We start from the raw sequence: 72,089 nt of genomic DNA on the forward strand, positions 1-72,089 counted from the left end.
TGCTCGGCGCCCTGTGACAAGGCGAATATGAGTTGTTCTTCCGCGGAAGAATCCTCATGTAAAGGGTACGACAGAAGCTTCTGCTTGAACCAATGCGTGAAACATGAGTTGTTCTCTTTGAGTATATCTCCGTCCGTCCTCTATTGGCCTCTCTTTGAGTCTCCCATGTTGTCACTTTCATATACTAGTGGGAATTTTTCATTATAGCACTTGGCTTGTATATTCCAATGATGGGCTTCCTCAAAATGCCCTACGTCTTCGTGAGCAAGCAAGTTGGATGCACACCCACTTAGTTTCTTTTCTTGAGCTGTTTTTGTGCTGTTTTTTTTTCCTATTTCAGTGTTTCGCGGAAAAAGAATATCAAACGGAGTCCAAACGGAATGAAATCTTCGGGAACGTGATTTTTTGAACAAACGTGATCTAGAGGAGTTGGAGTGGATGTCAAGCAACAGACGAGGAAGCCACCGGGTAGGGGGCGCGCCTACCCCCCCCCCCCCCCCCCGAGGCGCGCCCTCCACCCTCGTGGCTCCACCGACCTATTTCTTTCTCCTATATATACCTACGTACCCCCAAACCATCAGAAGCGACCACGAAAACCTAATTCCACCGCCGCAACCTTCTGTGCCCGTGAGATCCCATCTTGGGGCCTTTTCCGACGTCCTGCCGGAGGGGGCATTGATCGCGGAGGGCTTCTACATCAACACCATAGCCTCTCCGATGATGTGTGAGTAGTATACCTCAGACCCTCGGGTCCATAGTTATTAGCTAGATGGCTTCTTCTCTCTCTTTGGATCTCAATACAAAGTTCTCCTCGATTCTCTTGGAGATCTATTCGATGTAATCTTCTTTTGAGGTGTGTTTGTCGAGATCCGATGAATTGTGGGTTTATGATCAAGATTATCTATGAACAATATTTGAATCTTCTCTGAATTCTTTTATGTATGATTGGTTATCTTTGCAAGTCTCTTCGAATTATTAGTTTGGTTTGGCCTACTAGATTGATCTTTCTTGCAATGGGAGAAGTGATTAGCTTTGGGTTCAATCTTGCGGTGTCCTTTCCCAGTGACAGTAGGGGCAGCAAGGCACGTATTGTGTTGTTGCCACCGAGGATAAAAGGATGGGGTTTATATCATATTGCATGAGTTTATCCCTCTACATCATGTCATCTTGCTTAAAGCGTTACTCTGTTCTTATGAACTTAATACTCTAGATGCATGCTGGATAGTGGTCGATGTGTGGAGTAATAGTAGTAGATGCAGATCGTTTCGGTCTACTTGTCACGGACGTGATGCCTATATACATGATCATACCTAGATATTCTCATAACTATGCTCAATTCTATCAATTGCTCGACAGTAATTTGTTCACCCACTGTAATACATATGCTATCTTGAGAGAAGCCACTAGTGAAACCTATGGCCCCGAGTCTATTTTCCATCATATTAATCTCCCGTTATTTCCATTACTGTTTACTTGCTTTCTTTACTTTTACTCTTTATCATAAAAATACCAAAAATATTATCTTATCATCTCTATCAGATCTCACTCTCGTAAGTGATCGTGAAGGGATTGACAACCCCTTTATCGCGTTGGTTGCGAGGTTCTTGTTTGTTTGTGTAGGTGCAAGGGACTTGAGCGTGACCTCCTACTGGATTGATACCTTGGTTATCAAAAACTGAGGGAAATACTTATGCTACTTTATTGCATCACCCTTTCCTCTTCAAGGGAAAACCAACGAAGTGCTCAAGAAGTAGTAAGGAGCGAGGCGACAACTCTTCCTCCACACTGAGAACGGACTATGTCCGGATCTCCGACCCCGAGGAACCGGACACCCACCTGCGAAGAGATGCATATTGTCCTCCGAACATAGAATCGGACGACAAGCCTAAAAAAGCAATTGATATCCCGGAGCCTAGACTGTTGAGTCCGGAAGATCTTCAGACTCCGGATCCAAAATTGGGTCAAGGTTCAGATTTAAATCCACCCACCCACCTGGACATAAGCGCTCTCAGGAGCATACAACAGCAGTCTCAGGAAATGGTCCATCACTTCTGGGCCAGATCCCTTCTTGTCAAAGACAAGATTAAAGATTGTTGCGACGAACACACGATCTCAGCGTTCCGCACCAACTGCATGAACAAAGGAATCCTGAACGCCATCAACAGCCGTCGCATATTACACTTCGCTGACTTGGCAACTATCGTACAGAAGTAGAGCGCAATGGAAAGCGCCTGGAAAACTTAGGCAGCCCATTGGGAACCATCGGTCCCCACTCAACCCCCCATTCAGGCGAAAAGGGCGCACCCTTGTGGCACACCCAGTCCAATAGTGAAGAAATACAAGCCCACTACGGGGTGCAGAACCGTTCTGGAAGGATGGCTCGATGGGCCATGCAAAATACACACAATGCCGGATAACATACCAACCCATAGCCTTAGAGCATTTTGGATACTCCGGCAAGTGGCCAAGAGCAGTGAGGATATCCTCACCAGGAATACCCCTGAACAACACCCCCCGGAAGACGACAACCTCAAAGTATTGACGGTCTTCGAGACATTTTCTTCAAACAATAGGCGGAAAAGGGCACTCCGCGAACTCGCCGAAGTTTGCTGAATCGCAGCAATAAACCCTTGGAACAACACGGCTATAACTTTTAATGCCAGTGACGAACCAAAATACAGGATAGTCCGAGCACCAGCCGCCTTGGTCCTCAGTCCAATCATGGACGGCTTTTGGCTCACCAAGGTTCTCATGGATGGCGGCAACGGACTAAACCACATTTATGAGGATACACTCCACAAAATGGAAATAGACAGGAGCCACATCGAGCAAAGAAGCACGACCTTTTGAGGAATCATTCCCAGTCGGGAGGCGCGATGTGCGGGAAAAATCACACTTGACGTGGTATTCGGCACGCCAGAGAATTATCGGTCCGAAGAGATAACCTTCCAAGTGGCCCCTTGATACGTCTCCGTCGTATCTGCTTTTCCAAACACTTTTGCCCTTGTTTTGGACTCTAACTTGCATGATTTGAATGGATCTAACCCGGACTGACGCTGTTTTCAGCAGAATTGCCATGGTGTTATTTATGTGCAGAAACAAAAGTTCTCGGAATGACCTGAAACTTCATAGAGATTATTTTTGGAAAATATAAAAATATTGGCGAAAGAATCAAGGTCAGGGGGCCCACACCCTGGGTACGAGGGTGGGGGCGCGCCCCGTGCCTCGTGGACCCCCTGGAGCTCCACCGACCTCAACTCCAACTCCATATATTCGTGTTCGGGGAGAAAAAATCAGAGAGAAGGATTCATCACGTTTTACGATACGGAGCCACCGCCAAGCCCTAAAACCTCTCGGAGGGTTGATCTAGAGTTCGTTCAGGGCTCCGGAGAGGGGAATTCTTCGCCATCGTCATCATCAACCATCCTCCATCACCAATTTCATGATGCTCATCGCCGTGCGTGAGTAATTCCATCGTAGGGTTGCTGGACGGTGATGGGTTGGATGAGATTTATCATGTAGTCGAGTTAGATTTGTTAGGGTTTGATCCCTAGTATCCACTATGTTCTGAGACTGATGTTGCTATGACTTTGCTATGCTTAATGCTTGTCACTAGGGCCCGAGTGCCATGATTTTAGATCTGAACCTATTATGTTTTCATGAATATATGTGAGTTCTTGATCCTATCTTGCAAGTCTATAGTCACCTACTATGTGTTATGATCCGGCAACCCCGCAGTGACAATAATCGGGACCACTCCCGGTGATGACCATAGTTTGAGGAGTTCATGTATTCACTTTGTGTTAATTCTTTGGTCCGGTACTCTATTAAAAGGAGGCCTTACTATCCCTTAGTTTCCATTAGGACCCCGCTGCCACGGGAGGTAGGACAAAATATGTCATGCAAGTTCTTTTCCATAAGCATGTATGACTATATTCGGAATACATGCCTACATTACATTGATGAATTGGAGCAAGTTTTGTGTCACCCTATGTGACGATTGTTACATGATGAACCACATCCGGCAAAATTCTCCATCACCGATCCAATGCTTACGAGCTTTTCATATATTGTTCTTCTCTTATTTACTTTTCCGTTGCTACTGTTACAATCACAACAAAACCCAAAAATATTACTTTGCTATCGTTACCGTTACTTCCATATTACTTTGCTACTAAACACTTTGCTGCAGATACTAAGTTATCCAGGTGTGGTTGAATTGACTACTCAACTGCTAATACTTGAGAATATTCTTTGGCTCCCCTTGTGTCAAATCAATAAATTTGGGTTGAATACTCTACCCTCGAAAACTGTTGCAATCCCCTATACTTGTGGGTTATCAAGACCATTTTCTGGTGCCGTTGCCAGGCAGCATAGCTCTATTCTTTGAGTCACTTGGGATTTATATTTGCTGGTCACTATGAGGACCTTGAAAGACGAGAAAACCAAAATTTATCCGTCAACTACGAGGGGAGGTAAGGAACTGCCATCTAGCTCTGCACTTGATTCACCTTCTGTTTTGAGTAAGCTTGCGACACCTAAACCTGCTTCTGCTATTAATTCTGATATGTCGCATGTTATTGATGATGCCACTTCTGCTATGCATGATACTTATGATGAAACTACTTCTATGCTTGATACTACTATGTCACTTGGTGAATTTCTTGATGAACAACTTGCTAGGGCTAGAGAGAATGAAACTATTGAAACTGATAATATTGATGAAAGTGATGATGAAGACTCTCCCAATAAATATGAATTGCATGTTGTGCCTGAGGGCTATGTTATGGATGAAGAAACTGCTAGAGACTTTCTTGCTTGCAATGATAGGAGTGATCTTAAGAAATTATTAGCTAAGCTTAAGCAAAAAATTCTGAATGCTAGAATGAAATATGATCCTGCTTATGCTACTTCACCTATCTTTGTTACTGATAAGGATTATGAATTCTCTATTGATCCTGATATAATTACTTTGGTTGAATCTGATCCTTTCTATGGCTATGAATCTGAAACTGTTGTGGCACATCTTACTAAATTAAATGATATAGCCACCCTGTTCACTAATGACGAGAGAACTCGCTACTTTTATATCCTTAAAATATTTCCGTTCACATTAAAGGGTGATGCTAAGATATGGTTTAATTCTCTTGATCCTGGTTGTGTGCATAGTCCCCAGGATATGATTTATTACTTCTCTGCTAAATATTTCCCTGCTAATAAGAAACAAGCTGCTTTAAGGGAACAATATAATTTTGTGCAAATTGAAGAAGAGAGTCTCCCACAAGCTTGGGGGAGGCTTCTCCAATTACTTAATGCTTTGCCTGATCATCCTCTCAAGAAAAATGAAATACTTGATATCTTTTATAATGGACTAACCGATGCTTCCAGAGACCACCTGGATAGTTGTGCTGGTTCTGTTTTCAGGGAAAGAACACCGGATGAAGCTGAAATTCTATTGAATAATATGTTGACTAATGAAAATAATTGGACGCTTCCTGAGCCAACTCCTGAGCCTATGACTAGACCAACTCCGAAGAAAAGGGGTGTTCTATTTCTCAGTCCTGAAGATATGCAAGAGGGAAAGAAATCTATGAAAGAAAGGGGTATTAAAGCTGAAGATCTTAAGAATTTACCTCCTATTGAAGAAATACATGCTCTTAATTTACCGCCTGTTGAAGAAATACATGGTTTTAATTCATCGCCTATTGAAGAAACACATGGTCTTGATTACCCGACACAGGTAGTAAAGGTAAATTCTCTCTATAGATATGATAAAGCTGAAATCCCTCCTACTAAGTTTGCTAGCCAATGTTTGGATGAGTTTGATAATTTTATGGTTAAGCAAGAAGACTTCAATGCTTATTTTGTGAGACAATTAAAACAAAATGCTTATATGATTGAACACTTGGGTGATTATATGTCTAGAGTTAAAGGTGAACATAAACTCATTAGTAAACATGCTTCTATGGTTACCACTCAAGTAGAACAAGTACTTAAGGCTCAGAATGATTTTCTCAATGAATTAAATAATAAGAATAATGATTATGCTGTTAGAGTGGCTACCAAAACTGGTAAAATGACTCGAGAACCTTTCTATCCTGAAGGCCATCCTAAGAGAATTGAGCAGGATTCTTAGAGAAATAATGTAGATGCACCTAGTATTTCTAAAAAGAAGAAAAAGAAAAATGATAGAACCTATTATTGAACCACCTGAGAATCCAAATGATATTTCTATTTCTGATGCTGAAACACAATCTGGTAATGAACATGAACCTAGTGATAATGTTATTGATGATGTTCATGTTGATGCTCAACCTAGCAATGACATTGATGTAGAAATTGAACCTGTTGTTGATCTTGATAAACCACAATCAAAGAATCAACGTTATGATAAGAGAGACTTTGTTGCTAGGAAACACGGTAAAGAAAGGGAACCATGGGTTCAGAAACCTATGCCTTTTCCTCCTAAACCATCCAAGAAAAAGGATGATGAGGATTTTGAGCGCTTTGCTGAAATGATTAGACCTATCTTTTGCGTATGCGATTAACTGATATGCTTAAAATGAATCCTTATGCCAAGTACATGAAAGAAATTCTTAGTAATAAAAGAAAGATACCGGAAGCTGAAATTTCCACCATGCTTGCTAATTATACTTTTAAGGGTGGAATACCAAAGAAACTTGGAGATCCAGGAGTACCTACTATACCATGCTCCATTAAAAGAAATTATGTTAGAACTGCTTTATGTGATCTTGGAGCCCGTGTTAGTGTCATGCGTCTCTCTTTATATCGTATACTTGATTTGAATAAGTTGACACCTACTGAAATATCTTTGCAAATGGCTGATAAATCAACTGCTATACCTGTCGTTATTTGTGAGGATGTGCCTGTTGTGGTTGCAAACGTTACTATTTTAACGGACTTTGTTATTCCTGATATTCACGAGGATGATAGTATGTCTATTATTCTTGGAAGACCCTTTTCGTATACTGCAGGGGCTATTATTGATTGCAACAAAGGCAATGTCACTTTTCATGTTAATGGTAATGAGCATACGGTAGACTTTTCGAGGAAACAACCTCAAGTCCACAGTATCAATTCTATTGGAAAAATTCCATCGATTATTTTTGGAGGTTTTGAATTTCCTCTTCCTACTTTCAAAAAGAGATATGATATTCTTATTATTGGGGATGTGCATATCCCCGTTGAGGTAACATAGTGTTATTCGAAATTTCTCCGGTTTCATGCGATTCGGAATGAGTTTGTTAACAAGACTTGATCAACCTTGTTACCGAATTCCTTTTGATGAGCATGAGATGGATGAAGTTAGAAAGCACAACCTTCGGTACCCTTATTTTACTTTCTATTATTTAGTTGAAATAAAGTAAAAATAGTATTTTCTGTCTGTTTCCTGAATTATCCGTGCAATATAAAAATACCCCGAAAATAAAACTTCTCCAAATGCCGTGCCGATTTAATATGATTTTTTCTGTAATATTTGAGAATATTTGGCACTGATAACACAGCAGGGGGAGCAAGCACCTAGCCACGAGGGTGCAGGGCGCGCCCACCCCCTGGGCACGCCCCCTGCCTCGTGGGCCCATGGTTGCTCCCCTCCACTTATTCCTACACCCACACACTTCTTCTTCCTCCCAAGAAAATCACCATCCAGCTCAAGCACGAGATCTAGCTCATTTTGCTGCGATTTTCGATCTCCTTGCTCAAAGCACCTCTCACAAAACTGCTTTTGGGGATTGTTCCTTGGTATGTGACTCCTCCATTGGTCCAATTAGTTTTTGTTCTAGTGCTTTATTCATTGCAAATTTGTGCTGCCTAGGTGACCTTGTTCTTGAGCTTGCATGTCAAATTTATATGGTTCCAAGTAGTTCTAATGCATGATATAGGCTCTAGGCACTTGTAGGAGTAGTTGCTATCAATTTTGTTGAGCTTGGTGCACTTTTATTTGAAGTTACTAAAAATTTCAGAAATTTTTCAGAGGAAGAAATATGTTTAGGAAAATGTACCAAAGTGGTCCTTCAAGGAAGCAAGGACCCAGGCTTGCAATGCGTGATGCTGATGATGAACCACCAAGGGACGCTCCAGTGTGGCCTTGTGAATGGCCTTCAGAGGACTTCATGGATCAAGCAGGAATTAAGGAAGAATTTAACACATATTTGCGTAACGCTGGTCTTGTGAGCTTCGAGGCAAAAAAGTGCCGTCAGTACCACTATCTCACTAGTTCTTTTGTGAGGAGGTTTGAATTTTCATCTACACGCAATTCTCAAACTCTCATGTTTGATCTTTATGAAAATTCTTATACTATGGACTTAGAGGATTCTACCACTGCTTGCAAACTTCCACAATGGGGTAGTACTAGTGAACCTCGCAAATCTGAATTTAGAGATTTTCTTGCTAGTATAACTGTGGGGGAATCTAGAGACATATCACAAGCTACCATAGGGAGCATTCATTTTCCTGCTTTACATTATTTTTCTCTCTTCATAGGTAGGTGCAGAAATTGTAAGGATGAAGCATGTCACATGTGTGTCCCTGACCTCAGTATTCTCAGGAGTGCTGTTTTAGGAGATAAACATTATAATTTGGGAGCCATTGTTGCACGTAGGTTGCATCATAATAGACTTAATGGAGATTTCTTTGGTGGAATTTATGCAACCCGTATAGCTAATTTCCTTGGTATAACTATACGTGAGGATGATATTGAGTTGCCTCCTGCTTATTTAGATTATGAGGCTATGGTGCGTCATCGTTTTGTTGAGAGGAACGATCAGTTCCTCCAGTACCGACTAATGTTTGACAGACGACGCACCTATCACGTCGCTCTCCCTACTTCCACTTTCTTTGACTTTCAGGCAAAGGGGAGATATTACAAAACCAAAGAGGAGGCGGAGGAGTATAAGAGGAGGGCTGAGATAGCTCGCCTCCAAGCTGCAGCCCACGATGCAATGACTGCTGCATCTCAGTACGACCCCAACTACAACTTTGGATATCCGCCAGGCCATCCATGGCAATAGACCAACATAGGCCAAAAGCCTAAACTTGGGGGAGTACGTATTTCTCACCGGCATTACATTTATGTTCACACACTCATTGCTAGATGTCGGTGCTCATACTCTTTCATTGTAATATCCATGCTAGATTATTTTCTTTTTCTTGCTTTCTTCTTGTGTGTTTGATAAACCTTAAGAAAAACTAAAAAATTAGTTGTAGCTTTAGCTAGTTTACTTTTCTTGTTGTAGTAGTAATAATTAAAAAGAAAACCCAAAAAGATTTCCTGTTCGTCTTTTGCTTGTTGGGAGCTTTCCCGTGTAAATAGTTTTATTTCTTTTCTTTTCTTTGGGGGCCGATAGGAGAAGACCTTAATGAAATTGTTGAAGTGGATCTTATATGCATTATTGTTGATTTAACAAAGAGCCCATATTGCCTTATCTTCTCTTGTTTATTGAATGCTCGCAGATTCCAGCTTAGTCCAATGCACGTGCACTATTATTATTATTCACATCATTCAGTCGTGCAAGTGAAAGGCAATAATGACGATATATGATGGACTGATTGAGATAGGAGAAGATAGTATGAAGTCGACCTCTCTTTTTTCTGTAAATATGATTAGTTCATCGTTCCTGATTCAACCTATTATGAATAAACATGTTTGCAATGACAATTAGAGATTATAGTTACTTATGCCATGCTTAATTAGCTAGGAGTTTATAATTGTTTACCTTGCGTGCCAACATGCAATTAAAATGGTTGTGATGTGGTATGATGGGGTGGTATCCTCCTTTGAATGATTCAAGTGACTTGACTTGGCACATGTTCACGCATGTAGTTGAAACAATATCAACATAGCCTTCATGATATTTATGTTCATGGTGGATTATATCCTACTCATGCTTGCACTCAATGTTTATTAATTTTAATGCATGTTCATGACTGTTGTCGCTCTCTAGTTGGTCGCTTCCCAGTCTTTTGCTAGCCTTCACTTGTACTAAGCGGGAATACTGCTTGTGCATCCAATCCCTTTAACCCCAAAGTTATTCCATATGAGTCCACCATACCTTCCTATATGCGGTATCTACCTGCCATTCCAAGTAAATTTGGATATGCCAAACTCTAAACCTTCAAATGAAATTATGTTTTGTATGCTCGAATAGCTCATGTATCAACTAGGGTTGTCCATATCTTCCATGTTAGGCGGGTTATTCTCAAGAGGAGTGGACTCCGCTCCTCACTCGCGAGAAAATGGCTGGTCACCGGGATGCCCAGTCCCATGCTTTATGCAAATCAAATCAAAATTATTGCAAACAAAACTCCCCCGGGGCTATTTCTAGTTGGAGGCACTCGTTGTTTCGAGCCAGCCATGGATTGATGCTTGTTGGTGGAGGAGTATAAACTTTATCATTCTGTTTGGGAACCGCCTATAATGTGTGTAGCATGGAAGATATCGCCATGTCTTGGTTGTTATGTTGACAATGAAAGTATGCCGCTCAAAACATTATTTATCTCTATTTCAAAACCGAGCTCTGGCACCTCTACAATTCCCTGCTTCCCTCTGTGAAGGGCCTATCTATTTACTTTTATGTTGAGTCATCACCCTCTTATTAAAAAGCACCAGCTGGAGAGCACCGCTGTCATTTGCATTCATTACTGTTAATTTATATTGGGTATGACTATGACTGGATCTCTTTTACCATGAATTACAATGTCTAGTCAGTCCTTGATCTTTAAAGGTGCTCTGCATTTATGTTTTGCGGCCTCGGAAAGGGCTAGACAGATACCATCTTGTTATATCATATTATGATTATTTTGAGAAAGTGTTGTCATCCGAGATTTATTATTATTGCTCACTAGTTGATTACGCCATTGCTATGAGTAAACATGAGACCTAAATGTTATTGTGAATATGGTTAGTTCATAATCTTTGCTGAAAACTTGAATGCTGGCTTTACATATTTGCAACAACAAGAGAAAACAGAGTTTGTAAAAGTTTTTCTTTATCACTTTCAGTTTATCATATGAATTGCTTGAGGACAAGCAAAGGTTTAAGCTTGGGGGAGTTGATACGTCTCCATCGTATCTACTTTTCCAAACACTTTTGCCCTTGTTCTGGACTCTAACTTGCATGATTTGAATGCAACTAACCTGGACTGACGCTGTTTTCAGCAGAATTGCCGTCTTGTTATTTATGTGCAGAAACAAAAAGTTCTCGGAATGACCTGAAACTTCACGGAGATTATTTGTGGAAAATAAAAAAAATATTGGTGAAAGAATCAAGGTCAGGGGGCCCACACCCTGGGCACGAGGATAGGGGGCGCGCCCCCCTGCCTCGTGGACCCCCTGGAGCTCCACCGGCCACAACTCCAACTCCATATATTCGTGTTCGGGGAGAAAAAATCAGAGAGAAGGATTCATCACGTTTTACGATACGGAGCCGCCGCCAAGCCCTAAAACCTCTCGGGGGGCTGATCTAGAGTCCGTTCGGGGCTCCGGAGAGGGGAATCCGTCGCCATCGTCATCATCAACCATCCTCCATCACCAATTTCATGATGCTCATCGGCATGCGTGAGTAATTCCATCGTAGGCTTGCTGGACGGTAATGGGTTGGATGAGATTTATCATGTAATCGAGTTAGATTTGTTAGGGTTTGATCCCTAGTATCCACTATGTTCTGAGATTGATGTTGCTATGACTTTGCTATGCTTAATGCTTGTCACTAGGGCCCGAGTGCCATGATTTCAGATCTGAACCTATTATGTTTTCATGAATATATGTGAGTTCTTGATCCTATCTTGCAAGTCTATAGTCACCTACTATGTATTATGATCCGGCAGCCCCGAAGTGACAATAATCGGGACCACTCCCGGTGATGACCATAGTTTGAGGAGTTCATGTATTCACTATGTGTTAATGCTTTGGTCTGGTACTCTATTAAAAGGAGGCCTTAATATCCCTTAGTTTCCATTAGGACCCCGCTGCCACGGGAGGGTAGGACAAAAGATGTCATGCAAGTTCTTTTCCATAAGCACGTATGACTATATTCGGAATACATGCCTACATTACATTGGTGAATTGGAGCTAATTCTGTGTCACCCTATGTTATGATTGTTACATGATGAACCGTATCCGGCATAATTCTCCATCACCTATCCAATGCCTACGAGCTTTTCATATATTGTTCTTCGCTTATTTACTTTTCCATTGCTACTGTTACAATCACTACAAAACCCAAAAATATTACTTTGCTATCGTTACCATTACTTCCATATTACTTTGCTACTAAACACTTTGCTGTAGATACGAAGTTATCCAGGTGTGGTTGAATTGACAACTCAACTGCTAATACTTGAGAATATTCTTTGGCTCCCCTTGTGTCGAATCAATAAATTTGGGTTGAATACTCTACCCTCGAAAACTGTTGCGATCCCCTATACTTGTGGGTTATCACCCCTTTCAACATCGGATATCACGCCCTCTTGGGGCGAGATGCATTTACTGAAGGAAATATGCCCTAGAGGCAATAATAAAGTTATTATTTATTTCATTATTTCATGATAAATGTTTATTATTCATGCTAGAATTGTATTAACCGGAAACATAATACTTGTGTGAATACATAGACAAACTAAATGTCACTAGTATGCCTCTACTTGACTAGCTCGTTGATCGAAGATGGTTATGTTTCCTATCCATAGCCATGTGTTGTCATTTGATTAACGGGATCACATCATTAGGATAATGATGTGATTGACATGACCCATTCCATTAGCTTAGCACCCGACCGTTTAGTATGTTGCTATTGCTTTCTTCATGACTTATACATGTTCCTATGACTATGAGATTATGCAACTCCCGTTTGCCAGAGGAACACTTTGTGTGCTACCAAACATCACAACGTAACTGGGTGATTATAAAGGAGCTCTACAGGTGTCTCCAAAGGTACATGTTGGGTTGGCGTATTTTGAGATTAGGATTTGTCACTTCGATTGTCGGAGAGGTATCTCTGGGCCCTCTTGGTAATGCACATCACATAAGCCTTGTAACTAATGAGTTAGTTGCAAGATGATGTATTACGAAACGAGTGAAGAGACTTGCCGGTAACGAGATTGAACTAGGTATTGAGATACCGATGATCGAATCTCGGGCAAGTAACATACCGATGACAAAGGGAACAACGTATGTTGTTATGCGGTCTGACCGATAAAGATCTTCGTAGAATATGTGGGAGCCAATATGAATCCAGGTTCCGCTATTGGTTATTGACCGGAGACATGTCTCGGTCATGTCAACATTGTTCTCGAACCCGTAGGGTCCGCACGCTTAAGGTTTCGATGATAGTTATATTATGAGTTTATGAGTTTTGATGTACCGAAGTTAGTTTGGAGTCCCAGATGTGATCACGGACATGACGAGGAGTCTCGAAATGGTCAAGACATAAAGATTGATATATTGGACGGCTATATTCGGACACCGGAAGTGTTCCTGGTGATTTCGAAGAAAACCAGAGTGCCGGAGGGTTACCGGAAACCCCCCGGGAGAAGTAATGGGCCTTATGGGCCTTAGTGGAGAGAGAGAGGGGCGGCCAGGGTGGGCTGCGCGCCCCCTCCCCCGCCCCCTTTCCTTCTCCCTCTCCCCCTTCCTTTCCCCCTCCTAGTAGGAGTGGGAAAGAAGGGAGTCCTACTCCTACTAGGAGGAGGACTCCTCCTCCTTGGCGCGCCCTAGGGCCGGCCGGCCTCCTCCCCTTGCTCCTTTATATACGGGGGCAGGGGGCACCCCTAGACACACAAGTTGATCCTCATGATCATTTTCTTAGCCGTGTGCGGTGCCCCCTTCCACCATACTCCTCGATAATATTGTAGTGGTACTTAAGAGAAGCCCTGCGACAGTTGAACATAAAGATCGTCACCACGCCGTCGTGCTGAAGGAACTCTTCCCCGACACTTTGCTGGATCGGAGTCCGGGGATCGTCATCGAGCTGAACGTGTGATAGAACTCGGAGGTGTCGTAGTTTCGGTGCTTGATCGGTCGGGCCGTGAAGACATACGACTACATCAACCGCGTTGTGCTAACGCTTCCGCTTTCAGTCTACAAGGGTACGTAGATCACACTCTCCCCTCTCGTTGCTATGCATCACCATGATCTTGCGTGTGCGTAGGATTTTTTTTGAAATTACTACGTTCCCCAACAGTGGCATCCGAGCCTAGGTTTTATGTGTTGATGTTATATGCACGAGTAGAACACAAGTGAGTTGTGGGCGATATAAGTCATACTGCTTACCAGCATGTCATACTTTGGTTCGGCGGTATTGTTGGACGAAGCGGCCCGGACCGACATTACGCGTACGCTTACGCGAGACTGGTTCTACCAACGTGCTTTGCACACAGGTGGCTGGCGGGTGTCAGTTTCTCCAACTTTAGTTGAACCAAGTGTGGCTACGCCCGGTCCTTGCGAAGGTTAAAACAACACCAACTTGACAAACTATCGTTGTGGTTTTGATGCGTAGGTAAGATTGGTTCTTGCTTAAGCCCGTAGCAGCCACGTAAAACTTGCAACAATAAACTAGAGGACGTCTAACTTGTTTTTGCAGGGCATGTTGTGATGTGATATGGTCAAGACGTGATGAAATATAAGTTGTTGTATGAGATGATCATGTTTTGTTGAAGTTATCGGCAACTGGCAAAATCCTTATGGTGGTCTCTCTATTGCATAAGATGCAAGCGCCCAATAATTGCTTTACTTTATCGCTATGCGATAGCAATAGTTGCAAGAGCAATTGTTGGCAAGACGACCACGTGACGACACGTTGATATAGATCAAGATGATGGAGATCATGGTGTCATGCCGGTGACGATAGAGATCATGACAGTACTTTGGAGATGGAAATCAAAGGCACAAGATGATGATGGCCATATCATGTCACATATTTTGATTACATATGATGTTTATATTTTATACATCTTATTTTGCTTAGTTTGACGGTAGCATTTTAAGATGATCTCTCACTAATTATCAAGAAGTGTTCTCCCAGAGTATGCACCATTGCGAAAGTTCTTCGTGCTGAGACACCACGTGAAGATCGGGTGTGATAGGCTCTACGTTCAAATACAACGGGTGCAAAACAGTTGCACACGCGGAATACTCAGGTTATACTTGATGAGCCAAGCATATACAAATATGGCCTCGGAACACGGAGACCGAAAGGTCGAGCGTGAATCATATAGTAGATATGATCAACATAGTGATGTTCACCAATGAAACTACTCCATCTCACGTGATGATCGGACATGGTTTAGTTGATTTGGATCACGTGATGACTTAGATGACTAGAGAGATGTCTGTCTAAGTGGGAGTTCTTAAGTAATATGATTAATTGAACTTAAATTTATCATGAACTTAGTCCTGGTAGTATTTTGCAAATCATGTTGTAGATCAATAGCTCGCGTTTATTTTGATATGTTCCTAGAGAAAATTGTGTTGAAAGATGTTAGTAGCAATGATGCGGATTGGATCCGTGATCTGAGGTTTATCCTCATTGTTGCACAGAAGAATTACGTCCTTGATGCACCGCTAGGTGACAGACCTATTGCAGGAGCAGATGCAGACGTTATGAACATTTGGCTAGCTAAGTATGATGACCACTTGATAGTTTAGTGCACCATGCTTAATGGCTTAGAATCGGGACTTCGAAGACGTTTTGAACGTCATGGACCATATGAGATGTTCCAGGAGTTGAAGTTAATATTTCAAGAAAATACCCGATTTGAGAGATATGAAGTCTCCAACAAGTTCTATAGCTAAAAGATGGAGGAGACTCGCTCAACTAGTGAGCATGTGCTCGATTGTCTGGTACTACAATCGCTTGAATCAAGTGGGAGTTAATCTTCTAGATAAAATAGTGATTGACAGAATTCTCTAGTCACCATCACCAAGTTAGTAGAACTTCGTGATGAACTATGATATGCAAGGGATAACGGAAACGATTCCCAAGCTCTTCGTAATGCTGAAATTGACGAAAGTAGAAATGAGAAAAACATCAAGTGTTGATGGTAGACAAGACCACTAGTTTCAAGAAAAGGGCAAAGGGAAAAAGGGGAACTTCAAGAAGAACAGCAAGCAAGTGGCTGCTCAAGTGAAGAATCGCAAGTCTGGTCCTAATCCTGAGACTAAGTGCTTCTACTGCAAAGGGACTGGTCACTGGAAGCGGAACTACCCCAAGTGATTGGCGGATAAGAAGGATGGCAAAGTGAACATAAGTATATTTGATATACATGTTATTGATGTGTACCTTACTAGTGTTTATAGCAACCCCTTAGTATTATATACTAGTTCAGTTGCTAAGATTAGTAACTCGAAACGGGAGTTGCAGAATAAACAGAGACTAGTTAAGGGTGAAGTGACGATGTGTGTTGGAAGTGGTTCCAAGATTGATATGATCATGATCGCACACTCCCTATACTTTCAGGATTAGTGTTGAACCTAAATAAGTGTTATTTGGTGTTTGCGTTGAGCATGAATATGATTGGATCATGTTTATTGCAATACGGTTATTCATGTAAGTTAGAGAATAATTGTTGTTCTGTTTACATGAATAAAACCTTATATGGTTACACACCCAATGAAAATGGTTCATTGTATTTCGATCATAGTGATACACATATTCATAATATTGAAACCAAAAGATGCAAAGTTAATAATGATAGTGCAACTTATTTGTGGCACTGCCGTTTAGGTCATATTGGTGTAAAGCGCATGAAGAAACTCCATGCTGATGGGATTTTGGAATCACTTGATTATGAATCACTTGGTGCTTGCGAACCATGGCTTATGGGCAAGATGACTAAAGACTCAGTTCTTCGGAACAATGGAGCGAGCAACAGATTTGTTGGAAATCATACATACTGATGTATGTGGTCCGATGAATATTAAAGTTCGCGACAAGTATCATTATTTTCTGACCTTCACAGATGATTTAAGGAGATATGAGTATATCTACTTGATGAAACTTAAGTCTGAAAAGTTCAAGGTATTTCAGAGTGAAGTGGAAAATCATCGTGACAAGAAAATAAAGTTTCTACGATCTGATCGCAGAGACGAATATTTGAGTTACGAGTTTGGTCTTCAAATTAAAACAATGTGGAATAGTTTCACAAACTCATGCCACCTGGAACACCACAGCATAATGGTGTGTCCGAACGTCATAACCATACTTTATTGGATATAGTACAATCTATGATGTTTCTTACCGATTTACGAATATCGTTTTGGGATCATGCATTAGAGACAGCTGCATTCACGTTAAAAGGGGCACCATCTAAGTCCGTTGAGACGACGGAATCTGAACTGTGGTTTGGCAAAAAACCAAAGTTTTCATTTCTTAAAGTTTGGGATTGTGATGCTTATATGAAAAGTTTCATCCTGACAAGCTCAAACCCAAATCGGAGAAATATGTCTTCATAGGATACCCAAAGGAGACTGTTGGGTACACCTTCTATCACAGATCCGAAGGCAAGACATTCGTTGCTAAGAATGGATCCTTTCTAGAGAAGGAATTTCTCTCGAAAGAAGTGAGTGGGAGGAAAGTAGAACTTGATAAGGTAATTGTACCTTCTCCCTTATTGGAAAGTAGTTCATCACAGAAATCTGTTCCTGTGACTACTACACCAATTAGTGAGGAAGCTAATGATGATGATCATGTAACTTTAGATCAAGTTACTACCGAATCTCGTAGGTTAACCAGAGTGAGATCCGCACCAGAGTGGTACAGTAATCTTGTTCTGGAGGTCATGCTACTTGACCATGACGAACCTACGAACTATGAGGAAGCGATGATGAGCCCAGATTCCGCGAAATGGCTTGAGGCCATTAAATCTGAGATGAGATCCATGTATGAGAACAAAGTATGGACTTTGATTGACTTGCCCATTGATCGATGAGCCATTGATATTAAATGGATCTTCAAGAGGAAGACGGACGCTGATAGTAGTGTCACTATCTACAAAAGCTAGAATTGTCGCAAAAAGGTTTTCGACAAGATCAAGGTGTTGACTACGATGAGAGTTTCTCACTGGTATCTATGCTTAAGTCTGTCCGAATCATGTTAGCAATTGCCGCATTTTATGAAATCTGACAAGTGGATAAACAAAACTGCATTCCTTAATAGATTTATTAAAGAAGAGTTGTATATGATGCAACAAGAAAGTTTTGTCAATCCTAAAGGTGCTAACAAAATATGCAAGCTCCAGCGATCCATCTTTGGACTGGTGCAAGCATCTCGGAGTTGGAATATACGCTTTGATAAGTTGATCAAAGCATATAGTTTTATACAGACTTGCAGTGAAGCCTGTATTTACAAGAAAGTGAGTGGGAGCACTACAACATTTCTAATAAGTATATGTCAATAACATATTGTTGATCGGAGATAATGTAGAATTATTCTGCAAGGCATAAAGGAGTGTTTCAAAGGGATTTTTCAAAGAAAGACCTTGGTGAAGCTGCTTACATATTGAGCATCAAGATCTATAGAAATAGAGCAAGACGCTTGATAAGTTTTTCAATGAGTACATACCTTGACAAGATTTTGAAGTAGTTCTAAATGGAACAATCAAACAAAGAGTTCTTGCCTGTGTTACAAGGTGTGAAATTGAGTAAGACTCAAAAACCCGAACACGGCAGAAGATAGAGAGAGAATGAAAATCATTCCCTGTGCCTTGGCGATAGGTTCTATAAAATATGCCATGCTATGTACTAGATCTATTGTATACCTTACACTATTTTTGGCAAGGGAATACAATAGTGATCTAGGAGTAGATCACCGGACAACGGTCAAATTATCCTTAGTGAAATAAGGATATGTTTCTCGATTATGGAGGTGACAAAAAAGTTCATCGTAAAGGGTTACGTCGATACAAATTTTTTGACACCGATCTGGATGACTCTAAGTCTCGATCTAGATACATATTGGAAGTGGGAGAAATTAGCTAGAGTAGCTCCGTGCAGAGCAATTTTGACATAGATATTTGCAAAATACTTACGTATCTCAATATATCAGACCCGTTGACTAAAATTGTCTCACAAGCAAAACATGATCACACCTTAGTACTCTTTGGGTGTTAGTCACATAGTGATGTGAACTAGATTACTGACTCTAGTAAACCCTTTGGGTGTTGGTCAGATATCGATGTGAACTATGGGTGTTAACCACATAAAGATGTGAACTATTGATGTAAGATCACATGGCGATGTGAACTAGATTATTGACTCTAGTGCAAGTGGGAGACTGAAGGAAATATGCCCTAGAGGCAATAATAAAGTTATTATTTATTTCCTTATTTCATGATAAATGTTTATTATTCATGCTAGAATTGTATTAACCGGAAACATAATACTTGTGTGAATACATAGACAAACTAAACGTCACTAGTATGCCTCTACTTGACTAGCTCATTGATCGAAGATGGTTATGTTTCCTAACCATAGACATGTGTTGTCATTTGATTAACGGGATCACATCATTAGGAGAATGATGTGATTGACATGACCCATTCCATTAGCTTAGCACCCGATCGTTTAGTATGTTGCTATTGCTTTCTTCATGACTTATACATGTTCCTATGACTATGAGATTATGCAACTCCCGTTTGCCGGAGGAACACTTTGTGTGCTACCAAACGTCACAACGTAACTGGGTGAATATAAAGGAGCTCTACAGGTGTCTCCAAATGTACATGTTGGGTTGGCGTATTTCGAGATTAGGATTTGTCACTCCGATTGTCGGAGAGGTATCTCTGGGCCCTCTCGGTAATGCACATCACATAAGCCTTGCAAGCATTGCAACTAATGAGTTAGTTGCGAGATGATGTATTACAAAACGAGTAAAGAGACTTGACGGTAACGAGATTGAACTAGGTATTGAGATACCGATGATCGAATCTCGGGCAAGTAACATACCGATGACAAAGGGAATAACGTATGTTGTTATGCGGTCTGACCGATAAAGATCTTCGTAGAATATGTGGGAGCCAATATGAGCATCCAGGTTCCGCTATTGGTTATTGACCGGAGACATGTCTCGGTAATGTCTACATTGTTCTCGAACCCGTAGGGTCCGCACGCGTTTATGAGTTATATTATGCGTTTATGAGTTTTGATGTACCGAAGTTAGTTCGGAGTCCCGGATGAGATCACGGACATGACGAGGAGTCTCGTAATGGCCGAGACATAAAGATTGATATATTGGACGGCTATATTCGGACACCAGAAGTGTTCCGGGTGATTTCGGAGAAAACCGGAGTGCCGGAGGGTTACCTGAACGCCCCCGGGAGAAGTAATGGGCCTTATGGGCCTTAGTGGAGAGAGAGAGGGGCGGCTAGGGTGGGCCGCACGCCTCCTCCCCCTCTGGTCCGAATTGGACTAGGAGAGGGGGGCGGTGCCCCCCTTTGCTTCTCCCTCTCCCCCTTCCTTTCCCCCTCCTAGTAGGAGTAGGAAAGAGGGGAGTCCTACTCCTACTAGGAGGAGGACTCCTCCTCCTTGGCGCGCCCTAGGGCCGGCCGGCCTCCTCCCCTTGCTCCTTTATATACGGAGGCAGGGGGCACCCCTAGACACACAAGTTGATCCTCGTGATCGTTTTCTTAGCCGTGTGCGGTGCCCCCTTCCACCATACTCCTCGATAATATTGTAGTGGTGTTTAGGCGAATCCCTGCGACAGTTGAACATCAAGATCGTCACCACGCCGTCGTGCTGATGGAACTCTTCCCCAACACTTTGCTGGATCGGAGTCCGGGGATCGTCATCGAGCTGAACGTGTGCTAGAACTCAGAGGTGCCGTAGTTTCGGTGCTTGATCGGTCGGGCCGTGAAGACATACGACTACATCAACCGCGTTGTGCTAACGCTTCCGCTTTTGGTATACAAGGGTACGTAGATCACACTCTCCCCTCTCGTTGTTATGCGTCACCATGATCTTGCGTGTGCGTAGGAATTTTTTTTGAAATTACTACGTTCCCCAACATTTACACGCTTCCAAGCTATACCTCATTACAGGTACATGAAGCTTAAGATGCCTGGGCCCAACGGCACAATCACTCTCGCCAGTGATCCAGACATAGCACTCCGTGCCGAAAATAAAACTGCATCCCTCGCCCTTGAGGCATTATCTGAAGCCCTCGCGGCCGAAGAGTTAACCGCACTACGCTCCACGGTAGACAGGGACGATGTGATCCTAGACAAACGACCCAAATCCACCTCCTTCAAGCCGGCAGAAGAAATAGTCAAATTCCAGGTCCATCCAACGGACCCCAAAAAGACAGCATCTGTCGGGGCACAACTCGATCCAACAGTTGATGCCGCACTATGAGAGTTCCTGCGTGAAAACTGGGACATATTCGCCTGGCACCCCTCCGACATGCCAAGAATCCCACGCAGGCTAGCCGAACACAGCCTTAATAACTTAAAGGGATATAAACCGGTCAAACAAACACTGTGGCATTTTTCTGAACCCAAATGACAAGCTATGGGAGAAGAGCTAGCCAAGTTACTCAAAGCCGGGTTCATCAGAGAAATCAAACACCCGGACTGGCTAGCAAACCTGGTGATGGTACCAAAAAAGGATAAATCCTGGCGCCTATGCGTCGATTTCAAAGACCTCAACAAGGCTTGCCCTAAGGATCCCTTCCCCCTCCCTCGCATCGATCAGATCATTGACGCAACCGTAGGACATGATTCACTGTGTTTCCTCGACGCGTACTCCGGATACCATCAGATCAAGATGAAGGAGTCCAATCAAGCCACAACGGCATTCATTACCCCATATGGGCCTTTCTGCTTCAACACTATGCCTTTCGGGCTCAAAAATGATGGCGCCACCTACCAACGCATGATCCAAACATGCCTGGAGAAACAAATCGGCAAGACATTTGAAGCATATGTGGACGACGTCGTCATCAAAACTATACACGTCGAAACACTCATAGACGATTTACGTCTCACATTCGACAACCTCTGTGCATATGACATTACGCTCAATCCGGAAAAGTGTGTTTTCGGCGTCCCTGCTGGAAAACTGCTGGGCTTCATCGTTTCCAATAGAGGAATTGAAGCAAATCAAGCCAAAATCCAAGCTTTGTCACAATTGGCTACGCCAACAGACCTTAAACAGGTCCAAAAACTCACCGGTTGCGTGGCAGCTTTAAGCCGCTTTATCTCCAGATTGGGAGGAAAGGCATTGCCACTGTATCGCCTTCTACGGCGCACCGATCACTTCGAGCGGACGGATGCGGCAATGGCCGGACTGGAAGAAATAAAAACCCTTCTGGCGAGCAACCCAATCCGGGCCGCGCCGAACGCCGGCGAACCCATGTTATTATACATATCGGCAACACACCGGGTGATGAGGGCCGTGCTCGTCGTTGAACGAGAACAGGACGAACACAAATTCCCGCTTCAGAAGCCAGTATACTACGTATCCACTGTCCTCACACCATGCAAATCCCGGTACCCCCATTATCAAAAGATAGCATACGCGGTCTTCATGGCATCCCGGAAGCTACGACACTGCTTCCAGGAGTGTTTGATCACGGTGGCTTCCGAAGTACCACTCAATGACATAATAATAAACCGCAATGCTATGGGCTAGATTGCCAAATGGGCCATTGAGCTCCTTCCATTCGACATAACATACGAACTGCGTCGAGCCATTAAATCCCAAGTACTGGCTGACTTCGTCGCCGAATGGACAGAGGCCGAACTCCCTAAAGACACTACTAGGGAAAAGCCTATACACAGAATTTTACCAGTAGCGCTGTACAAAATCAAGCGATGCTGCTACTTAGTAGCAGCGCGCGTGAATAAACCGCACTACTGCTATGACTTTAGCAGTAGCGCGTACTAGCGAAAAGCGCTGCTGCTACGTTCGAACTGGGCGCACATGGCTAGCCCAACCTAGCAGTAACGCGTATAATGGCCCAGCTCTACTGCTAATCTCCTTAGCTGCAGCGCGCTTACGTGTAAAGCGCTGCTGCTAACGGAAATAAAATAAAGTGAAAAACAAGTAGAAAAGTAAATGAAAATGAAAGAAATAGAAAAAAGAGAAAGGGAAAAAAAATAAAATGTAAAGAAAAATAAAAGAAAAAAGGGGAAAAAGGAGAAAGGAATAGCAGTAGCGGGTTTCAGTAAACACGCTATAGCTAACTTAGCTATAGCGCGTTTCCGGAAACGCGCTACCGTTATGTTTCACTTAAATAGCGGTTTCCCCCCACCTCGCCCCCCGGCCACCAATTATTCCCCAAATCGTCCCTCGCCCTCGCCACCGTCTCCTCACCGCCACCGCCCGAGGCCGCCCTCAGCCTCACTGCCGCCGCCCGAGGCCGCCCTCAGCCTCACCGCCGCTGCCCGAGGCCGCCCTCAGCCTCACAGCTGCCGCCCAAGGCCGCCCTTCACGTCACCGTCAGCGCCCTCCACCTCACCGCTGCCCGAGCCCGCCTAGTACCGCCCGTGCCCGTGCCCGAGCCCGCCCTCTCCGCCCCTGCCTCCGTCACCAAGCACTCCCCGCCACCGTCTCTCCCCTCTCTATAAGTCCCCCACCCCTCCCCCTCACTCATCTCTCTCTGTATTTTAGAGAAAAAATTAGATGTTAATTAGATGTTTTTCAGTTAGGGCACTAGAGTTTTGCTAGGTTAATTAGGTTAGTAGTGCTGCTAGTAGTATTGGTACAGTAGGTTAATTAGGTGATGTTAAATGAATAACCTAAATGAATGAAATTAGTAGTTAGAAAGAATTCCTTATTTAACAGTATTTTAAATTGTGTTTCCCTATTTAACACGGAAAAACTTTTTGTTCCCTATGTAACACCAAGTGTAAATTTTATGCCCTTTATGACACTTCCGTCCATTTTTAGATTTAACGGTGTTAGATTGCATGTAAAAAGACACTTTTGCCCTTACGCATAGAGCTCTTGCATGTGTGTTCAACTAGCGACGTGAGTGGAAGAAAGCTTTGCTGTGTGCGGCTCATTCGGCTTGGGTTGCAGCGACGTGCAGGATCCAGTACTCACCTCCGTGACCTGGGCTACGGCAACACCAGCTGTGGCAGCACGATGGGATATGCCTACGGTTATACGGTTATGCATGGAGCTCACTGTGGCGTGGCGCGCAGCCGGCGGCAGGTGGACGGTGGAGCAGTGGCACTATGAGGCGAGTGGGGCCAGTGCTGCGTAGGAAAGCAGTGGCCGGGAGCAGCGCAAGTGCCAGCAGGGTCACGTTTATTTTCTTATCCGAGATGAGCTTTAACGGCAGGTTAAATATATATGCACGATTAATCATGAAGCTGGTGTATGCATGTGCTCGTACGTGCTATCTCTTGATGTATTGTTGCTGCATGTAAACTTTTTTTTGACGTGTTGCCGCATGTAACCTTAGCTGATTAGCTTTGCCTCACATATGACCGCACCATACCATGTGTGCACGCGTATTTGGGTATTCGTGTGCTGTCTTGTATGCGTATACACCCAGTACACCCGGATAATCATACATGCATGCAAGTATTGAAATTTTGGTCAAAAACCACATTAGGGGCAAAAGGGTATTTTCAAGTGTTATTTAACACCGTTAAGGCTCAAAATAGACGGAAGTGTTATAAAAGGCATAAAATTTGACCTTGATGTCAGATAAGGAAGAGAAATATTTTCAGTGTCAAATAGGGAAATAAAATTTAAGACATTGTTAAATACGGAATTCTCTCTTAGTAGTTAACTGAAATTTTTTTCCTTTCATCATTATAGAGCACTAAAGTTAACTAAATTTTGTTCTATTAGTAGTTAAATGAATTTTCTTCTACACTGTTTGCACATGTGGTTGCTCGTGTATATTTGGACACTGTTTGCAGGGAATGATGCTTAGTGGCCTATGTTTTGCCGGAATGTTGATTCATTTCTTTTCTGGCAAATTTCAGGTTCTCGATTTGTCCACTTTTTAGCAAAGCTCATGCCGAAATTTTCTGTGAATTTTGGCATGACTTGTGCTACAAACTAGGACATATCGAGTGCCCGTGATTTGCCGCACCAGGAAGGAGTCAACATTCCTGCAAAACAATAGGCCTTTTTTATGTCATTATTCATTTTATTAGGTCTAGAATTAATTGACTAGATTTAATCATAGGAAACATGGCTAGCAACGATGAAGGACATGGTTCTGGTGATTGCGACGACGCCTACCGGGCGGCAGACGAATGTTTTAGCCTTACCGATGATCAACCGATGTTATTGCTGGGCCCACCGGTGGCATCGGGGACTGAGACCGACACGCAGACCGGTGCTGAGACTGAGACCGGCGCTCAGACTCAGACCGGCATCGAGACCGGCGCTGAGACTGAGACCGGCACTGCCTCGGGGAGCGGAGCTGGTGTAGAACCGAAAGCAAAGAGGCAACGGGTTCCTAACAAACTCAGGACTACTAGAGTGGTGGTCACGGAGGTGGACGACGACAATTTTGAGGCAACGGCGCCCGAGGAAGCGCGTCGATGCTACGTCAATCAAATAGGCTGCATCGTACGGACAACCGCCACCATCAACGATGAGAAACTACAGAAGATAGAAAATATGAGGAGCTCCCTCCTAAAGAAGTTTCACCAGATATTCTTATTCCTGGGCCGGAATGAGAAGGATTATAAAGATCCAGATGAGGACCCGGCAATGAAGAAGATAAACAAACACGCCATGACCAAGTTTAGCGACGCATTGGCCGCCTGGAAAAATCGAGTGAAAGCAAGGATCATCGACAAGAAGGAACCCTACTCCGAGATTGTAAAGGTTAATCCGACAATCATGGAAGAGCAGTTTCAAATATTCAAGTAGGCTTGTGAGGCCGAAGATGCCAAAAAAAAGTCTAAGTACATGAAGGGGCTTCAAGGGAGGAACATTGGGAGCCACCACCTCGGAAGCCGTGGTTACGGAAGAAAGATGTCCAAATGGGCCAAGCAGGACGCCGAAGCCGCGAGTCTAGGCATCCCAGACCCCTTGGCGGAGTTCACCGTCCCGCAGGAGCGTGACGTCCTCAGGGCCTGGCACCGTTGGGACCTAGTGAAAAAGGTTTACGAGACAACACCGGTCATTATGGAGTTCATGAGACTGCTGGTAATTTTAGTTTCTGATCAATTCGACTGCACACGTTAGTCATATTTGTAAACGATCGTTGTGCCTTTTGCAGAGAGAGCAGCACATTATTGCAGCCGAAAGCGACTCGCCGTCTGAGGCATTGGCGAGGCCCAAGTGGGACACTCCATTCAATTGGGCATTGAACATATTGAAACAACAACCGGTGGATACTCGACCGTCGTATGGACGCATGCACGGTGTCAGAGACAGCGCCACGTGGAAGAAGTACTACCGTGAGACCACGGAGGAGAGAAAGGAAAGACGGAGGTTAAATGAAGAAAACATCGACAAGAGGGTTGAGATTGCGGTTGAGAAGAAATCAACTGAGACAGTCGCAACAGCGGTAGCTACCGCAAAACAGGTGGCTTTAGATATTTCTACTACCTTGGTTCCGGCCGTTTTCAATTGGACCAGGCAAAATCCAAAAAAAGATGCAGCGGACTTTCCCCTTGCTGACTTCTTGGCGGGGAGCAGCTCGACTAGCGTTGCACCAGCACCTGCAGCTGCACCTGCTCCCGCACCGGCTCCCGCACCGGACATGCTAGGCGGTGCTTCGTCTTTGGCTGAGCTCGACGCCCTCACGGTATCTGTCACACCGGCCCCCTTCAATATATTGTATAATCTCCCGTTTTCGTTGCCTTTCGAATGTCTCACGTCGCAGACTTTTCTTTGCAGGCTGACGAAACCCCGTGCACCATATTGTACACCATCGGCGACCAGAAGGTGGACGCGGGGAAGGCGACGATAATGGAGCCGAAGGAACCATTGTTCCATAGCCGGCCGATCCCCCCGAACGTCTTCAAGGTTTCCGTGGCCAGTGTCAAACCAGGCCACGAGAATTTGCCTCCTCCAGTACTACTGGGGATGACAACGAGACACCGCGGCAGCTTGGTGATTGTTGCAATGCTGGGTGGGTCCTGTTGTGGCCAAAGAGTCTGCTTCGTCTGGAGGCGGCCGGGAGCACACCCACGAGCACGCAGCCTTAGCAAGGTATGAACATCAACACCCCACCTACCCAATTATCGTCGGGTGTCGGGTTGGGTGATAGCGGACGGGGTAAGGAGGAGGCTCCATTAGTCGCTGATGACGTCGCCATGGATGAGGATGAGGACGACGATGGCGCTGCTGAACAGTATGTCTATACTGGCACCTCCTCAGGGTTTGAGCGTCATGAGTCGGTGCCTGAATTGCCATCTCAACATATTATGGACGACCTTCCAGTAGTAAAGAAGTTTAGGAAGAGAGCGAGGAAAGGCAAAAAAGCTGTTTCTATGATCCCGCCGCCTCAGCAGCCTCGGCTTCAGGACCGTATAGATATCCCTGGTGAGGATAAATGGCATATCCCCGGTCAACCAATCCTACCTGCAACAGCGCTACGGGTCAGATTCGGCGATCTAAAGAGACTTCATGATGATGTGTTGCGGGTAGAGAAAGACCTCATCGCCTTGAAAGATCCAGGATACCCACTCTACATGGTTAACGTTCCGCGGCAAATGTCGTATGTCGACAGCTTCCCCGCGGATAAGTTCTTCCTCCGATTCGATTACATATTCGACATGTTTCACGTGAAGAAGCTGGATTTTACGTTTGTCGGCCTTTATGCCTTGCACATGAACTACATCATCGGGGTTGAGCAGATATCTCATATCTGTGTCGCTGACCCATACTACATGCACGAGGGCTTCTTGGGAGTCTGCGCAAATCACCGTGAATACGCGAGGGATTACATCATCAATTTCATGCCCGCTAATAAGGACAAGGAGGCGATTCTCATGCCTTATCATCCCGTGTAAGTCATCCGCGCTGCTATCCTTCCTTCGATTTCAATCATTCATTTGCACGGTGGAGGCTAATTAATTTGAGGACTTATTTTGCGCAGCGGCGGGCACGCCGTCCTCATCATCCTCTACCCCCGATTCTCCCACGCTCTTTACTTGGACTCGTCGAAGAACATTCACAAAAAGGATTACACCCACATCAAGGATGTTCTCGACAGTGCTATGTTTTACTACCAAGCAAGGGGTGGAGAGGTCAAGGACAAGAAGAGAAGGGGCGGCAGGGTCGCCTTCGGCTATAAGACCGACTTCTGCTGTATCCAGCAACCGAACGATTCTCTTAATGATGGATTTTATGTCCTACACCACTTGCTGGAGTACAGACGGGATCACCAGAACCTTCGCATGTCACCTAGATCCGGCGATGCCCATATTCTGCAATGGGCAAAGGACATAGGAGATATCGAGGATCATCGACTTCGAGCTGAGTTCTATAACATCCAGCGCGAACTTGCCCAAATCATCATGAAGGAGGTCATCGGAAAAACAGGGATGTTCTACGGAGAAGGACAAATATTGCGAGAAGACGTCCGAACATGGATAGCCTCCAAGTATCTCGACCTGAAGCCTTTCACTAGGCTCGGGGACTATCTCCCTGACTTGGATGGATGGAACGACATGTTGGAGTGATTGTCGATATATGACTATGTCCGTTTAGTCCATACTTTCTGTATGACAAAACTTTGAGTTATGCACGGTGAAACTTTATTTGTGATGTAATTAAACCGTCCTCCTCCTCGACTAGCGAAAATCACTCTAGTTAGGGCATTTTGGGGTACGATGAACTTTTTTATTTATGCTTATGATATGTTATTTTTATTTTTGCCAAGTCTGTCTCTTTCTGTTGCTCAACTATATATGCTGCATATCATCGACTCATGTGATGATGCAGGTGCATAGATCATAGATGGTGAAGAAGTGCTATGCCAGGAGTATATATATGACAAGTGGCCGGAGTGTCAGGCCCTTCCGGTTTCCGAGCGACAGGCAGTAGTTAGTTTAGAGGTTCACGCTAATGCGAAAGAGGGATATGAACTCATGTTCTCAAAGTGATAGCTCTTCTCGCGTATATCATTGTTTAGATGGATGACGATGTATTTGCATATCATTCGAGACTTGTATCGCTATTTTTGAGATGATGACGAGAGACCACTTTGTGTCGGATGATGATTATGATGATGACATGATTTGATGAGACTAATTGTATGTATATGCTATTATTACATTTGTATGTGTATGATATGCTAAAGATTATTGTATAAAGCCTATTCAAATACAAAACAAATACAAAAAAAATATGCAGGAAAAAAACTAATAAATAAACTAGTAGTAGCGAGGGGGGAAATTTAGCAGTAGCGCCGCATTGTCAGTAGCGCGTCCCAGCAAACAGCACTGCAGATAATAGCAGTAGCGCCCTTTCCCAAAGAGCGCTACAGGTATTCATGTATAGCAGTAGCGTGGGACAACCGGCGCTACTGCTATACGTTAGCTGTAGCGCCTTATAAGTAGCGCCGGTGCCCGCGCTACTGAGAGGCCCAAAACCCTCGCTGCTGGTAGGCTTTTCCCTAGTAGTGAGAGTACGACACATATTCAACTGGGTTATGTATTTCGATGGCTCCAAAATGCTGGCAGGATTAGGAGCGGGCGTCGTTTTAACGTCCCCCACTGGAGATGTAGTCCAGTACGTACTCCAAATATTATATACAGACTCCAACAACGAAGCCGAATATGAGGCCTTATTGCATGGTCTTAGGATGGCCGTCTCCATGGGCATACAACACCAAGAAGTGCGCGGGGACTCAAACGTCGCAATACCTCAAATAAATGGAGATTTTGACGCCAAGGATCCAAAGATGGCGGCTTATCGCAATGTAGTCCTGAAAATGTCAGCTCGGTTCGAGGGGCTCGAGTTTCATCACATGGCTCGTGAAAGTAATCATGCGGCGGACGTCCTTGCTCGCATCGGCGCCAAGCGCGACCCCATCCACCTAACACCTTTCTGGAAAGGCTTTTCAAGCCATCCGTGGGGTGGCAACGGGAGAATGGAAACACCATTCCGGATCCGAACACAACCCCAGATTCCGAACACACTGATATCATCAGGGGCTCAGCCACCGAAAGAACACCATCGACCCATCTCATTATGGCAGTAATTTCCCCATGGACTGAACCTTTCTTGGCCTACCTTAATACGAAGGAACTCCCGGAGGATCAGAACGAGGCCCGTCGCATTGTCCGGCGTTTGAAGGCTGTTGTGGAATTGTCACGGCAGATGTCCTAGTGTGAGGACTTAGTCGTGAGGCCAAGGCATCTATGCAGTAGCTTGAGAGGGGTTGAGCGGAATCAAGAGACGCAACACAAGACAAGGATTTAGACAGCTTCCGGCCCCAGGAAACATCATCTGGTAACAACCCTACATGTTGTTTCTGGCTAGGTCTCATTATCATCATGAGGGAGTCGCCGTAAACTGGCTCTCCCAGTTATGTCTAGCCCTAAGATTCTTTTTTCTCCCTCTTGGGGTGCCCTGCCCCTCCTTATATATGTTGAAGGGGCGGGTTACATGTAGAGTCCAACTCGGATTAAGACTTAAACTATTCTGACTTCTCTTCATGGGCTTCTTAAAGTCTTGGGCTTCATAACTCCAGGTGACTCTATCTGCCGAGTTATGACTGTCAACCAGTTATCATTGTCTGTTGGGTTATGACTGTCAACCAGTTATCACTGTCTGCCGGTTTATGATTGTCCGCCGGGTTATGATTGTCAACCAGTTATCATTGTCTCCCGGTTTATGATGGTCTGCCGGTTTATGATGGTCTATCGGTTTATGATTGTCTTAACACCTGCTGAGTTATCATCTAACTTAACACTTGCCGGTTTACCGCTTGCCGGTTTACTGTCTGTCTTAGCCATCTGTCCTAACTGTCTGCCGGTTTACCATCCGCCGGTTTACCAAGTCCCAGCCGGGTTATGACTCTGGCCGGGTCATACCGCGGGGTATATCCCCGACATTAGCCCCCAGTTTAATTTGGATTTATCCATGTTAAACTGATCCTGATCATCCTTATGTCCTTGTCATTTCCTTCTTCTAGAAAATCCGGGTCAATAGACCAACTTCATAATTAATTTGCTGACATTAGTTTGTCACTGAGAAATATTGTGAAGAATAACTCCTTTGACTCAGCTCCCAATTCTTAACAAAAATATTGTCTTTGAAATACTCATTTGATCTTCAGCCGGTTTAAGAATGTAGAACTTGCGGGTTTATAAATATTGATGGCACCGGGTCATAATTGTAGTTAACATCAAGCTTGAAAATATACCTCCTTTCTATGGATATCACTTGTAGCCCCCATGTCTTAACAAGGGAGCATAGTAACTGCTTAAGACTTGCTTCAATATAAATGTTACAATCTCGAAGAAATCCAGTTTGTTCATCACTGGTCATAAACGGAGTATTCCATATATGTAGCCCCCAAGTGCGGGGTTGTCATGCTTGCAGCAACCTGGGACTTGTAATTTCCTGATGCTCCTAAAAACTTCAACCAGTGTAGCCCCCAAGGGTCGGGTCATTATGCAAATAATGAGCAGGGACTTTGAAAATATGATCATGTAGACTTCAATAGCAATGTGTAGCCCCCAAGGGCCGGTTTAGTAAGATAATACTGAGCTGGGACTTTATGTATACTTCATTGAAAATAACATCATATGATGTAACTCTCATCACGGGGCTTGAACCAACGCCCACAAGGTTAAGAGCTTCGTGCTTTACCAACTGAGCAATGAATCTCTCAATATAATGGATTAAAACTTGTGTACCTTGAATTTTGACAGGAGCAATTGGTAGCCCCCAAGGGCCGGCTCATTATGATGTGATGAGTCGGGTCTTCGATGAGGTGAGCAAAAATGACTTTGCATTAGCCCGCAAGTGTCATGGTGCATGCTTGCAGCGACATGAGACTTACATATTTGATATAATCTCAACTTAAATAATGTAGCCCCCAAGTGCCGGGTCATAAGCCTGTAGTGACTCGGGACTATTCCTTCCATTATAGAATGAATAATATACATTGATAAAATAATAGTCATTGCGCTAAAGCGACTTTTAAAACCTTAATCATAATATTGGCAATTGATAACCATAATAAAAGTCCAGCCGTGTTGGCTATTTGAAGATTCAAATAATATAATCCAATGATTTATGAGCGCATGATTCCAATAGCGCAATCCAAATATATACTGGTGACTTATAGTCGAAAGCCAGGCCGGGTTAATAAACACTAGATTATAACTGATCATGTACTGACAACTTGTAGTTGAAAGCCAAGCTGGGATAATAAACGCCGGATTATCATAAAGTGTTGTAAACATCATCAAAAGAGAAAAATTGACAAATAAAAGCATATGAAAACTTGTAGTCGAGGCTTTTCATGGGCTGCCACGCCCAAAATCGAGGCTTTTCATGGGCTGCCAGGCCATTGAGTTAAACCATTTTACAAAGCCTTTTAAGATGGACCTCAATCTTTAACCAATCGCCGTTGTAACTTTGACAAGTTCAGGGTCTATGAGATTGACTTGTCAAAAGTTCGGTGGGTCATACCAGGTTTACCTGGACGGAGTGGCTTACTTAAAAAAGTAGGATAACCCGGGGTTTTAGGTGAATACACCTGGCTTCCAAGCCGTGGCTTGATAGCCTATTACAAGTGTAGATTCTTTGTTCATTGCGAAGCAAAGAATCCCCAAGCAATATTTTGAGTTGTGCTAAGTGGGTGCCTATGTTTGAGTTGTGCTTTTGCAAAACTCTCTTTGGCCCCCAAGTGATTTCCCTGGTGGCCTTACGCCGATCAAGAGGTGTAGTTATGGTTCGAATACGACCAAGCCCCCAAGTGATTTCCCTGGTGGCCTTACGCCGATCAAGAGGTGTAGCTATGGTTCGGATACGACCAAGCCCCCAAGTGATATTGTGAGCTGTGCTCAAGGGATACCCATGTTTGAGTTGTGCTGTGCAACAGACTCTCTTTGGCCCCTTATGATAATATTGGTTTGATAGCCGGATTACCGAAGTAACTAGAGCTGTGCTCTTATTATAATATTGGCTTGATAGCTGGAATCAAGAGGGTAGTAACGCTATGTTCTCTTTGGTGAATACACCTATGTTTGAACAGGAAGCCCCCAAGTGATTATATGAAAATGAGCCCATAAGGCAGGATACCCATGTTTGAACCGCGCGTCAGGGCAACAGGTCCTCTTCGGCAACCTTTAACTTTTTGCAAGAGATCAATTCTTCTTGAACCGGTATTTTGAACCGGATATTGAGAGCTTCAAAGCTTTGTGGCCGATAGCTTTCCCTTGAGCCCGATTTTAAAACGAATCCTTTTTTAGCAGAAAATTGACAGCCTTTAAATTTTTCACCAATATGGCGATTTAGGGTCCTGCATTAGATAACTTTGCAAGCCAGAGTAATTGCTCTTTTAAAGAAAGCAACATGTAATATAAAATATACTGGATGGATTTCACCTGATATGTCATGCCAGAAACTATTCACCGCGGAGTTGATGACCATTGAAATCAATCACGGGAGAATCGACCGCAGGAGCAGACAAGTAAGTCAGTTGCGACGTTGTAAACTGCTGCCGACGGGTGAGTCGACCGCGACGTTTGTAAGCCGGTGCGGACGCGAGAGACGGCCGCAACTTTTTAAACCGGTGTGAGCCTCATGTCCATGGCATGACATCACTTTTTTAGTGGACCTTGTCCTGCATAAATTATATTTAAAGACAGAGTAATTGTTCTCAGAAGTATTAATGCATGCTAAAAATACTGAGAACAGATAGCACCTGATTTATTTTCCGGGTGAACACAAATACTAGTACTCCCTCCGTCTAGGTGTGTAAGTCATCTTACGTTGTGCACCGCGACCAAGGAGGAGAGAAAAACGATAAAACTTAATATCTTTTTGCTAATTAATAGCATTGCATGCAATGAACTAACCACTGCATGTCATGTTTGGTAGTCTTAATTCATTTAAAGCATGCACGGCTCACATCTCTTATTGGTTGATATGTCACAAAACAAGAAACAAGGAGGGAGTTAATGTACCGTGCCTAAGTGTTTTGGGATTATTTGGTTTTCGCAAGGTGACTTACACACCTAGACGGAGGGAGTACTGGATAATGTTGGATGTATTCTGGTGCGGCCTTTGGTATTTAAGCAGGACCAATAGACAGCCTCCGTCTCAATATGTTGATGACTTCCTGTTTGGCACAAGGCGTGTGTGTGGTCGGAGTTGTCCCATCCGTAGCACTGCGGTAGACTAACAACAGAAAAAGTACTTCGGGACCTGGAGCTTTTGACTCAAGCGTGGAGCAGCAGTGCGATATGCCGGAGAAGCCAAAAGAGAAAAAACTCTCTGGTCCTTTCCTTTCAACATCTCATCCTTCCTGATGCGTGACTTGGTCAATGCAGTCATTCTTAAAACCGGGCTGAACGGTTCAAAGTCCTTGTACGCACATCTTCTGACTGATGCTGGTAACTCCTGCTATCACATTCTTATTTCCCTTGTTCTCTCAGCCACTGAACATAATCATTAAGTTTTATTTTGCCCAGATGTCCCTTAATCGCTGATGATCATTAGAATCGATCTCCAAAAGTGTGATATGATGACTCGCTAGTACATCGGCTCGACTGAGTCCGGATTAGCGTGAGGGTACGGGGCAGCGTGAGGCCGTAGGGGCAGCAGCCCAAGTCAACACTCGGCGGCGGGCTGAAGCAGAGGCGAGGCCGGTTCAAGGCTGTGGGGCGAGTGACAACATCAGCCCTCGGTGTAACCCGGTGGGTCAACAGAGCTGAAGCGAGATACAGCGATGACTCATGGAGAAGTGGCAAGGTGGTTACACCGCAGCGGTGGTTCAAAGACGAATGCGGCAGCTCTGTTATTGTAAACTGGTTCATCGGCTAGGCGGAGTCGCGGTCGCAGCAGCGAGGCCCGGCGGCGGTTTGGAGTGAAGCCAGGCGTGGCTTGGCGTTGACTCGGCATTGGGGAGGTGGCTCGTCAGCAGCTTGCTCGCTGCGGGAAACTCGGCCACAAAGCAAAGGCCGGGTCGTCAACGGGGAGATTCTTAGGAGTCAGAGCCCGTGAACAATCTGCTCCCGAGTCATAGAACAATACTTTTAATCCATCATGCTGGCTGGCAGCTCGCGGGCGCAGCCCCAGCGGCTCTGCGTGCAGCTGTGATTTACGGTGGTTTGGCAGTGAGGCAGCGGCGATTCGCCGACAGGCCAGGGCAGAGGCGAGTCCTAGTGGCCGCTTGAAGCAGACGTCCGTGGTGGAGATGAATCGGAGCGGTTGACTTCAAGTCCATGTCTACGAGCCCATCTCCTCCGAGTCCACACCTACGAGCCCATCTCCGGTTGCAGCGGCTTGACATTGCGGTCGACCTGGCCTAGCAACGCCGCGAGGCGGAGAGCCAGTAAGGCGCAGAAACGACAGCTCGCAATAAAGGCTGGACGCGGTGGCAGTTTGTAGGTAAAGAAGAGCTCTGCGAGTTGGCGGATCACAGACGGACAAAGGGCCAGCGGAGCGGGGCCGCACAACGACGCCAGGTTGAGGCAGTGTGTAGCAGCAGAGAGCCGGCTACAGCGGAGGCACGCGCGAGGGCAACGGCAAGGTGGCAGGGTCGCGCTTAAAGCGGACATGCGAGGCCACAACAAAGGCGGCCGCGAGGCCTGTTGTCGGTGTCAAAACCGACGGATCTCGGGTAGGAGGTCCCGAACTGTGCGTCTAGGCCGGATGGTAACAGGAGACAAGGGACACGAAGTTTTACCCAGGTTCGGGCCCTCTCGATGGAGGTAAAACTCTACGTCCTGCTTGATTAATATTGATGATATGGGTAGTACAAGAGTAGATCTACCACGAGATCGAGGAGGCTAAATCCTAGAAGCTAGCCTATGGTATGGTTGTTGATGTGTACGTTGTCCTATGTACTAAAACCCTTCGGTTTACATAGACACCGGAGAGGGTTAGGGTTACACAAAGTCGGTTACAATGGTAGGAGATCTTCATATCCGTATCGCCAAGCTTGCCTTCCACGCCAAGGAAAGTCCCTTCCGGACACGGGACGGAGTCTTCAATCTTGTATCTTCATAGTCCAGGAGTCCGGCTGAAGGTATAGTCCGGCTATCCGAACACCCCCTAATCCAGGACTCCCTCAGTAGCCCCTGAACCAGGCTTCAATGACAACGAGTCCGGCGCGCAGATTGTCTCGGCATTGCAAGGCGGGTTCCTCCTCCAAATGCTTCATAGAAGATTTTGAACACGAAGATAGTGTCCGGCTCTACAAAATAAGTTTCCACGTATTGCCATAGAGAGAATAATATTTACACCAATCTAATCTGCCGACGTGTTCTGTAGTGTGTCACACCACGGCCAAGCCTTTATCCGAGCCGTTTCATTATCCCACCTCAGCGCGTCATGCGAGGCGGTTTCCTTGGCACGTCTTGTTAAAGCAGAGATCGTGTCCCCTTATCCCGGGATTCTCATCAATACGGGCGCGGGTAACCCAATCGCTTTTAGGACTCCTAGATTATAGGCAAGTCCAAACGGACACGGAGAGGACGCTTGATATCCACCCTCTTTATAAAGGGGACAAGGCTTTTATTTTTCCCTCCCGTGCTCAATCGAATCCTTCCCCCACCTCAAGCTCAAACGCTCGAAGTTCAGGTCAGGCGCCCCGAACCTTTAGTCATGTACGGATCTAGCCTTCAAGGCCGATGGATGCCTTCCTCTGTCACGGAAGAAGACATCAAGAAGTTGAGGGAGGACAGATATCTAACCGCCGAGATTTTGCATCGGCTGCCTCCTCGAGGGCAGGCCGTCCCCACCCCCGAACCCAACGAGAACGTCGTGTTCGTTTCCCACTTCCTCCGAGGTCTAGGCCTTGCCCTGGATCCTTTCGTCAGGGGTTTGATGTTTTACTACGGGCTAGATTTTCATGATCTAGCTCCGGACTCCTTTCTTCATATCACGACATTTATTGTCGTGTGCGAGGCCTTCCTCCGGGTTACCCCCCACTTTGGCCTATGGCTCAAGACCTTTAAAGTGAAGCCGAAGCTGGTCGAGGGGCAACATGCAGCGTGTGGAGGCGCCTCAATACGCAAGATGACGAGAGCTCCATGGCCCAAAGGTTCCATCCCAGAGGTGTCTGAATTGTGGCAACGGGAGTGGTTCTACATCACGGCCCCTAGAAGTGCCAAGTGGGCGGCCCCCCATGTGTTCCGCTCGGCCCCCCCACCATAGCTGATGTCGTGGATCAGCAGAGGTCTGAGCTGGGGTCCAGTCAAGGACGTGCCTATACTGCAAGGCCGCATTAGAGATCTCTTCAATGGAGATTTCAGTTTGGCTGCGGTGATATAGGTTATGCTGGTTCGTCAAGTCCAGCCACGCAAACGCCGGCCTCTCCACCTGTGGGAGTTTAATCCCAAGGGACCGCGTGCTATTCAAAATTTTTTCGGCCTGACGCACGAGGAGATGTACAAGTCATTCTTCGGACCTCAGATGGAGTGTCCGGAAATCGCCGAGGACGTGGGTCTAAGTAGTAACCGCGTCGCCGAACAGGTAAGGCATCTTCCGGCCGAACATACTATCTCTACTTTGTTACGAAGTTATTTCTGAGAGTTTGCTTTTTGACCAGGACTGGCTAACAAAGGCGAAGTTGATTCGTTGTTCGGCCCCCCTCCCTGAGGGTTTCGAAAATCCGGTATTGGAAAAGATGCTCCAGACCGCACCTTGCCCGGAGCCCTTGAAGGAAGATACTGTGGAGGATAATGCGGGCGGACGCAGGCCCCCAACGCTGCGCATTCTGGCCGAGGGAGCGAGCGTCTCCATGAGAGAAGGCGACCAAAAGAGGAAAAGGACTGCGCCCGGGGATTCGGAAGCCGAAGCTTCCAAACGGGAGAAGAAGTCTCCCACAGAGGGTCCCGCCTTGGGGGGCGCTGTTGCCGCACAATGTCCGCGGGGGGGGGGGGTCAATTCTCCCACGAGTCGTAAGTGACCCGAAATTCCTTTAACAGTACAGATATGCCATCTTTTTCTTCTGAGAAAATAGTCACCACATATATTTTGCAGTTCGGGCCTTAGCCCCTCTCAAATGAGCTCATCTTCGGGGGATCTTCTTCCAGAGATGATGGAGAGTGAAACGCCTCCTCCGGACTCCTCCGCTCCAGAAGCGGGCGACCCTAAAGTGTCGTCGCGGAGGGCCTCTCCGAGTCTGGTGAGGCCAGAAGATGATCCCATTGAGCCCCGAAGCTCCAAGTGTCCGGCTCCCAAAGGGAGCAGACAAAAGAGTCCGGCCCCGTCTAGTGTGCGATCGGATGTTCTGAGGGAGTTGGTGGGGGAGCGGCCATCTCAGATGAACACCGTGTGATGATGAATATGGTGATGGAGAGAATATCATCCGCCAAAAGCGGATTGCATGAAGCTTTTATGAGTCTACTGACAGGCTTTGAGGTATGTAAAAGAATGTATGATAATCCTGCACATGCTAGGTGTGCCCTGTGTAGATAGTAGCCACTGAGACTCTGGTTGTCATCGGAAACGGCGATGAACAGAGGATCATATTCCCAGGAAATAACCATACTTCCTATATGTGCAGGTGATGGAAACTCCGGTGGCTAGCCGGACTAGCGAGTTTGCCCATTTAGAACGGCAGTTGGATGCGGGAGACGCTGACATCGAGCTTGTTAACAAAAGGCTTGGCGAGGCACAGGGTAAGTGTCAATATCTGGTAAACGCCACATAGGAAGAGCAGCATGATGCCAATATCTTAAATATGTTGTGACTGCAGATGCAGCTGCCACTGTTGAAGCCTTGCGGGCAGAACTTGCCCGAGCCAAGGAACAAGCGAGGTTAGGTAATGATGCTGCTGTGAAGGCGGCCGAAGAGTTGCAAGCCGAGAGGGCCGCGCATGGCGAGACCCGAGACAAGATGGCCAAGATGGCTATAGAATTAAAAGCCGCCACCGACCGTTGTCGGGTTCTTGAAAAGGAAAACCAAGCGAAGGCATCGGACCTTGAGAAGGCTGCTGCGACGAAAAAGGATCTCCGCTCTGCTATGAGGGCAAAGAAGGAGGAGCTGCGGGAAGCCGGGGATATTGTAGCTGGGAAATCCTTTATGTTGCGGAGGAAATTCGGAGATCCACGGTATGCCCCTCTGGATCGGCTGTGGAGTTCGGAGGATGTGTATATGGATTTGGCGGCGAGCGCTGCCGATGCGGCCAAGTACTTCCAGGGTCAGATGGACCGTGGAGTAGACCAGCTGTTTTGGAGGCAATTCCATTCTCCCGAGCATCCACTTTCATTGACTGACCAATTAGTCAAGTGGGCCGAACTAAATAGGTTGTCCGGACTCTCTATGAGGTCTGTTGTGGATTAGCTATGGCCGAGAAGGCCAAAAACAAACAGCTCTTTCAGCTTGGTGCAGCAGGTCCTTGACGTGGTGCCGCGTATTGATGCGATGAGGAGGTCGGCGTGCATAGAGGGCGCACGGATGGCCTTTGCCCGTGTTAAGGCATATTGGGCGGAGATGGATGCTACCAATGTTGCAGCGCGGGATTCGGCTATAGGTCGAAAGGCTGCCGAGCACTACTTTGGAGAAGTTCTTGAGGGTGCCCGTTTGATAGAGACCCAGTGCTCAAAAAATATTATGTTTGAGTGATATGTAATCTCATTGTAAGCGAAATGCTTTTATAAATTTTTATAAGCCTATTTTTATACTTTTGCCTGAAAGTAATATGATGCCTCCTGGGCGGCCGTTTATGTATACATGTGTATAACCTGAAAGATTGCAGCCGTCGGCTTCAACCCTCACACATATAATGCGGAGGTGCTTGCAAAAACACGCATTCGCACTTAACCCAACGTCTTGGTCCTATTAAGGAGGTGATAGCGGAGCGAGCGAGGCAACCGAACTATGATGCTTTAGCACTTTCACTTAGCCATAGGAGTTTGACAGTGGGGCTACTAGATAGCCCCTGGTGGCTCCGCACTCTCCCGATCTCGGGGTGCGTACATGCCTGGCCGGGAAACGGCCCTTCGTTACAGTAGAGGAATTCTAACATTCCCACGGGTCATCGAGTGGTGGACCAGTCTCACGCTATATCATGACAGTCAGTTTTCGGCTTTCTCTACTAAGGTGCTCGTCCGGATGAACCAGGGCACAATCGCAGTAGTTCTCCTGGTGCTACCTTAGCCGGCAAGGCGGAACGTAAGGCACCAAAACACAGGAGCCGGGCAAACCCAACATTTGACCAAAGACAATGATTCGGAGCTAATGCATATAGGGCCAAACTCGCGACGCCGAACACTCCCTAAGGTATTCGGTCTTTGTGCTACAAACCGGGCCTAAATAGTGGCCTTTGTAAGAAGCCCCGTGTGTCCAGGTACGTGCATTGTTCTGGCGTGGCCACATGCCAAGACGACAACATCCTTCTCAATGGTGGATATGTATCAACAAGAGACAGTAAAAAAGGTTTACGCATGGTCTTAATCTAAAAAGAATCGTTGGAGCAGGTCCCTGCTGCACGTCTGCGCCTGTGTCTCCATTGTGCCGTATTATGGACGGGTGTAGCACGACGACCGTCTGTGAAAGAGAGGAAGTTAAGTGGAAAAGTTGTCGTGCAAAAGGATAGTTTTTAAAGAAACCATGTATAATTCAAGATGATAAGAAATTGCCACTTGTCTGCACGCGTTGAGCCCCTTGTATTGACAAATAGGGGTGTGACCACTTATTTCCATATAAATAGTGGTGCTGGACTTGATTAGTTGTATCTGAGGTCTTGACGACCTATTGGATGCTTTCGCTTCTCTGGGCGCCTTTAGTGTGCGGCGGCCAGGGCAGCCTCACTCTCTTCGACGCATAGAGACACTACAAGAAATACGTCAACTTGTGACCACCACTATTGGTCACTGAATGGTCACAAATTTCCATTTGTGACCTTTTTGTGACCAAAAACATAAGGTCAAAAGCTGGTCGTCATAAACTGACTATAGCGACCTTTCTTCTGGAATGGTCGAAGACGTTTATGACCAAAATACGTCTACTGTGGCGTTTTGGTCACTAGCAACCTCCCCAGGCCACGTAGGCATCCAGCGTGGCAATCTGTCGTGGCACAAGATTCAGCCCGGTCCAATTCGATTTTATACATGGGCCTAGCCCAACAATTCGGCCTTTTCAATATATATTTATTTCTGTTAATTTTCACTAGCTACATGGGCCTGGACCATTTTATTTTCTAGGACGTTGCCTTCTATAATTCATTTCTTTTTTGGGCCTCGGCCCTTTTACAATCCTATCTATTTTGGGCCTCCACAACATACATTTAGAAGCTTGACATCTCAGCATGTACAAATGTATCCAAACCATTTTATTTCTTTCAACACAAAAGGATTCATTACACAGCCACGATAATAGATAGTAGATACATTCGACAGAGACTGAATTAACATAGAAATGAAGCAACAAAGGGCAGTCTGGGAAAATGAACTACATGGGACTACAACAACATGGGACTAGAGCTGCCATTTCTATTTCTACCAGCATTTGTAGATGCTTGCAAGAGAGGGAGAGAGATCATCCATCATCAATCAGTGACAGTAGCGATGTTCGAGGGACCCCCTCCCCCTGCTGCTTCGCGTGCCTGCTACTGCTTGTTGTGCCGCATCACTAGTCACCCTGCACACAAGAATTTTAGCTTTACATAAAGTTTACAAGAACAGGACCCTGATACATGAGATTGACATTCACAAGTTATTTTCATTTTTATTAAGAACTGTGTCACACCATTTACATTACTAGTTATGTACTGACATACTTATCTAAAAGAACATATGCAAAAACATATGAATTTTATTTCTGAATACCAATACAGAAGTAGTAAAAAACAAGACTAAAAATCAGTAGAAGGTAACAAGAGCATTACAAAAGTTTTGCTAGCAATTAGGGGACCCTGGTTCCTATACTGACCACATTTGGGCATATCCTACCCTACCAGTGGCTAAATAATGCAACTTTATGACTGTCAAGTAGGCATATAGATCGATGATGGAGCAGACTCAAACATTACAAACACAAGAGCTGATGCGCGCCATGGATCGCGATGCGAATGTTGTTCCTCGTTTATTAAACTTAAGGACAAGAAAAGCACTCAGGTTGCATCTTTCACAGACACGACAACATACATGAGCCAAATTAACAAACAAGAGGTGCAGATCTGGAACCAGTCGTCATCATCAAATGAAGTGTTTCATCATCATGCACTAATTGAAGGTCACATGCTAACCTATACCAATGTTGATGACCCCCACAAACAGACCACCATGGCCAACACACCGACCGGCCAGAGTCTTACCTTTGTTTTAGCCATGCACGCTAGCTGTTGAGCAGAGTAGAGCAGCGGGAGGAGGACTGTCGCAGCAAGAAGAGAAGGTTCCTTGACTTGACGACCACTAGATGTACATCATGCCTGCCCAGAGTAAATAGAAGGAGAACGAGTGAGACAATGCAGCGAGGAGAGACAGTGAAGATAGTTCTTGAAGGTCAGAAGATAATACACCAAATGTGCATGAAAGACAATACAGTAAACACCATCTTGTTTATAGCAAGGCAATATAGTAGCATGTCTCTAGCACATCATCTCGTTTAAAGAATGCATTCAGGCAAGAAATGGACAGTTGGTCTAATTTTCTCACACTTGGCATTTTCACAGTTAACACCATAATGTAAAACACCAAGCTGCTCCAGGCTGGCCAATTGACTCATACTACTGGATAAGCAAAGTAAACTACTACCAAAATAAGAACCAGACATGGCAAGCGAACCACTAGGTTGCTCTTATTGACGATAATCACAGCAGGAAATAAGCCCAAATGATTGGACAACATTGAATTCTGCACCAGAATCAAGTGGATTCTGCAAAATTACATTGCTACAAAAGCACAATCACATGGCACAGATCACTGCTGAAATGAATCACTACTTTTGTTATGTCAGTTTACCAAAAGAAAAACACAAGTTCAGTTCTTACAACCAAAGAACTAACAGGGCTTTGGCAATCATTCAACAATTCCCATCTAGCCAGCAGCAATACCACTAGTACTTAACCAAAGTCAACAAGTAGTAAGCAACAGAACCAGCTAGTAGATACAAGCAACGCACTCTAAACAGGAATTGATTTTGATGTCAGTTTCTAGTTTACCAAAAGAAACTGACATATGTAGCATCAAGGAACACCTGCAGCTGCAGCATCGATTTGATTGTGAGGAAATTTGTGGAGGGGAATGGGTGAGACAGTGTAGTGGGGAGAGAAATCCCAAGTACCTCAACTCAGCGGCGTTAGGAACGGACGACGACAGCATCCTGCGCCGGCGTCCCTTGTACGGCACCAGACACGGCTGCGTCGCTGCCGGCAGAGGGTTCTCCCGATGCACGACCATCAAGAAGGAGGTGAGCAGGCCCGGCTCGATGGCGCAGACGGGGGAGTGCGGTCGGAGACGGCCGAACCGGCGACGCAGTTGATCTAGATATGGATCAACGGTGGGATACCTACATCAAGATTCAAGAATCAAGGTTTCATCAGTAAATCATAAGAAAGAAATCTCAAGTCAAGTTTCCTGAATCAACTAGACTTCACTGTGTAGGTACTACCAAGTACCAACAACTTAAATGGCTAAGTACCACGCTTTAGTTCTACATCTCTACAGTTCTATATTTACCAGCCCAATTTCCCACTGACCGATTCACAGTTATTATAGCTTGCAGGTTAAGCCTAGGGAATCAAAGGAAATACACATTGAAAATGCTAGGTACATGTTTGTACAGCACTATAATGTTCCACACTTATTTTGCACAAAAAACCATAGGAGGTTTGTTGTACTCGATTAGGAAACAGTGACAATGGCGGGGTGAATAATTTCATCTGTGCATATACAAGGATGACATTGTGAGGTACTAGCACACACAAAGCACTAGTTTACCAATCAGGCTATCGTTGCTCGAAATGCATTGCTCGTTGCTAGAATTCACTGCCAAGGTACTAACAAAATAATAAATACCTAAGTGTCAAGCTACAGATCTACATTTCTACATGTTCTCAAGAAGAAAAAATGCTTTGTGTGTGCACTGCGTGCCTACCCCGGCCTCCTTACATTGCAGATCAGCTCCCCATGGAAACCACCAGCCGCCAAGAGGTTTTCTTTCACCGTCATGGTGCTGATCTTCCCCTGGACAAGGGCCGACCTCCCTGCATATCCTGCACAGTGTGGTCGCACAGTGGATCAGAGATTGACCGAAATTCCGATGATAGAGGACTATCACATCGCTCTGTGGTAGATCACCTGATTTGGGCCTGCCACGTTGAGCACTTCTTTTCCTTTGCGGAGTAAGGACGACCAATGCATCATAGAATAGTTCTACATCACGTACACATCATGCTTGGAAGTAGCCAACAGGATGTTCCTCAGCTGCACATGTACAAGTATATGGTCAGTGCGTTCGTACGAGAATTCTTCTTAAAACTCTGCAGAAATACAATGATGCAAATGAGCGCCATTTTATTCAAGCACACCAAATTCTACTGCGATAACAAACAAGATCGCCCGATGGAGGACCTAACAGTGAGCTTCTGTTAAAATTTCTCGGGTAATTACAACTATGTGATTCTACTGTTAATCTAGATCTCCTTCAGGTTTTGATTCATTTAATCAAACAATAGAACACAACTGCTGGAAACTATTAAGACATACATATTATGTGCACCCAAAAAATAGCAGATCTGTGAAGGGGGTGTCTATTAGCAAATTTTGGTCTAAATACAACTTAGGCAGGCAAATCCTTAGTGTAACTAATGAACTGATGTTGTTTGCGTTTCTGAACTTTGCTAAATGAACTCTAGACGAATACAACAAAAACTAATGAACTCTATCTCCATAGAATCCATCTCTAGACAAATGATACATTCTCATTCACATTCACTGGAGAATAATCAAAATTTTCAAACACAATATATATAAACAAAATTTTCAATGGTGGGCAATCAGTCAATTAGGCACCCAAACACAATATTAGTATAATCGTCGCTAGCCCAGCTACTCAGATCCGATCGATGAGGCCAACTACTAATCATAATGTTTCCCCTGCCTGCTATGGATCCTTGCTGCTAACAACCCATCCAGACTCCCTTGCAAGATGCCAAAAAGAATCGGATCGATCGGAAATAGCTACTGGCCAACTGCCTACTGCTAGTGCTAGCCATCAGTGGAGATAGATCGGACTGAGTAATTACCTATGATGGCAGCCACACACGGCTCGGCGAAGTGCCCACTGTAGACGACCACGGCATCAAACCTCCTCCTCCAGCTCGCTGCCAGCGCAGGCGAGCCTCACCCTCCAGCCCGCGTCGTCGTCCCTACTGCGGCGGACGCTCACAACCTCCGTCCCGAACCGGACCAGCCCGAGGGGTCGAACCGCCGTGCAAACTCCTCGAGGTACCGCGGGTCGGCGGAGGAGGGGTCTGCGACGACGACCACTACGTCCCGAAGATCTTGGCCCTGATCTCCTCGTTCTATGGTGGCAAGTTGGATCTGGGAGTGGGGAGAGGATCTGGGAGTGGGGAGAGGATCTGGGGTGGGGAGGGGAGGTGTGGCGGAGGTGGGTGGCGGCGAGGAGAGGGGTGGGTGGTGGAGGTGGGTGGCGGCGGGGGAGGGGTGTTTGGCGGCGGGGGGAGGGGAGGAGTCTGGATCGGGGAGCGCTAAGGTTTGCCCGCGGGGGAGAGAGAGGACGGGACAAGGAGTGGTGTGCGGGGGAGAGAGGAGCTCCCGGTGGGTGGGTGAGAGGGTGAGAGGGTGTGGGTCGTTGGATCCGGGAGTATCCAATGGTCTCTAATGCTTGATCCGCGTGACATGCTCGTAGACCAATCAGAACGAAGTACAGGATTTGATGACGTTATGACCATCTAAATTGGTCGCAATCGATTAACAATAGGTGGCTGATACGAGTCAGTCAGATGATTTTGTCTAGAAATCATCCGCCTAGCTAGGCGCTTGATCTGCGCATTGGTGATCGTTCGATCACATTAATATGTCACGACAGCACCGAGCATGAAAAAACTTCAACGCAGCACCGATGACATCCCCACGAAGCTCCATTGCGGCTCTCAACGGCGCGCCAAGAGCTCCAATGCAGCACCACGGTGTCCGGCGAAGCTCCATTACAGCGTCGGGGGAGCTCCAACGCAGCACCACGACGCCCGGCGGTTAGTTCCCTTCTCTTTTTATGACAACGTCTAAGTACGATTCCCTCGAATAACTAGAGGTACTTTCATACTAGGTGGGATTTTCGTCGATTCACTAGGAAGCGGGTCAAATTTTAATTACAGCTGCCTCATAGTTTGTTCAAATGATGTAATATTATGCACAAGGGTGCATCTTGGAATGGCAAACAATGTTGTCTAAGGAAGTTTTCATTTTTTTTTGCACGGAAAATTCATTTTCCATTTTCCGAGTGCCCGAAACGAGGCTTTTTTGGGAAGGACCTACCATATATTTGTTGCAAAATTGGACCAAATCAATTTTATAAAATACTAGGCCATATTTAATGCACAATTGACCAAATGTTTGGGTGTAAAAAGCTTTTGATCCACCTCTCGTGAAAAAGACAAATTCCCGCCGATTCAGCTAGAAGCGGGTCAAATTTGAACTGTAGTTGCCTCATAGTTTGCTATTTATTTTTTCCAAAAATCATTTCTAGGTACATAAGTATCTATTTAATCAGAGAAACAACAAAAAAATTCCAAGATTCAACCACTAGCTAGGAACGCTCAAGCCCGCCGTTTTGACCGCATTTTGAAACAGGCATAAAAAATTCAAAAAAATCAAAAAATTGGGAAACCTTCGCATTGTGTCATTATATGTGGCCAAGTTCCCAGGAAAAATAACAAACTTGTAATACGGCAATTATTTTTAAAAAGTGTCCTCAAAAACGAGCTATCACGTGTGGAGATCCATGGCTTTCATGCCAAATGATCAATCTTATGGCCACATCCATGGCATAGTTTGTTCAAATGATCTCATATTGTGCACAAGGGTGCATATTGGAATGACAAACAATGTTACCTAAGGAAGATTTCATTTTCTTTGGACGAAAAAAAACCATTTTCCATTTTTTGAGTGCCCAAAAGGAGGTTTTTTGTGAAGGACCTACCAAATAATTGTTGCAAAATTGGACCAAATCAATTTTCTAAAATACAAGGCCATGTTTAATGCACAATTGACCAAATGGTTGGGTGTCAAAAGTTTTGATCCACCTCTGGTGAAAATGACAAATTCCGCCGATTCAGCTGGAAGCGGGTTAAATTTGAACTGCAGCTGCCTCATAGTTTGCTCTTTATTTTTTTCAAAAATCATTTATAGGTACATAAGTATCTATTTAATCATAGAAACACCAAAAAATTCCAAGATTCAACCACCAGCTAGGAACGGTCATTCCCGCCGTTTTGACCGCATTTTGAAACGGGCATAAAAAATTCAAAAAAAATCAAAAAATTGGGAAACCTTCGCGTTGTGTCATTATATGTGGCCAAGTTCCTAGGAAAAATAATAAACTTGTAATACGGCAATTATTTTAAAAAAGTGTTCTTAGAAACGAGCTATCACGTGTGGAGATCAATGGCTTTCAAGCCAAATGATCAATCTTATGGCCACATCCATGGCATAGTTTGTTCAAATGATTTCATATTGTGCACAAGGGTGCATATTGGAATTCCAAACAATGTTGCCTAAGGAAGTTGTCACTTTCTTTGGACGAAAAAACCATTTTCCATTTTTTGAGTGCCCAAAAGGAGGTTTTTTTGTGAAGGACCTACCAAATAATTGTTGCCAAATTGGACCAAATCATTTTTCTAAAATACCAGGCCATATTTAATGCACAATTGACAAAATGGTTGGGTGTAAAAAGTTTTGATCCACCTCTCATGAAAAAGACAAATTTCCGCTGATTCAGCTGGAAGCGGGTCAAATTTGAACTATAGCTACCTTGTAGTTTGCTCTTTATTTTTTTCAAAAATCATTTCTAGGTACATAAGTATCTATTTAATCATAGAAACACCAAAAAATTCCCAGATTCAACCACTAGCTAGGAACGGTCATTCCCGCTGTTTTGACCGCATTTTGAAACGGGCATAAAAAATTCAAAAAAAATCAAAAAATTGGGAAACCTTCGCATTGTGTCATTATATGTGCCCAAGTTCCTAGGAAAAATAATAAACTTGTAATACGGCAATTATTTTAAAAAAGTGTTCTCAGAAACGAGCTATCACGTGTGGAGATCAATGGCTGTCAAGCCAAATGATCAATCTTATGGCCACATCCATGGCATAGTTTCTTCAAATGATCTCATATTGTGCACAAGGGTGCATATTGGAATGGCAAACAATGTTTCCTAAGGAAGTTTTCATTTTCGTTGGACGAAAAAACCATTTTCCATTTTTCGAGTGCGTGAAAGGAGGTTTTTTGTGAAGGAACTACCAAATAATTGTTGCACAATTGGACCAAATCATTTTTATAAAATACCAGGCCATATTTAGTGCAAAATTGACAAAATGGTTGGATGTAAATTTTTTTGATCCACCTCTCGTGAAAAAGACAAATTTCCGCCGATTCAGTTGGAAGCGGGTCAAATTTGAACTGCAGCTGCCTCATAGTTTGTTATTTATTTTTTCCAAAAATCATTTCTAGTTACATAAGGACCTATTTAATCATAAATACATGGTTTGGTGGCGATACGTCGAGGTTTGGGCGGTGGCCGAGGGCCCCAACTCTAGAGCGCGTAGACTCGCATGCCCGTCGAGTGGTCACCGCGTGACCGTAATGTTTCCATGTGTTCTGGGCAGCCTAGGCATGTCTAGTGGGTCGGGCACTCCCCAGGTTGGTGCTAGGAATAAAATTACAACATAAGATTCTCACGAGGAGACCGATCGATGCTCAAACATGAATTAGCAGCCAAGTGTTTGATTAGTGGTACGGGAAATGCACATGGCCAATGGGCAATAGTTTTGGCTGAGGATGATCATATACTAAGGAGAATGTATTCACAAGTTTTTAGCTCAAAAGGAGGATCCTAGGTGGTACTTGCTTTGCAAAGTACCACGGTGGACAAAAATATGAATGTTGAAGCTGGGCTCAAAATAATGAATGGAGTGAGCTGAAATTTTGTGGAGTATGGTTATTTGGGCATAGGAAAGCATTGTAGAAAATTTATACCATTTGGACATGCCAAAGTAGTACTTCGTTCACAATGCTCTTCTATGGACAGAAACTCGGGAAAACTAGTGAGAGAGATTGGATCAATGAAATGAGCTCAAAATTGGTGTAGGTAAGTTACTTAGGTATGCTCATGCGCTGGTAAATTTTCAGATCATTTGGGTAAGCCTAGCTAGTACTTACTTCACAAAGCTTCTCTCGAGGTAGAAACTTTGAAAATTTCCCGAGAAAGATTTACTAGGAAAATTGAGCTGAATATTATCATGTGGCAATGATTTGGGTATGGAAGAGTGCCCGAAAAGTTTGAGGGTAATAGGAGGGGTCTATACAACACTTGCTTTGCAACGTGCCAATTTGGCCATAAAATATAAATTGAACCTGGGCTCACATAGATGATTTGACTGAGCTGCAATTTCGAGGAGGTTGATAATTTTGGCATATGAAGGAACTGTATAAATTTCATGTCATTTAGAGATATAAAAAAGGTACTTCCTCCAGAATGCTTCTAGGTGGACAAAAACTTTGGAAATTTGCCAAGGAAGATTTGCTAGGCAAATGGAGCTGAATTTTGTCATGCGGTAATAATTTGGATATGAAAGAGTGCCCAAAAATTCTGAGGGCGATCAAGAATATATAAATAGCACTTCCTTCATAAAGTGTTGTTGTGAACAAAATAGGAAAATGAATATTGTTGAATTAGTTTTGATAGGCAAGGAAGGATTTTTACATATTTGATGAAGATATGCCCCAAAGAATTTATGAGATTTTTTTGGGAATTTTGGGAATGATAGAAATATAGGTTGCTTCACAACCTAGGGCAAAAACTACCACATGGACATGACACATAGGCAAAACTGATGAGATGGCGCCTAGTCATCACAACCCACCACAATCTACAAGGCTATGACCATCTATATTGGTCATTAACAACTAGAAATAAGGCAGCGGACTAGCACTGTTTGCTTTGTGACCATTTCGTGTAAGGAAATTACGACCTTTCTGACCAAAATGGGCGCAATGGTTTAGGGTTTGGAGCCCCCTGAACAACTTTTGACCAATTGGTCTAAAATGGTCATAAATTTATGACCAATTCTTTGAGGGTCACTGATAGAAGGTCATAAGTTGACATATTTCTTGTAGTGAGATCGCTTGATATTTCCGTGCACTGTAATGATGCTACGTGGACCGGGCATCTTGAGTGTGAGGGAGGCGTAGTGTGGTATTGCGTTAAAGCGAGCAAAAGCTTCGCGTCCGAGTAGTGCTTGATAGCCACTTTGAAACGGAGCGATGAGGAAAGTTAAATGCTCGCGACGAAAGTTATCGGGGGAGCCGAATGTAACTTGTAGTAGGAGGGAGCCCGTACAACGAGCCCCTGGGCCTGGCATTACTCCTTTAAAGGTAGTATTGCTATGGAGAATTTGTGTTGGGTCTAACTCCATCCCGCGGATTGTATCCAGATATATTAGGTTTAGGCTACTGCCGCCGTCCATCAAGACCCTTGTGAAGTGATATCCACCGATTACTGGGTCTAATACCAGGGCAGCCCGTCTTGCATGTCGGATACTTGCTGAGTAATTGCGATGGTCGAAAGTGATCGGTTGAGATGACCAGTGGCAGTGAAGGAAATATGCCCTAGAGGCAATAATAAAGTTATTATTTATTTCCTTATTTCATGATAAATTTATATTATTCATGCTAGAATTGTATTAACCGGAAACATAATACATGTGTGAATACATAGACAAACAGAGTGTCACTAGTATGCCTCTACTTGACTAGCTCGTTAATAAAAGATGGTTATGTTTCCTAACCATGGACAAAGAGTTGTTATTCGATTAATGGGATCACATCATTAGATGAATGATCTAATTGACATGACCCATTCCATTAGCTTAGCACCCGATCGTTTAGTATGTTGCTATTGCTTTCTTCATGACTTATACATGTTCCTATGACTATGAGATTATGCAACTCCCGTTTACCGGAGGAACACTTTGTGTGCTACCAAACGTCACAACGTAACAGGGTGATTATAAAGGAGCTCTACAGGTGTCTCCAAAGGTACATGTTGGGTTGGCGTATTTCGAGATTAGGATTTGTCACTCCGATTGTGGGAGAGGTATCTCTGGGCCCTCTCGGTAATGCACATCACATAAGCCTTGCAAGCATTACAACTAATGTGTTAGTTGTGAGATGATGTATTATGGAACGAGTAAAGAGACTTGCCGGTAACGAGATTGAACTAGGTATTGGATACCGACGGTCGAATCTCGGACAAGTAACATACCGATGACAAAGGGAACAACGTATGTTGTTATGCGGTCTGACCGATAAAGATCTTCGTAGAATATGTAGGAGCCAATATGGGCATCCAGGTCCCGCTATTGGTTATTGACCGGAGATTTGTCTCGGTCATGTCTACATTGTTCTCGAACCGTAGGGTCCGCACGCTTAAAGTTACGATGACAGTTATTATGAGTTTATGCATTTTGATGTTCCGAAGTTAGTTCGGAGTCCCGGATGTGATCACGGACATGACGAGGAGTTTCGAAATGGTCGAGACATAAAGATTGATATATTGGATGACTATATTCGGGCATCGGAAGTGTTCCGGAGGAGTTTCGGATAAAATCGGAGAACCGGGGGGTTACCGGAACCCCCCGGGGGGTTAATGGGCCTCATGGGCCTAAAGTGGAGAAGAGGAAGGGGCTGCCAGGGTAGGCCGCGCGCCCCACTCTCCCCCTAGTCCGAATTGGACAAGGAGGGAGGGGCGGCGCCCCCCTTTCCTTCTCTTCCCCCTCTCTCCTACTTGGACAAGGAAAAGGGAGGGGAGTCCTACTCCCGGTAGGAGTAGGACTCCTCCTGCGTGCCTCCTCTAGGCCGGCTACACCCCCTTGGATCCTTTATATACGGAGGCTGGGTGCACCCTAGGATACACAAGTTGATCCTCGTGATCGTTCCATAGCCGTGTGCGGTGCCCCCCTCCACCACATTCCACCTCGGTCATATTGTTGTAGTGCTTAGGCGAAGCCCTGCGTCGGTAGAACATCATCATCGTCACCACGCCGTTGTGCTGACGGAACTCATCCCCGAAGCTTTGTTGGATCGGAGCCCGGGGAGCGTCATCGAGCTGTACGTGTGCTAAGAACTCGGAGGTGCCAGAGTAACGGTGCTTGGATCGGTCGGATCGGGAAGACGTACGACTACTTCCTCTACGTTGTGTCAACACTTCCGTTGCGATCTACAAGGGTACGTAGATCATACTCTCCCCTCTCGTTGCTATGCATCACCATGATCTTGCGTGTGCGTAGGAAATTTTTTGAAATTACTACGAAATCCTACAGTGGCATCCGAGCCTAGGTTTTATGGTTTGATGTTATATGCACGAGTAGAACACAAGTGAGTTGTGGGCGATATAAGTCATACTGCCTACCAGCATGTCATACTTTGGTTCGGCGGTATTGTTGGACGAGACGACCCGGACCGACATTACGCGTACGCTTACGCGAGACCGGTTCTCCCGACATGCTTTGCAGATAGGTGGCTTGCGGGTGACAGTCTCTCCAACTTTAGTTGAACCGAGTATGGCTACGCCCGGTCCTTGCGACGGTTAAAACGGAGTCAAATTGACAAACTATCATTGTGGTTTTGATGTGTAGGTGAGATTGGTTCTTACTTAAGCCCGTAGCAGCCACGTAAAACTTGCAACAACAAAGTAGAGGACGTCTAACTTGTTTTTGCAGGGCATGTTGTGATGTGATATGGTCAAGGCATGATGCTAAATTTTATTGTATGAGATGATCATGTTTTGTAACCGAGTTATCGGCAACTGGCAGGAGCCATATGGTTGTCGCTTTATTGTATGCAATGCAATCGCGATGTAATGCTTTACTTTATCACTAAGCGGTAGCGATAGTCGTGGAAGCATAAGATTGGCGAGACGACAACAATGCTACGATGGAGATCAAGGTGTCGCGCCGGTGATGATGGTGATCACGACGGTGCTTCGGAGATGGAGATCACAAGCACAAGATGATGATGGCCATATCATATCACTTTTATTGATTGCATGTGATGTTTATCTTTTATGCATCTTATCTTGCTTTGATTGACGGTAGCATTATAAGATGATCTCTCACTAAATTATCAAGAAGTGTTCTCCCTGAGTATGCACCGTTGCGAAAGTTCTTCGTGCTGAGACACCACGTGATGATCGGGTGTGATAGGCTCTATGTTCAAATACAACGGGTGCAAAACAGTTGCACACGCGGAATACTCAGGTTATACTTGACGAGCCTAGCATATGCAGATATGGCCTCGAAACACGGAGACCGAAAGGTCGAGCGTGAATCATATAGTAGATATGATCAACATAATGATGTTCACCATTGAAGACTAATCCATTTCACGTGATGATCGGTTATGGTTTAGTTGATTTGGATCACGTGATCACTTAGAGGATTAGAGGGATGTCTATCTAAGTGGGAGTTCTTAAGTAATATGATTAAATTGAACTTAAATTTATCATGAACTTAGTCCTGGTAATATTTTGCAAATCATGTTGTAGATCAATAGCTCGCGTTGTTGCTTCCCTGTGTTTATTTTGATATGTTCCTAGAGAAAATTGTGTTGAAAGATGTTAGTAGCAATGATGCGGATTGGATCCGTGATCTGAGGTTTATCCTCATTGCTGCACAGAAAAATTATGTCCTTGATGCACCGCTAGGTGACAGACCTATTGCAGGAGCAGATGCAGACGTTATGAATGTTTGGCTAGCTCAATATGATGACTACTTGATAGTTTAGTGCACCATGCTTAATGGCTTAGAATCGGGACTTCAAAGACGTTTTGAACGTCATGGACCATATGAGATGTTCCAGGAGTTGAAGTTAATATTTCAAGCAAACACCCGAGTTGAGAGATATGAAGTCTCCAACAAGTTCTATAGCTAAAAGATGGAGGAGAATCGCTCAACTAGTGAGCATGTGCTCAGATTGTCTGGGTACTACAATCGCTTGAATCAAGTGGGAGTTAATCTTCCAGATAAGATAGTGATTGACAGAATTCTCTAGTCACCATCACCAAGTTAGTAGAACTTCGTGATGAACTATAATATGCAAGGGATAACGGAAACAACTCCCAAGCTCCTCGTGATGCTGAAATCAAGGAAGGTAGAAATCAAGAAAAACTCAAGTGTTGATGGTTGACAAGACCACTAGTTTCAAGAAAAGGGCAAAGGGAAGAAGGGGAACTTCAAGAAGAACGGCAAGAAAGTTGCTTCTCAAGTGAAGAAGCCCAAGTCTGATCCTAAGCCTGAGACTAAGTGCTTCTACTGCAAAGGGACTGGTCACTAGAAGCGGAACTACCCCAAATGATTGGCGGATAAGAAGGATGGCAAAGTGAACATAAGTATATCTGATATACATCTTATTGATGTGTACTTTACTAGTGTTTATATCAACCCCTTAGTATTTGATCTAGTTCAATTGCTAAGATTGGTAACTCGAAATGGGAGTTGCAGAATAAACAGAGACTAGTTAAGGGTGAAGTGACGATGTGTGTTGGAAGTGGTTCCAAGATTGATATGATCATCATCGCACACTCCCTATAATTTCGGGATTAGTGTTGAACCTAAATAAGTGTTATTTGGTGTTTGCATTCAGCATGAATATGATTTGATCATGTTTATTGTAATACGGTTATTCATTTAAGTAAGAGAATAAATTGTTGTTCTGTTTACATGAATAAAACCTTATATGGTTACACACCCAATGAAAATAGTTCGTTGGATCTCGATCGTAGTGATACACATAATCATAATATTGAAACCAAAAGATGCAAAGTTAATAATGATAGTGCAACTTATTTGTGGCACTGCCGTTTAGGTCATATTGGTGTAAAGCGCATGAAGAAACTCCATGCTGATGGGCTTTTGGAATCACTTGATTATGAATCAGTTGATGCTTGCGAACCATGTCTCATGGGCAAGATGACTAAGACTCCGTTCTTCAGAACAATGGAGCGAGCAACAGATTTGTTGGAAATCATACATACTGATGTATGTGGTCCGATGAAGATTAAGGCTCGCGACAGGTATCATTATTTTCTGCTCTTCACAGATGATTTGAGCAGATATGAGTATATCTACTTGATGAAACATAAGTATGAAACATTTGAAAAGTTCAAAGAATTTCAGAGTGAAGTGAAAAATCATCGTAACAAGAAAATAAAGTTTCTACGATCTGATCGTAGAGAAGAGTATTTGAGTTACAAGTTTGGCCTTCAGTTAAAAACAATGTGAAATAGTTTCACTACTCACGCCACCTGGAACACCACAATGTAATGGTGTGTCCGAACGTCATAACCGTACTTTATTAGATATGGTGCGATCTATGATATCTCTTACCGATCTACCACTATCGTATTGGGGTTATGCATTAGAGACAGCTGCATTCACATTAAATAGGGCACCATCTAAATCCGTTGAGACGACACCGTATGAACTATGGTTTGGCAAGAAACCTAAGCTGTCGTTTCTTAAATTTGAGGTTGCAATGCTTATGTGAAAAAGTTTCAACCTGATAAGCTCAAACCCAAATCGGAGAAATGTGTCTTCATGGGATATCCAAAGGAAACTATTGGATACACCTTCTATCACAGATTCGAAGGCAAGACTTTTGTTGCTAAATTCGGAAACTTTCTAGAGAAGGAGTTTCTCTCGAAAGAAGTGAGTGGGAGGAAAGTAGAAAACTTGATAAGGTAATTGTACCTTCTCCCTTATTGGAAAGTAGTTCATCATAGAAATCTGTTCTTGTGACTACTACACCAATTAGTGACGAAGCTAATGATGATGATCATGTAACTTCAGATCAAGTCACTACCGAATCTCATAGGTAAACCAGAGTAAGATCTGCACTAGAGTGGTACGGTAATCCTGTTCTGGAAGTCATGTTACTAGACCATGATGAACTTGCGAACTATGAGGAAGCGATGATGAGCCCAGATTCCGATAAATGGCTTGAGGCCATGAAATCTGAGATATGATCCATGTATGAGAACAAAGTATGGACTTTGGTTGACTTGCCCGATGATCGGCAAGCAATTGAGAATAAATGGATCTTCAAGAGGAAGACGGACGCTGATAGTAGTGTTACTATCTACAAAGCTAGAATTGTCGTCAAAGGTTTTCGACAAGTTTAAAGTGTTGACTACGATGAGAGTTTCTCACTCGTATCTATGCTAGAGTCTGTCCGAATCATGTTAGTAATTGCCGCATTTTATGAAATCTGGCAAATGGATAAACAAAACTGCATTCCTTAATGGATTTGTTAAAGAAGAGTTGTATATGATGCAACCAGAAGGTTTTTTTCAATCCGAAAGGTGCTAACAAAATGTGCAAGCTCCAGCGATCCATCTGTGGACTGGTGCAAGCATCTCAAAGTTGGAATATACGCTTTGATGAGTTGATCAAAGCATATAGTTTTATACAGACTTGCGGTGAAGCCTGTATTTATAAGAAAGTGAGTGGGAGCACTACAACATTTCTGATAAGTATATGTGATTGACATATTGTTGATCGGAAATAATGTAGAATTATTCTGTAAAGCATAAAGGAGTGTTTGAAAGGAGTTTTTCAAAGAAAGACTTCGGTGAAGCTGCTTACATATTGAGCTTCAAGATCTATAGAGATAGATCAAGACGCTTGATAAGTTTTTTCAATGAGTACATACCTTGACAAGTTTTTGAAGTAGTTCAAAATGGAGCAGTCAAAGAAAGAGTTCTTGCCTATATTACAAGGTGTGAAGTTGAGTAAGACTCAAAGCCCGACCACGGCAGAAGATAGAAAGAGAATGAAAGTCATTCCCTATGCCTTGGCCATAGGTTCTATAAATTATGTCATGCTGTATACCAGATCTATTGTATACCCTGCACTGATTTGGCAAGGGAGTACAATAGTGATCTAGGAGTAGATCACTGGACAGCGGTCAGAATTATCCTTAGTGAAATAAGGATATGTTTCTCGATTATGGACGTGACAAAAAGGTTCATCGTAAAGGGTTACGTCGATGCAAGTTTTTGACACTGATCCAGATGATTCTTAGTCTCAATCTGGATACATATTGAAAGTGGGAGCAATTAGCTAGAGTAGCTCCATGCAGAGCATTGTTGACATAGAAACTCGCAAAATACTTACGGATCTGAATTTGACAGGCCCGTTGACTAAATTTCTCTCACAAGCAAAACATGATCACTCTTTGGGTATTAATCACATAGCGATGTGAACTAGATTATTGAATCTAGTAAACCCTTTGGGTGTTAGTCAGATGGAGATGTGAACCAATCACATAAAGATGTGAACTATTGGTGTTAATTACATAGCAATGTGAACTAGATTATTGACTCTAGTGCAAGTGGGAGACTGAAGGAAATATGCCCTAGAGGCAATAATAAAGTTATTATTTATTTCCTTATTTCATGATAAATGTTTATTATTCATGCTAGAATTGTATTAACCGGAAACATAATACATGTGTGAATACATAGACAAACAGAGTATCACTAGTATGCCTCTACTTGACTAGCTCGTTAATCAAAGATGGTTATGTTTCCTAACCATGGACAAAGAGTTGTTATTTGATTAACGGGATCACATCATTAGATGAATGATCTGATTGACATGACCCATTCCATTAGCTTAGCAACCGATCGTTTAGTATGTTGCTATTGCTTTCTTCATGACTTATACATGTTCCTATGACTATGAGATTATGCAACTCCCGTTTACCGGAGGAACACTTTGTGTCCTACCAAATGTCACAACGTAACTGGGTGATTATAAAGGAGCTCTACAGGTGTCTCCAAAGGTACATGTTGGGTTGGCGTATTTCAAGATTAGGATTTGTCACTCCGATTGTCGGAGAGGTATCTCTGGGCCCTCTCGGTAATGCACATCACATAAGCCTTGCAAGCATTACAACTAATGTGTTAGTTGTGAGATGATGTATTACGGAACGAGTAAAGAGACTTGCCGGCAACGAAATTGAACTAGGTATTGGATACCGACGGTCGAATCTCGGACAAGTAACATACCGATGACAAAGGGAACAACGTATGTTGTTATGCGGTCTGACCGATAAAGATCTTCGTAGAATATGTAGGAGCCAATATGGGCATCCAGGTCCCGCTATTGGTTATTGACCAAAGATTTGTCTCGGTCATGTCTACATTGTTCTCGAACCGTAGGGTCCGCACGCTTAAAGTTACGATGACAGTTATTATGAGTTTATGCATTTTGATGAACCGAAGTTAGTTCGGAGTCCCGGATGTGATCACGGACATGACGAGGAGTTTCGAAATGGTCGAGACATAAAGATTGATATATTCGATGACTATATTCGGACACCGGAAGTGTTCCGAAGGAGTTTCGGATAAAACCGGAGAACCGGGGGGTTACCGGAACCCCCCGGGGGGTTAATGGGCCTCATGGGCCTAAAGTGGAGAAGAGGAAGGGGCTGCCAGGGCAGGCCGCGCGCCCCCCTCTCCCCCTAGTCCGAATTGGACAAGGAGGGAGGGGCGGCGCCCCCCTTTCCTTCTCTTCCCCCTCTCTCCTACTTGGACAAGGAAAAGGGAGGGGAGTCCTACTCCCGGTAGGAGTAGGACTCCTCCTGCGCGCCTCCTCTAGGTCGGCCGCACCCCCCCCCTTGGATCCTTTATATACGGAGGCAGGGGGGCACCCTAGGATACACAAGTTGATCCTCGTGATCGTTCCTTAGCCGTGTGCGGTGCCCCCCTCCACCACATTCCACCTCGGTCATATCGTTGTAGTGCTTAGGCGAAGCCCTGCGTCGGTAGAACATCATCATCGTCACCACGCCGTTGTGCTGACGGAACTCATCCCCGAAGCTTTGCTGGATAGAGCCCGGGGGCGTCATCGAGCTGTACGTGTGCTAAGAACTCGGAGGTGCCGGAGTAACGGTGCTTGGATCGGTCGGATCGGGAGGACGTACGACTACTTCCTCTACGTTGTGTCAACCCTTCCGTTGCGATCTACAAGGGCACATAGATCATACTCTCCCCTCTCGTTGCTATGCATCACCATGATCTTGCGTGTGCGTAGGAAATTTTTTGAAATTACTACGAAACCCTATAGGCAGGACTTCGTGGTGACAGGCACTTGGGTATACTTTCCTGGGAGTGCCGCCTTTGTTTTTTCCCTTGATTACGTGTAACGCGTTTACTGTTTTGACTTCTGGTGGAAATTGCTTTTGTTCCCCCGTTTCTTGCTTGGGGGGCTCGTCCTCGTCTTCACTTGGTGTATCCTCCCCCTTGTGTACGGCGTTGAGCTTGCCGGACTGCTTGAAGACCCAACATTCTCTATGGGTATGATTAGCAGGTTTACCAAGGGTACTATGAATCTGACATACTTGGTCCAGAATTTTATTGAGGCTGGACAATTCATCCCTGGTGCCTTTAGGGGGCGGCTTTTGTCCTGGCTGAGAGCTTTTGAATCCGGCATTTACTGCCGTGCCCTTCGTGCTATCTTCTTTTTTCCGGCGTTTGTTGTTGCTGTTGCACCGTGATTTCCCGTTTCCATCTCTAACTTCAGATGTACTGGGGTCACTGGTGCTGCATCTGGCTAGCCAGCTGTCCTCTCCCGTGCAAAAGCGGGTAATGAGGTTTGTTAATGCGGCCATCGTTCTCGGCTTATTTTGGCCGAGGTGTCTGGCGAGCCATTCGTCACGGATGCTATGCTTGAAAGCCGCTAAGGCTTCGGCGTCCGGACAGTCGACGATCTGGTTCTTTTTAGTAAGGAACCTGTTCCAAAGCTTTTGGGCTGACTCTCCGGGATGTTGAGTTATATGACTCAAATCGTCCGTGTCCGGAGGTCGGACATAGGTCCCTTGAAAATTTGCCCGAAAGGCGTCTTCGAGCTCTTCCCAACTTCCAATGGAGCTTTCGGGGAGGCCTTTGAGCCAGTGACGAGCTGGCCCTTTGAGCTTGAGGGGTAGGTACTTGATGGCGTGGAGATGATCTCCTCGAGCCATATGGATATGAAGGATGTAGTCCTGAATCCAGACCCCAGGGTCTGTTGTTCCGTCGTATGCCTCTATGTTTACGGGCTTGAATCCCTCTGGAAATTCATGGTCCAGCACCTCATCGGTGAAACATAGGGGGTGTGAGGCACCCCTGTAGCTGGGTGTACCGAGTTGTTCGGATGTTTGTTGTGTTGCATTGTATGCTGGGGCGTGCTTGCGTGGTCCATAGATGGATCTTGTTGCACCGTTCTTTGGGTGCGAGCCCTCGCATTGGTTGCGTGTTGTATGGTGAGCGGCATTGTATGCCACTCTGTGTTGGTAGAGGGGTCGTCCATCCGACCAGGTGGCTGCTTTGATATTTGGTTGTGGGGGGTCTAAGGCCTCCTCATCAAATTCGGGTAGCAGCTTCCGCTTTGGGTAGCTCTTGTAGGGGCAATTGTCGCCGTACCTTGCTGCTGTGTTGAGTATTTTACTCCATCTAATTTGGAGTGTGTCTTGCGCGGCTTTGAGCCTTTGCTTCTACTTTCTCAGACCCCTCGCGGTGGCAACAAGCCTTTTACGGGCAGTCTGCTGCTCCGGGTGCCTGTCCGGCGTTATGTCGTCCGGACCATGATCCTTGATTGGATTTGTTTGTTTGGTTTGATTATCCGGATTGCCGTTGTCCGGCAGCGGTTCACCCTGCTCCAGCGCTGGGTCTGTGTGATCGCTATTTCTGTTGGGGCGGGATTTGGGGCGGCGCTTGCGTCGCCGCTTTGACTGCTTTTTGAGGGAACAAGCCTTCTATGCGTCCTTCCGCTCCTCGTCGTCATCTTTTGGTGCGTCCACCATGTATACGTCATATGACAGGGTGGCATTCCAGGGCCCAATAGGCGCTGGTTCTTCATCGTCTCCTTCATCGGCATCCATACCGTCGATGTCTTCGGAGTCGAGGTCGAGCATGTCGGTTAAATCGTCGACGGTGGCTACAAAGTGGGTGGTGGGTGGGCTTTGAATTTCTTCATCGTCTGTATCCCAATTCGCTGACCGTAGTCCGGCCAGGGCTCTGCTGATAAAGAGAGAGACCTCAGTGATTTCATAATATCGCCGAAGGGCGGGTGCTGAAAGATGTCCGCGGCCGTAAACTCCATGATCGGCGCCCAATCGGATTCGATCGGCAGAGGCGCGAATGGTTCGGAGTCCGGAGAGGAGTCCGGCTCCTTGGATTCATGAGTTTCGCGGAGTGCAGGGCTGGTGTTCGGCTCAATCGCCGTTAAGATCGCAGCCCCCGAGGTGGCGTCCAACCGCCCATCCTCGATCGGCGCAGTTGGCTCCGAATTAAGGGTCGGAGCTGACGCGGGTGCGGCCTCTAGGGCACTGTTCGGCGGCAGAGCTAAATCATGCTCGTCGTGACAGAGCGGCGCGCTCGGCAGTGCCTCGAATCCGTTAGAGATCAAGTCTCTGCGGATGTCAGCCGTCTAGTTTAAACTTCCAAATCTGACCTGACGGCCAGGGGCGTAGCTTTCGATCTGCTCCAGACTGCCAAGTTGGCCCGCAGTGCGAAGCCGCCGAAGACGAAGATCTGTCCGGGGAGGAAGGTCTCACCCTGGACTACATCGCTATTGATGATCGTAGGAGCCATCGAGCCTGATGGCGACGACACAGAGGAACTCTCAATGAAAGCACCAATGTCGGTGTCAAAACCGGCGGATCTCGGGTAGGGGGTCCCGAACTGTGCGTCTAGGCCGGATGGTAACAGGAGACAAGGGACACGAAGTTTTACCCAGGTTCGGGCCCTGTCGATGGAGGTAAAACCCTACGTCCTGCTTGATTAATATTGATGATATGGGTAGTACAAGAGTAGATCTACCACGAGATCAAGGAGGCTAGACCCTAGAAGCTAGCCTATGGTATGGTTGTTGATGTGTACGTTGTCCTACGGACTAAAACCCTCTGGTTTATATAGACACCGGAGAGGGTTATGTTTACACAAAGTCGGTTACAATGGTAGGAGATCTTCATATCCGTATCGCCAAGCTTGCCTTCCACGCCAAGGAAAGTCCCTTCCGGACACGAGACGGAGTCTTCAATCTTGTATCTTCATAGTAAAGGAGTCCGGCTATCCGAACACCCCCTAATCCAGGACTCCCTCACTCGTCGCCTCTCCGCCGCCGAGCAGGCTTCGCGACGTCCACGGAGCGAGGCGGCTCAATGAAAGCGACGGAGGTGCGTCACTCGGCCACAAAGTGGAGGGGGTGGGTTATCTTGCGGTTATTTTTGGCCAAGAATAACTCAGTGAATCCTGTACGCATGCAGAACTCCTGTCGGTCATGACCTCTTGCAGGCGGTGTTGCGACTCGGCGTTGAACCGAGGCGAGGCCGGTTTTAAGGCGCATCCGCGATGGCATCACCCACGGAAGCAGAGACGGGGCCGGCTTAACCACAGCGGCGGGGGCGATGGCGATTTGGCGACTTAGCACCGAGGCGCGGGTGGCGGTTTGAACCATGGCGGTGGCTTGCAGTGACACAGCCGGATCAACCCGGCTCAATCCGGCAACGACGGCGACTTGATCCGGCCATATCAACGGAAGTAACCCGGAGAAAGGCCATGAAGGCAGAGTCCACTTGAGACGTGATCGGGGCGGCTTGATGGCGGAAACTGCTTCCGGGTCATGGATTATTTTGACTCATAATCTGATCTGATAGCTCGACTGAAACTTTAATCTTGTGCATGTTTGGCGATTCACATCCTTTAGATCTGGTAAACTTTTGATCTTCTCTGACGATCTTGTTCATCTAGAAATTTGTGAACCTTTCGAAACCCTAAGAAAGATCCCTCCAAGAAGTCATCACCACCATGCACTTGCCCCACGGTGGGCGCCAACTGTCGTGGAATTGTCACGACAGATGTCCTGGTGTGAGGACTTAGTCGTTAGGCCAAGGCATCTATGCGGTAGCTTGAGAGGGGTTGAGCGGAATCGAGAGACGCAACACAAGACAAGGATTTAGACAGCTTCGGGCCCTGGGAAACATCCGGTAACAACCCTATATGCTGTTTGTGGCTAGGTATCATTATCATCATGGGGGGTCGCCGTAAATCTGCTCTCCCAGTTATGTATAGCCCTAAGATTCTTTTTTATCCCTCTTGGGGTGCCCTGCCCCTTCTTATATATGTTGAAGGGGCGGGTTACATGTAGAGTCCAACTCGGATTAAGACTTAAACTATTCTGACTTCTCCTCAGGGGCTTCTTAACGTCTTGGGCTTCATAACGTCTCGGGATTCATAACTCCAAGCGACTCTATCTGCCGAGTTATGACTGTCAACCAGTTATCATTGGCTGTCGGGTTATGACTGTCAACCAGTTATCATTGTCTGTCGGTTTATGATTGTCCGTAGGGTTATGATTGTCAACCAGTTATCACTGTCTGCCGGTTTAGGATGGTCTGCTGGTTTATGATGGTCTCCCGGTTTATGATAGTCTGCCGGTTTATGATGGTCTGTCGGTTTATGATTGTCTTAACACCTGTCGGGTTATCATGTGACTTAACACCTGCCAGTTTACCACCTGCCGGTTTACCGTCCGTCTTAGCCATCTGTCTTAACTGTGTGTCTTAACTGCCTGCCAGTTTACCATCCGCCGGATTACCAAGTCCCAGCCGGGTTATGACTCTGGCCGGGTCATACCGCGGAGTATATCCCTGACATTAGCCCCAGTTTAATTTGGATTTATCGATGTTAAACTGATCCTGATCATCCTTAAGTCCTTGTCATTTTCTTCTTCTAGAAAATCCGGATCAATAGGCCAGCTTCATAATCAATTTGCTGACATTAGTTTGTCACAGAGAAAATTGTGAAGAATAACTCCTTTGACTCAGCTCCCAATGCTTAACAAAAATATTGGTCTTTGAAATACTCATCTGATCTTCAGCCGGTTTAAGAATGTAGAACTTGCGGGTTTATCATTGCAAAAATTGCGGGTTTATAAATATTGATGGCACCGGGTCATAATTGTAGTTAACATCAAGCTTGAAAATATACCTCCTTTGTATGCATATCACTTGTAGCCCCCAAGTCTTAACAAGGGAGCATAGTAACTGCTTAAGACTTGCTTCAGTATAAATGTTACAATCTTGAAGAAATCCAGTTTGTTCATCACTAGTCATAAACTGAGTATTCCATATATGTAGCCCCCAAGTGTCGGGTTGTCATGCTTGTAGCAACCTGGGACTTGTAATTTCCTGATGCTCATAAAAACATCAACCAGTGTAGCCAATTTTTTGTTGTTCGTGGAGGACAATATGTACCAATTGATTCGTACACATCAGAGAAGTATATGGGTGATCACAAGAAGTGGGATATTGCTCAAGCTGCATCAGAAGTAAAGAAGAAGAAGGTTGAAGCCACTAAAAATTTTCCAAGCATCGTTCAAATTGTAAATAAAAATATTTTTGAAGAGATTGATTCGAAACCGAGGATGATTCCGTTTCAAGGAGAGGATGATATGGCCGCAACTGATGTTAGCGTTGATGACCGCAAAATAGTACTGCATGTTAGTGGGTTCACTACAAAAAAAGACACATCCGTGACATTTTGGGCCGAACGAAAAAAATTCCTGTCATACATATGACACTTCTATGACGATAATTGTGACAAAACCCAGTATCATCATAGATGTGGTGGGCTCCTACTTCAATGACAGAAAATGGGCTTTTCATCCTAGGCGGGCCGGAGACGCAGCTGCATGACATTCTTTGGGCCGTCCATGACGGAAAAAACCATGGTAGAAGCGAGGGGGAGGAAAATTTCAGGGAGTTCCCGATTACGGTGGGAGGTCGGGGGCCGAGCGATGCGCGTTTTTCTCGTACACGTACGCGCGTGTGTGCGAGGCGTTGGCTCTAGCTGAACCTGAGCAAGGCGTTGGGCTCTAACTGAACCCGAGCGATTGCACTGCAGGCTACGCGTTACTGAACCCGGGCGATCGATCAATGGCTGTTAACTGAACCCGATCGAGCGATTCCTTCTCTACTGCTGCTAACTGAAGCCGATCGATGCTGCCTCTGGGATGGACAGTGAGCGTTGCGGGGTGGGGGGGGGGGTTGGATGAATAGTGAGCGGTGGCATTGCCTTTGGATGAGCAGGACCCCGTGGTGTGGTGGAGGGCTGGATGAATAGTATACGGTGGAGGGGTGCCCGTGGAGGGGTGGTTGAACAGGACCCCGTGGTGTGGAGGGCTGGATGAACAGTAGATGGTGGAGGGGTGGTTGAACAGTAGCCGGTGGAGTAGCGCGCGGTGGAGGCTGGATGAACAGGAGCCCGTGGAGGCTCGACGAGGTCGACGGTAGCCCGTGGAGGCTAGAGGAGGTCGACGGTGGAGATGAACAGTATCCCGTGGAGTCCCGTTTTGCGGTACGCCACACCCCTCCCGATGAACAGGACCCCCGTTTCGACCATAGCGCTCCAACACAAGTCCGTTGCGTCAGTTTTGCGGTATGCCACATCCCTCCCGATCAACAGGACACCCGTTTCGACCATAGGAGGTCCGTTTCCTCCGTTTTGCGGTATGCCAGACCCCTCCCGATCAACAACACCCCATTCCGAATGTAGGAGGTCCGTTTCCTCCGTTGTGCGGTACGCCAGGCCTCTTTTCTATTGCCTGTTCCGTCCAAGCCCTCTCGATGAACACGACCACGCAATTCGTTCTGATCCAGCCGGTTGGCTCCCACGCGTTCCGTCGCCTCCCGATGAACACGACTCATTCCATTGCCTCCCCATGAACACGACACATTCCATTGCCTACCCATGAACACGACGACGACGCTGTTTCTGCGTTCCGACCCAGCCATGTACACGAGCCCTGGCCGTCCGTATGCGCGAGTAGGTGTTCGAGACCCCGCCCGTATGTAGACATACGTGGCCGTATTTTCTTTCTTGCAACCTGGCCGCTGTACATACGTGTACATGCTACGTGCGCGCCTCTACTACGACACGTACGCGCCTCTACTATGACACGTGCGCGCCTCTACGTCCACCAGTATATATGTACGTACACGTTCGCGACCAGAATGACAACGCTACATACGCTTCGACCAGGTGGGTCCCGACTGTCCGGCACTTCCTTGCCTGCGAAGATGTAGCTGGTGGGTCCCAGCAGTCAGGGGGGCGAATCATTTTTTTTTTGCCCGGACGCACTTACTTGCGTGCGAAGATGTAGCTGGTGGGTCCCAGCAGTCAGGGGCAAACCTTTTTTCGTGAAATACGGTGGCCCGTCTGGTGGGTCCCCGCTATTAGGTGGAGGAATAATTATTTTGCACGTAATAAGGAGGCACTTCCTTGCTGCGGCCGTGGACCCAGCTGTCAACCTCTCCACGTACAGTCCACGTCCGATGGAAGCCGTTCCTTGACCACATTGACCATGCCGCGCCGAGAGCACCAGGGCGGTGGACGATGGTGAGGCCTAGGAAGGGGATGGCGCGGAGCTGGGGAAGACGCGGCAGTGGATGCCCATGCGTAAAGGAGTACGAGGGTTCACTGATTCGCTGCGGTGTGAGGCTGCCATCGCCGCAGAATAACAGGGGGTGTGGGTGAGTAGAGCGATGGCCAGGCCAGCGGTGGGAGTAGTAGGGGGCTGTGAGGTCTCGGCCGCATCGCAGCCGGCCACGGGAGGCAGGAGCACGAGGCACGACCGACGCTGGTTTGGGCGGCTGGAGCAAGAAGACCAGAGGTTGAAGAAGCGCTACGGCCGTTGGATGGACATCGTACGGTCACTGGATCTAGAATCATGCATATTGACTAAGTTGACAAAGCCCTCCGTCCCCATCAATTTAGTAGGCCCACAAGTCAGCCTGCCACTATACTGGGTCCCAGCTAACAGGGGGAGTATTCATTTTTTTGTGCGTAATAAGGAGGCACTTCCTTGCGTGCAAAGATATAGCTGGTGGGTCCGAGCTGTCAATGGCGGTAACGTTTTTTTCGTGAAATACAGAGGCCCTTCCGGTGGGTCCCTGATGTCAGGTGGAGGAATCATTATTTTGCGCGTAATAAGGGGGCATTTCCTTGCGTGCGGCCGTGGACCCAGCTGTTGGCCTCTCCACGTACAGTCCACTTTAGATGCATGTCGGCAATTGACCACGTTGACCAGGCCGCACCGAGGGCACCAGGGCGGTGGACGACGGCGAGGCCTAGGAAGGGAATGACATAGAGGCAGGGAAGACTCGGCAGTTGTTTCCCACGCTGAGGGGAGTACGACTGTACGAGGGTTTACTGGTTCGTCTGCCGTCGCCGGAGAATAACAGTAGGTGTGGGTGAGTAGAGGGATGGCTAGGCCAGCGATGGGAGTACGGTGGGGCGGTGCGGCTTGCGCGGCAGCAGAACCGGCCGCGGGGAGGAGGGAGCAGGTAGTCCCGCCGGCGCTTGTTTGAGCGGGTGGAGCAGGAAGTGCAGAGATTGAAGAAGCACGACGGCCGTTGGATGGACATCGTACGGTCACTGGAGCTAGAATCGTTCATATTGACTAAGTTGACAAAGCCCTCCGTCCCCGTCAACTTAGTAGGCCCACAAGTCAGCCTCCCACCATGGTGGGTCCCAGCTAGCAGGGGGAGTATTCATTTTTCTGTGCGTAATAAGGAGGCACTTCCGGTGGGTCCGAGCTGACAGCGGGGGGAACGTTTTTTTCGTGAAATATGGTGGTCCGTCCGGTGGGTCCCAGCAGTCAGGGGCAAACGTTTTTTTTTCACGAAATACGGTGGCCCATCCGGTGAGTCCCAGCAGTCAGGGGGGAACGGTTTTTTCGCGAAATACTGGTGGCCCGTCCGGTGGGTCCCTGCTGTCAGGTGGAGGAATAATTATTTTGCGCGTAATAAGGAGGCACTTCCTTGCGGCTGCCGTGGACCGAGCTGTCAGCCTCTCCACGTACAGTACTATTCCGATGGAAGTCGGTCATTGACCACATTGACCACGCCGCGCCGAGAGCACCACAGCGGTGGACGACGGCGAGGCCTAAGAAGGGGACGACGCGGAGCCGGGGAAGACGCGGCAGTGGATGCCCACACGGAGAGGAGTACGAGGGTTCACTGGTTAGGCTGCGGTGTGAGGCTACCGTCGCTATAGAATAACAGGGGGAGTGGGTGGGTGGAGGGATGGCCTTGCCAGCGGTGGGAGTAGTATGGGGACGATGAGGGCTCCGCGGCAGCACAGCCGGCCTCGGGAGGTAGGAGCATGTGGCACGACCAACACTGCTTTGGGCGGCTGGGGCAAGAAGACCAGAGGTTGAAGAAGCACTACGGCCGTTGGATGGACATCGTTGACCACGCCGTGCCGAGGGCACCAGGGCGGTGAACGACGGCGAGGCGTACGAAGGGAACAACACGGAGCGGGGGAAGACACGGCAGTGGCTGCCCACGCGGTGGAGAGTACGAGGGTTGACTGGTTCGACTGCCGTCGCTGGAAAATAACAGGAGGTGTGGGTGAGTAGAGGGATAGACAGGCCAGGGATGCGAGTATGATGGGGCCGTGAGGCCTGCCCGGCAGCACTGCCGGCCATGGGAGGCGGGAGCAGGCGGTTCCGACGGTGTTGGTTTGCGCGGCTGGGGCAGGAAGATCAGAGACTCAAGAAGCACGATTGCCGTTAGATTGACATCTAATGGTCTGACGCTGGTAGAGACAATTTTTGACTAAGTTTCTTTTTTGAGAAACCTTGTGTACGCATGAACTTAGTAGGCCCACAAGTCAGCCTCCAAATCTGTGGCACACAACATAAAGCCCATTTGCTATTTTTATAATTTGCAGCCCATTTGCTAATTCTTAAGTAATTTATTACAACCCATTTTCTGCCCAGGACCACGGTCAAAAAGTTCAACCTTATTTTGCATATTTCGGAGGAGTCCGAACTGTTGTTATCTCGAAATGATAAACATTTATTAAGAACTTGTTCATTTGCCAAACAAATCATTTTGTTTTTGTAAGCAAATAAGACGTGGGACAATTGAGTTGGTTTAAGGGAAAACCAGTGGTAAAAAATCAGCGCTGGGTGGGAAAAAATAATAAAAATAAGGATGTAAATATGAAAAGGGAATTTTATGTGTTTTCAATGTAATGATACGTGTATATGAACTAGTTAAACTATAGGTAGAGATTAGAAAACGGATGTAGGACATGCGTTTCAAGAGGAAAATAGAACTGGGCTGTGTGTTTGATTTAGTAAAATAAACTGCCTGCGGATCTTGTAAGACAAAATATAACTAACGCTGGCAGGCCAGAGGCCAGTAGATACCTGCTGGATCTTTGTCCCCCGTTGTCGTCATGGGCTGGGCCTGTTAAAAACAAAACCAACCCTAGGCAGTCTACAACCCAGTTGAAACTTGCTCGACTTGAAAAAACAATATACATTCTCAATAAACGAGAGAATTCTGCAAGTACAGACTGATAACTGGGTTGCAGCACGGATATTGTTTTTTATTGTGATAATAAGTGCATGCACTTGTTTCGAGAAAATTGGATAACTAGGAATTCGAACGGCGGGTGCTTATGTGAAAGTGCGTTATATCGACTAGAGGGGGTGTGAATAGGCGATTTTTATGAAAGTCTTCAAAACTTAGGAGTTATGAAGACAAACAGTGAAGATTATGCCTATTACTATGCAGCGGAAGTTAGATTACACAAGACAAGCCATGGTCAAGTATTCAATATAGTGAAAGCACAGTGACAAACAGCTTTAGTGTAATAAGGATCAGGTAGGAAGAAGTTATGAAGCCAAACAACTCATACAGTCACGTTGTGAAGACAAAAGATAGAGCAATCATGCAATGGCTTCACAATGAATAACAGTAAGTCAAAGGAAGTGAAGATGAAACCAGTGACACGTTGAAGACAATGATTTGTTGGACCAGTTCCAGTTGCTGTGACAACTGTACGTCTGGTTGGAGCGGCTAGGTATTTAAACCAAAGGACACACAGTCCCGGACACCCAGTCCTGAACACGCAGCTCAGGACACCCAGTCCTCACCATTTCTCCTTGAGCTAAGGTCACTTAGTCCTCGCCCAATCACTCTGGTAAGTCTTCAAGGTAGACTCCCAAACCTTCACAGACTTCGTTCACCGGCAATCCACAATTTCTCTTGGATGCTCAGAACGCGACGCCTAACCGTCTGGAGGATTCACAGTCCTCAAGTGTAATAAGTCTTCAGATCACACAGACACGAAGACTTAAGTGATGCCCAATTTACTCTGGCACTGGGTGGTTAGGGCTTTTCTCCTCGCTAGGAATTTTCTCTCAAAGGCTTCGAGGTGGGTTGCTCTCAAACGACAAAAGCCGTGCACTGAAATCTGAGCAGCCAGCCGTTTATGGTTGTGGGGGTGGGCTATTTATAGCCACATGGCAACCCGACCTGATTTGTCCGAAATGACCCTGGGTCACTAAGGAACTGACACGTGTCTCAACGGTCAGATTTCAAACTCTCATGGCAACTTTACTTGGGCTACAAGCAAAGCTGACTTGTCCGGCTCTGGACAAGATTTGCTCTCATTGTCTTCACTCGAAGACATAGGTTTTTGATTTAGGCATCACTTCAGTCATTCTGACTGGTTCTCCTGGACCCCACTTAACAGTACGGTGGTTCCTATGACTCAACAAGAATAAAAAGAACTACGAAGAATCTAAGTCTTCGAGTTCCATAGGCTTCATAACGTGTCTTCTGTTGTCATAGTCTTCAATGTGAATATCTTCATATACCACCTTTGTCCCGAATCAATGACGGACTTCTACCTGTGTTTTCCTGAAATTCTCACAAACACATTAGTCCCTCAACTAGGTTTGCCGTCAATACTCCAAAACCAACTAGGGGTGGCACTAGATGCACTTACAATCTCCCCCTTTTTGGTGATTGATGACAAACTAGTTGAAGTTTTCAACGGGGAATATATAGTGTGAAGTCTGTAAAGGTATTGTCATCATAAGTTGCAAGTGCTCCCCCTGAAGATGTGCATATAAGTTAATTTGCTTTTGGAATGCAAATGCACATGGCAGGTTGTACTTGTGGAGATCAGCTTCAGCTTATGATGACAATCTACTATGCATGTGAAAGTATATGAAGATAATAACATGCATAATGGGAAATGGACGTCTGCAGAATGAGTTGAGTGCGGAATTTATCGTCGCAAAAGGAGTGGTAAAACAAGTAGCAAACGACCATCGAGTTTTCGTGTTTACAACTCAAAAGAACCAAATGAAGCAAAACAAGAGTTGCAAACACGAAGCAAGTATAACAAAACAAGGCACCCGCCCATATTGACCCGCTTGAAGACTATAAACATCATATGCTTCTCCCCCTTTTGTCAAGAATGACCAAAAAGGTTTGAAGACATAGAGTTTTCTACGCGTTCCCAGGCGCAGTAGGGTCGGTGGAGTTGTTTGGCGGTGCTGAGCTTTGAGGTGCTGAAGCGGGTGGTGGTGAAGTAGCATCATCATCTTCATCAATGATCCTCGCAGTGACGGTGGCAGCAGATGAGGAATACTCAGAGTCTTCAAGTGACGGTGTGTTGCGCATCACAGCCCTCCTAGGAGGTGTGGTGTCAAATTTGAAGCGCTCTGTGAAGCCATCCTCTTCAAGTTCAGCTTCAGTGCAGATCATTGAGAGCCCTTTCCACGTACGACGACAAGTCTCATGCGTAACGAAGGCATTCTTGGTGGCCAGGTTTCGAAGACGATTGACATCCACCAAGAGGCTCTTCATCTGATGTTTCAGCCAGTCGTGATGCCTATCTTGCTTTTGGTGAAGGGCCACAAGAAG

General features: G+C 45.6%; 1 protein-coding gene across 1 annotated transcript; it reads left to right on the top strand.

Annotated features, from left to right (window-relative positions):
• The first annotated feature begins 4,420 nt into the window (after positions 1-4,420).
• LOC147978393 (uncharacterized) lies at positions 4,421-24,195 on the top strand. The gene is made up of 2 exons (XM_087514734.1): positions 4,421-5,740; positions 24,034-24,195. The coding sequence occupies exons 1-2, from the start codon at positions 4,421-4,423 to the stop codon at positions 24,193-24,195; spliced, it is 1,482 nt and encodes a 493-aa protein (XP_087370860.1).
• Positions 24,196-72,089: the final 47,894 nt, after the last annotated feature.

Source organism: Triticum urartu, chromosome 3A, assembly GCF_056163025.1.
Source record: "Triticum urartu cultivar PI428250 chromosome 3A, HENAU_Tu73, whole genome shotgun sequence".
NCBI classification, from domain to species: domain Eukaryota; kingdom Viridiplantae; phylum Streptophyta; class Magnoliopsida; order Poales; family Poaceae; genus Triticum; species Triticum urartu.

Coding starts and splice junctions, on each gene's coding strand:
- LOC147978393 (XM_087514734.1), top strand. CDS start 4,421: ATGAGGACCTTGAAAGACGAGAAAACCAAAATTTATCCGTCAACTACG. Junction 5,741..24,033: donor GTCTTGATTACCCGACACAG/GTAGTAAAGGTA, acceptor CTTGGGTTGCAG/CGACGTGCAGGATCCAGTAC.